The sequence below is a fragment of the Arachis ipaensis genome, chromosome B5 (genome assembly GCF_059453495.1).
Source record: "Arachis ipaensis isolate K30076 ecotype BB chromosome B5, ASM5945349v1, whole genome shotgun sequence".
NCBI classification, from domain to species: domain Eukaryota; kingdom Viridiplantae; phylum Streptophyta; class Magnoliopsida; order Fabales; family Fabaceae; genus Arachis; species Arachis ipaensis.
Genome location: NC_142440.1, coordinates 75,430,845 through 75,502,933, shown reverse-complemented (window position 1 = coordinate 75,502,933; position 72,089 = coordinate 75,430,845). Strand labels below are relative to the sequence as shown.

General features: G+C 32.6%; 1 protein-coding gene, 1 long non-coding RNA gene and 2 pseudogenes across 4 annotated transcripts; 3 read left to right on the top strand and 1 right to left on the bottom strand.

Annotated features, from left to right (window-relative positions):
• The first annotated feature begins 13,331 nt into the window (after positions 1-13,331).
• Positions 13,332-16,543, top strand: LOC148564656 (uncharacterized). The gene is made up of 3 exons (XR_015883168.1): positions 13,332-14,204; positions 14,285-14,413; positions 16,292-16,543. It is a non-coding gene; the product is annotated as an uncharacterized LOC148564656 (long non-coding RNA).
• Positions 16,544-39,153: 22,610 nt separating this feature from the next.
• On the top strand, positions 39,154-58,512 carry LOC107640671 (calcium-transporting ATPase 8, plasma membrane-type-like; annotated as a pseudogene). The gene is made up of 29 exons (XR_015883351.1): positions 39,154-39,793; positions 43,088-43,204; positions 43,287-43,329; positions 44,209-44,318; positions 44,399-44,530; positions 44,641-44,717; positions 45,079-45,161; positions 45,354-45,424; positions 45,745-45,825; positions 45,931-46,008; positions 46,096-46,167; positions 46,591-46,674; positions 46,751-46,833; positions 46,925-47,033; positions 47,141-47,196; positions 47,550-47,592; positions 47,670-47,753; positions 48,645-48,782; positions 48,881-48,946; positions 49,036-49,125; positions 49,504-49,614; positions 49,892-50,062; positions 50,420-50,479; positions 55,959-56,306; positions 56,617-56,705; positions 56,979-57,116; positions 57,196-57,295; positions 57,880-57,925; positions 58,083-58,512. The product of XR_015883351.1 is annotated as a calcium-transporting ATPase 8, plasma membrane-type-like (transcript).
• LOC148564655 (uncharacterized) lies at positions 50,505-53,503 on the top strand. The gene is made up of 3 exons (XM_088488681.1): positions 50,505-52,178; positions 52,415-52,629; positions 53,344-53,503. Exons 1-3 carry the CDS (start codon positions 51,381-51,383, stop codon positions 53,357-53,359), a joined length of 1,029 nt encoding a protein of 342 aa, XP_088344807.1. The 5' UTR covers positions 50,505-51,380; the 3' UTR covers positions 53,360-53,503.
• LOC110272127 (uncharacterized) lies at positions 57,196-68,107 on the bottom strand (annotated as a pseudogene). Its single transcript, XR_015883350.1, has 3 exons — positions 68,012-68,107; positions 65,275-67,792; positions 57,196-57,514 (listed from the first exon to the last, which is right to left on the bottom strand). The product of XR_015883350.1 is annotated as an uncharacterized LOC110272127 (transcript).
• Between the last annotated feature and the right edge of the window lie 3,982 nt (positions 68,108-72,089).

The following is a 72,089-nucleotide window of genomic DNA, read 5'->3' as shown; positions in this document are numbered from 1 at the left end:
CAGATACTTGAGAAGTTGGACCAGCTTGACCGGCAGGCAAAGCGAATGGAGTGCCGTAACAAGCGCCGATTTACATACCTCAAGAAGCTGATTGTTAGCAACCAACCACCTGAAGAAGACCCAGATACCCCGGACTCCACTTCATCTACCAGCACAGGGAGCCATGACAATCCCGACTGTGGAGATGCTGCTACCAGCCCCCCTTTGTTCCTGACTGATGGCACCGTCGCTTTAAGTGTGGGGAGGTCGGTCAGTACCTGACTTCTGGAGGTAATTGCTCTTTCTTAACACCAATAGGTCAGTACCTGTTTGCATGCATGTTCTATTTGGTTGAAAAATGATAAATTTTTTTTCAAGACTCTATTTTAAAAATTAAACTAATTTAAATTAAAACTTTTGAGTTAAAACTTGTTTGAAAATTGTAATTTGGAACATAAATTGTAGCTAAGAACACACAACCTGTGAGATTTGAGCTTAATTACATGGTTACATTATTTAACCATAATATTTTATTCTTGTGTGTGTTTCCTTCTCTATGATTGTAATCTATATTTTGTTCCACTCTATATGTCCAATGTTTAGTGTATTTATATGCATGCATATGATTGAGGCCATCATTTATTGTTAGCTCACTTATCCTAAATAGCCTACCCTTTCAATTACCTTTGTTAGCCACCTTGAGCCTTTTAATCCCCATTTGTTCTATATTTTACCACATCACTAGCCTTAAGCGGAAAAATAATTAAATACCCCAAATTGAATCTTTGGTTAGCTTAAGATAGAGATTGTGTATCAACTAAGTGTGGAGAATTGTGGAAACATGGGTTAATGAAAGTGTACAGTGTTTAAATGACAAAATATTAAGAATTTGGGTACCTACTCATGTGAGACCAGAAAAATTAAAAGTCCATGTGCATTGATATGTTATATTTACTTTTATATTCTAAAAAAAACCCAAAAAATATTCAATTAAATAAATAAATAAATAAGGAGACAAAATTACCCCAATATTAAATTAATAAAAGATCAATGCATATGTGATACAAATTAAAAGAAAGTTGATGCATGAGTATGAGATGAAAAAGTGAGAACTTTGGGTAGCTAGACATAATTTTAGAAGTTATATAGAGTGTGTGTATAGGTGAGAGCTTAGGTTAGTCAAGGATTCAATTTATAGCTCACTTAGCCATACATATATCCTCACCTTTGCCTTAGCCCCATTACAACCTTGAAAAGACCTCATGATGTTTACATTGGTACATTAAATATTTGTTGATTGGTTAGGTGAAGAACAAAGTTTAGAAAGCATGACTAGAGAAGAGTAGAGTGATTACCCTATACACTTGAGTGACTAGAGTGCATATACACTATCAGTGAGGGTTCAATGCTTGATTCTATGTTCCCTGCTTTCATGAGCTGTCTTCTTACAAGTTTACTTGTCCTTACTTTATGATTTGAATTAGTAGAATTTGATTTATGTTTGTTTTGAGAACTTATTTACTTTTAACCAAGTACACAGAAACATCTTAGCATATAGTTGCATTCATAGGTTGCATCTCATGAGTCTTACTTTCCCTTATTTAGTCTTTTGATATCCTTGAGCTAAGCATGAGGACATGCTAATGTTTAAGTGTGGGGAGTTTGATAGACCACTATTTCATGGTTTATATTGTGCTCATTTGAGTGGTTTTTATCAATTCTTTGCTCACTTATTCATATGATTTGCATTATTTTACAATCCCTTCCTAGTTTTGTTCTATGGTTGAAAACTTGCTTCCTAAAGCCTTTAATTTGTGTATTTTAAATCCCCTTTATACCATTCGATGTCGTGATCCATGTGTTCAGTGTTTCAGGCTTTGTAGGACAGGAATGGCTTAGAGGATGGAGAGGAAGCTTGCAAAAATGGAAGGAGCACAAGAAATAAAGGAGACAATCAACGAAGAGCGACGCGCACGCATAACTCACGCGTGCGCGTGATCTGGAGATTCTCACAGCGACGCGTGCGCGTACCCGACGCATACGCGTGGATTGGAGTTCTGCAAGACGACGCGTGCGTGTGCATGACGCGTACGCGTGACACGCGAAGATGACCAGCGACGCGTACGCGTGACTAACGCGTACGCGTGACATGCGCGATCTGCAGAAAATTCAGAAAATGCTGGGGGCGATTTTGAGCCGAGTTTGGACCCAGTTTCTGGCCCAAAAACACGAACTAGAGTCAGAGAACAGGCAGAGACTCAAGACAGATTCTCATTAGCATAGTTTTAGTTTTTAGATCTGAATCTAGAGAGAAAAATTACTCTTCCTCTAGGTTTTCTTTACATTCATAGATTTCTAGTTTTATGCTTTTGCTTTGGGTATTGAGAGAGTCACCACCTCTGTTGAAGTTACTATTCTAGTTTGTTTTCTTATTCCTTTACTCTTTTGATTACTTATTAACCCTGTTCAGATAGGTATGTTGCATTTTGGATTTATTAATACAGAGAACTAATTTTTCCTTTAATTAATTTTCGATCCCTATTTTATTTAATTTATCATGTCTTTTTCTTATATTTCTATGAGCGTTATATTTATGTCAATGGAGTAGATTCCCAACTTTACATGAGGTTGATTAAAAGGAGACACTTGAGTTGGAATGCTCAAGTGATTAGTTAAATTGGAAATTGTTGGCTAATTCTCTATTTACTAACGCTAGTCCTTCCCAAGGGAGAGGACTAGGATTTGCGAATAAGAGTTAGCTCAATTACTTGATTTTTCTTTATTTAGTAAGGGTTAACTAAGTGAAAACAACAACCTCTTTATGCTACACTTGAGAGAATTCCAACAAGGATAGAACTTCCAATTAATCATTCTCCCAGTCAAGGCTTTTTATTTTGAATAATATAAACCTCTTTTAATTTTCATTGCACTAAATTACAATTATTTATTTTCTGTCATTCAACTCTTAAAATTTTTCGGAAAATTCCTGATTAATAAAATAGCACTCTTTTGTCAACTCGTTGGGAGACGACCTGGGACTCATACTCCCAATATTTTTATTCTAATTTTATGACAACCTTTCTAAATTGATGAGCGGATTTTTGCTGGTTAACTATACTCGCAACGTATTTCTATATTGATTTCTTAATCGGTCGATTTCTGCCACACATCATGAGCATTTGGCGAACTCAAGGTCATGCGCACCCATGATCCACGCGTACGCGTGAAAAGGAATTTTGGCAAGTGACGCGCATGCGTCGTCCACGCGCACGCGTGACGATGGTCACATGACCTCATTAAAGTGAATATGCTGGGGGCAATTTTTGAGGTTTTCAGGCCCAAATCCAACTCATTTCTGAGGCTATTTGATGGAGAATTCAAGATTGGACAAAGGGGGAGCAATTAGATTAGCTAGGATCATGTTTTAGGTAGTTTTCTAGAGAGAGAAGCTCCCTCTTCTCTCTAGAATTAGGTTATAATTAGTTTAATCTCTCTTAGATCTAGGCTTAATTTTTTATTTTCATCTTATTTTCTTTACAATTTCTTGTTCCTACATCTTCATTCTCTTAGTTTACCTTGTTAATTTCTTTTTTATGCCTCTTCTTATGTTGATGAACTCTTGTTACTTTGATTTTCATTTAATACAATTTATGTTTTATGTTGCTTTATTGTTTAATTGAGTTGTTATTATTGTTTTCTTGTAATTGGTAGTTGTAGATTTATTATTCTTGCACTTTTATGATGCTTTCCTTTTATGCCTTCCAAGTGTTTGACAAAATGCTTGGTTGGATGTTAGAATAGTTTTTTTTAGCATTTTTGGCTTGGAAAGAGAAATTGAGCAATCTTGAGTCATTAATACCGAATTTATATTGGTGATCTAGAGTGATTAGTTAGTCTTGTATCCATTAACATTACTTATAGATTGGGATTAACTAGTCTTATTTGACTTTCTCCCTATGTTGAAGATAACATTGTACCTTCTTCCGATGTTGGAGATGACGAAATAGGATTAGCTCTTGTTGAATATTGTATGATGATTAATGACTAGGATAGAAAACCTAGATTCTCAATCCTTGCCATGAATGTCTCTTTTTAGTATTTGTTATCTTTAATTATTTGTTTTATCTTCTTGTCATTTATTTTCTTGCCCTTTATCAACCCAACCCGTGAAACTCATAACCAATAATTGAGCACTCGATTATGATTCCTAGGAAGAACGACCCGGGACAAATACTCTCAATTATTTTTATTGGGTTGGACTTGTGACAACCAAAATTAAACTCTGATAGACGATTGTTTGTTGGTTAGGAACTATACTATCGACGAGATTATTTTGTGAAATTTCTAACCGACAATAATCTTTACCTCAAACGCCTCAAAGGGGGTGGTTCTTGGGCGTTCAACGCTGGCTTGTCTCCTTGGGGCGTTGAACGCCAGCAATGGGGTAGAATCTTGGAGTTCAACGCCCAATATGGGCAGGCTCCTTCGAAGAAAAGTGGAGACCATTACATATTGCTGGAAAGCTATGGAAGTTTGCTTTCCAACGCTATTGCGAACGCTTCATTTGGACCTCTGTAGCTCTAGAAATGCTCGTTTGAATGCATGGAGGTCAGAATCTGATAGCATCTGCTATGCTTTCTGCCTCTGAATCAGACTTTGCCAAAGCTCCTCAATTTCAACCAGAAATCACTTAAGATCATCAAAAAACACAACAACTCAAAGTAGAATTCAAAAATGTGAATTTAGCACTAAAACCTATGAAATATAATAAAACTTAAACATAACATAACTAAAATAATATGAAAATGATGCCAAAAAGCGTATAAAATATCCGCTCATCACTAGGTTACACCAATGTTCTGAAAACCAGTTCGAACCGGCCAGTCGAACCGGTCAAACCGTGAACCGGTCACAAAGACGATTCGAACAATAAGGAAAACCGCAAAATCTGGAAATCGGAGTTGAACTGGCCATTAACTGGTCGGTCGAACCGAACCGTGACCCGGCCAGTTTTTGAGCTGTGCAGCAAAACACTGCCATTTGGAGCTCTGATACCCTAAATCAATGAATCAATCCCTAATTGGCAATTCCCTTCACAGTTCACACTTTCACTTTCATAGTTCACCTTCAACATTCTCATCGAGCTTCAGAGAGAAGTAGAGAACGCCATCACGATCTCACCGGCTCACACGACCACATGGGTTCACCATCGCGCAGTCACCTCCGTCGCGCAGTAACCTCGTTCGACCTGTCACCTCCGTCGCGCAGTCAGCTCCTTCGACCAGTCACCTCCGGCGAGCAATCACTTCCTTCGACCAGTCACCACTCGGCGTCGCTGTCTGTCTCCCACTCTCCCTACTGGCCTACTTCATGTTCGGTTGAAGCGTTGAAGGTGCCTTCGAGCTCTGAGAGAAAGCCATCGACTTCGAGTTCCAGGTAATTTTTATTTTAGTTATGAACTTATGATTGTTTGATTGAATCACTGAATAACTGTTGCATGATAAACTCTAAGTCTCTGATACTATGATGAACTCTGATACTGTGAACTCTGTTCATTGAGTAGCTCTTTGATTTTGTGACATGATGAACTATTGAACTCTGAAACTGTGAACTCTGATTGATCCTGCTTAACTGAACTGGATTTTGTGACATGATGAACTGACATGATGAACTGCTAAACTGTGAACTCTTTGATTGAGTAGCTCTTTGATTTTTCTTTCTTTACTGAACTGGATTTTGTTGTTTGTTGAATAATTGTGAATAATTTTGAATAATTTTGGATGTTGTTTGTTGTGAACTTGAGAGTTGAGATTATTGGATTGGATCAAGGTGGTGGTGGTGGTAGTAGTAGTATATTTTGTTAGATGAGATTGATGAGATTGATGATTAGATGAGATTATTGTTGAATAATTTTGAATAATTTTGTTAGATGAGATTGATGCTGATTTAAATCAAGGTGGTGGTGGTGGTAGTAGTAGTACATTTTATGCTGCACCACTTGCTTTTTCTGGTCCAAGTAGTGCAAAATGAAGGTGATGATATCAATGACGCAAATCTGCAGCAAGTTATGGAGGATTTTGATGATTGATGACAAACTTGGATTATTTTGATGTTGCTATGTTATGTTTGATTGGTTGTTTTGTTTTTTGACTTTTGAATTTGTATTTGAATGAGATTATAACATTCTGGTTTATGTAGTACTTTTAATTTGAATGATATTTTAAAGTTTACATTAGATTATAATTATATTTTCATGTGTTTATTTATATTTTATTTATTATTTTATTATAAAACAGTTTTTTTGATTCAACCACGGTCGAACCGGTTGAACTTATGAACCAGTGAACCAGTAGCTAGAGTGGTTTGATGACCGGTTCAGTTTTTAGAACCTTGGGTTACACATAAACCATCAAAACCATGAAAAACTTAATTTCCTAAAGCCAAAAATGCAAATTCAAAGAGAAGGTAGAACTGGGAAAGAAATTTCAAATTACTTACCACTTTTTTGGATAAAATTGAAGAGCTCGACAAGAGCTTCGCGTGGCCGCAAACGACTCGTCAATCGGAGCTCCAAAGAGAAAGTTATGGTGGATTGAAGTTGGTGGGAAGTTAGGGTTTTTGTTTCCCCATTTCTCTCTTCTCTCTTACCGTGGAACTCAAGGGAAATGGCAAAGAAGATCCTGAATTGTGGGTTCAATGAGGGTATATATATGGGCTTGGGTTCACTTGGGCCCAGTTCACTTGATTTGGCCCATTGACCCAATTTTGGGCCAAAACCTTTAAGATTAGCCTTTAATTCGTATTCTAATTATTTTTGTAAAATTAGTAAATAATTAGCTAATAAATTAATTATTAATCAGGAAAATTAGAAAATAAAATTTTATAGTTTAATGAGATAGAGCTAATTAAAATAAGAATTTTGACACTAATGTTAAAGAATTTGGCCCAAGATTGGGCCAAACTGGTTGAACCAGTCCGGAACCGAGCCCATGGCCCTGCTCATAAAACCTCAATTCAGCCATCCTTCCACTTCATTTTCCATGAAGCTCGCTGAAACAAGAAGGGAGAGCAAAAGCTAAAAGCTCAAACCATTGTTCCAACTTCAGATCCAATTATCTTTCAATCCGGAGCTCCGATCGCCACATTGTTTACAGCGACACGACCGCAGCGTCGGGCTCTACAAAAATCACCGAACAATTTAAGAGGTAAGTCACAATTTTTCACCCTGCTTCTCAGCCCTTGATTTTTGAAATTTTGAGTGTGCTGTTGAGATTTTGTTAAATTTTGATGTTTAGGGGCATAGTGACATTGAGAATTTGATGAATCTTGCATCAATTCTACGTTGGTAAGGTGAGACAACTCAAACCCATGTGAAACCTGTGATTAAGTAAAATCTATATTGATTTAGTGATGACTATTTGTATTAGATTGAGTTGTGGGTTGTTTTGGGGCATGTTGGTGGTCATTGGTGGTGTTGGAGACTTGATGTTGGACTTCAGGGAGCTGGAAATCCGTTTGGTGTGACTTTGAAAGCTTGGGTCCTTGCGAAACGGTGCTAATTGTAGTGTTCCGAGCTTAGGGGAGGAATCGGTCAAGGTATGGTTTCGGTTTCTCGTAACTAAAATAAAATGTGTCGTGAAAACTTAGGCTAGTTAACCGTAAGATAGGATTGAAATGTTGTTGTTATTGATGATTGTGATGGATTGATATGCATAAGGATTAGAGAGTTTGAGGTTGTTGTTGGTGCTATATTGATTGTGGTGTTGGTATTGTGTTTGATAGAGATAATTGATGATGTATATAATAATGATAATGATGATGATGTATATTGAATTTCAATGGTTGATTATGATAATGATGATGTATATTATTGTATATTGTGTTGAATTAAATGTGGAATGGATGAGTTGGTTGTCGTTTGGTATGAGGAAGTTGATGGTGTTGATATGGATTATGTTGTTGTTGAAAATGAATTATTGTGTGGGAGTGATTATATTTATGAAATTGGGGTCATATGGAGTAAAATTGGTATGTTGAGGAATGTTTGGACTTAGTTTGATATGGTTTGGTAAGTTTCAAAAAGGGTTGGAATTGAAATGTTGTGAAAATTGAAGTTTAGAATTCTTGTGAAATTTTGTGAAAAGATGATTTTGACTGAATTTCAGCGAGTCATAACTCGGCTTCTGGATACTATAATATAACACCCTACCACACAGAGCTTTACACCTAGGATGTAAAACAGAGGTGGCGAGGTGCTACGACCTCTAAAAGTAAAACATATATATATATATATATATATATATATATATATATATATATATACCAAAACCAAAATAAAATCCCAAAACACAAAGATCTTCGCTTTCAGAAGCTCATAGTATGCCTCAGCGAGGTGCCTCACGTCTTGCATCTGAAAATAACAAATATATATGGGATGAGAACCGGAGGTTCTTAACATGATAACTGTGTCCACATAACTAACATATAAGGTCCCGGAAAAGTCAAAGGCGATCCTAGAACTTCCGACAATAGATTCAAACTTAAAACTAACATTGAAAACCATAAACAGGGTGAGGTATCTAAGGATTCTTGATTCTATCTCAATTTCTAACTTAACTCCTGAGTTCATCGCCTTTCCTCTAATCCTCTGAAACACCGGTGAACAGACAAATAATGCATACAAGGAAAACATAAGTAGTTTACAATTACAATAATCAAAACATATTTCAGTTAAGCATGAATATTAGTTACGCAAACCCAAGAATGCAAAACCAAACAAGTCACTCAAATGCATATGCTGCATGCCTTTCCTACTGGCCGTGAGCTCACGTGTCGGTTACTTTGCTATAATCCGACACATCCGGTAGCTAACCCGGATATCGTTCTCTTGAAAACCAATGGGCGGTACACCACGACGAACTCCACCATTGCAAGCGGTACACCACCACGAACCTCACAAGATCTTCAATTGGAAAATAACACACACACACACACACATGGGCAGTAAACCACCACGAACCCCACATAACATTCTCTTTTAAAAACATGTGGGTGGTACACCACCACGAACCCCACATACGTCTCGACACTGGGCAAGCGGTAAACCACCACGAACCTTGCCAGGTCAAGCTAAAAACAATTTCATTTTCAAATTCATTATAAATCATTCATTCATATCCATTCATAATCATATCTCATTCATCACAAATCTTAACATCAATATCATCTTCGTCATACTATATTCATTATTTTCCAATAAAATCATTCGTCGTTATAACTCATCCCAAAACTCTATCATCTACTCCATTGGCTCTAAATACATGATGGTAAACACCCCTTTTTAATTCACCCACTACCTCTCGTGCTTACCCCAAAGTCTAAACACTAGCTATCGTACTTTTCACAGGTTTTATAGAGGTTTAGAAGGCTAGAGGAATGATTTAAAACGTTAAAAAAACACATTTTCAGAAAAACAGGATCTGCGTACGCGGCACCCTGCTCGCATACGCAGGAATCAATTTTGGACACTCTCGCGTACGTTACTGATTCGCGTACGTGAGCCCCTCAACCCGAGAGCTATGTCTGCGTCGCGTCTGCCCCTCGCGTACGCGTGCATAGTAGAAGTGTCGTGTCCAGAATTTCTGTTTTGTACACTAAGCTTCGGACGTGCATAACTTTTTTGTTTCAAAATATTTTTTTATTTGTTCTTCGAACTGTGTAAACCTCTCAGACCAAGTTTTCATTCTAGACAAGTTTGATAAAATTCGAAGGTCTGGAGGCGAGTTATGGCTCGTCGAAGTTGGTAAAAAATCTAAGATATCTTTAAAATTCCAAACCTCAACTTTCAAAATATTTAAACCTCAAACCCCTTAAAAACTTACCAAATCTGCATCAACCAAGTTAATCATTCCTCAACACTCCTCATTTACTCCATAACACACCAATTCACATTTATAATCATTTCACATAATAATTCATATCCAAACAGCATTATACATAATCATTAACTTCATGCATATACACTTCATCAATCTCCATAAAATTTACATTATTTCACCAACAACAACCTTAATTTGCCAAACCTCATAAATACTAACCAATCCTAAATCATCAACAACATCACATCTCAATAAACTTCATCATTGTCATTTATCAATTTCATATACCAAGATAAACATATTATTCATAATATCATCAATCACAACCTCAAAATCACTAACCAACATACATCTTAATCAATCACAACCATCAACAATGTCAATAATTCAATTCCAATCTTACGGTCAACTAACCTAAGTTTTCACAATACATTATATTTTAGTTACGAGAAACTGAAATCATACCTTGGTCGATTCCTCTTAAAGCCCAGAATGTCACAATTATCACCGTTCCTCAATAGTCCAAGGCTCCAAGACCTCACCAAACAGATTTTTCAGCCTCCAAAGCTAACTTCAAGTCTCTAATACCACCAATTTATTTCACAAAATACACAATTCAATCTAATTTCACAAAACAACACTAACATTACCATAGGGTTCACTAATTAGATAACTTGATAAAGATTAAACATTCCTCACCTTATCGATGGAAGTTTGGGACAAGACCCGGCAAGCTCACAAGGTTAATTTGATTCTAAGGTACCAAAATTACATAATTCCTCAAAATAAATTCTCGAAATTTTGAAACTGAGATGAGAAGATCTAGGTGAGAAAACTCAAATTTCTTACCGAATTGTTTAGTGGGTCTTAAAGAGGATTCTGAGATGAACGCGTGGCCGATGACAGCTCGTCAATCGAAGCTCCGGATCAAAAGTTATGTGAGATTGAAATCTAGCCAAGGGTTTTGCATGTCCCTTGCTCCCCTTCAACACTTTCCCAGCGTGTTTCATTATCAAACAATGGATGAAGAGCTGAAGCTCTTATTAATTGTGGACTTGGGTTGGACCTTGGACACATTTTGGACCCGGTTCGACCAGTTTGGCCCGTTCGGCCCAATCTTGGGCAAAATTATTTAACATTAGTGTCAAAACTTTTATTTTAATTAGCTCTATCTCATTAAACTATAAAATTAAATTTTCCTAATTTCTTTTATTAATAATTAATTATTAGCTAATTATTTACTAACTTTACGGGTTTTACATCCTACTCCCCTACAGAAATTTTCGTCCTCGAAAATTCGGTCTCAAATCTTCATATACGCTTCCTCATATTCAACCGACCTCTTACCATTGCCATTCTCCGACATCAACGTAATACCCTATTCCCAATTCAAGTATAAGCTAAACCCATCTGTTTGATTCTTAGTTTCGTCTAACTCTTTCTCAATGACTACAAATTTCCTTATTCTTTAGGAGTGCCATCTAAATCAAATTAAATCTCAAATCCTTCCCACCATCTCGAACACTAAATAATTTTTCAATCTCTTCATCTGAGTCAACCCATTATAACCTAAACCACACATTCGCACTTTCTATTCCTCAATTCTATGCCAATCATCAAATCATTCTCATATTCTAAGGCTTCTTCCACACGTTTCTACAATTCTAGGGCCACCAAAATCACCGCACTTCTGCACCATCACTCTGATTATAAGTCACTAAGATCTTAATCACGCTCTGACTCTACTAGAACACTCCTTCAATCTCTTCATCTCTCTAACTAAACGTCGTCGATCTTTATTCCAGCTGCACGAGTTCTAATCCTTGGCTTTCTCCACCACCTAATCTATTACCGCCTCCATCATAATCTCTAGGTTATCCGCTCCATCCCTTTAGCAGTACCTCGCACAACAGCAACCACAAATTCATTCGTATCACCTAACTCGCGTTCATGAGACGCCCTTTGGGTCATGTCCACACTGAACAATTCATATTAAGGTGATTAGTCTTAATATCTCAAGTCTAGTGCTTCGAATTTCCAAAAGTATGCTCATGAACATTCATGCAATATATGTCAAGCAGACATCCTAAGTAGCATGTACACAGAGCCAGAGTATGCTCAAAAGCATATTCAGTTCATCCTTTAGGCTCTACAGGAATGAATTGCTCTGATACCATAATGTAACACCCTACCACACAGAGCTTTACACCTAGGATATAAAACAGAGATAGTGAGGTGCTATGACCTCAAAAAGTAAAACATATATATATATATATATATATATATATATATATATATATATATATATAGTTGAAAAGGGTTTATATCTAGGAGCCTTTTGAAGGAAAGTTAATCAAAAGCATTAAATAGAAAAGCGCATCACTCACATAAGCGATAAACGTAAACTGGATAGGATACGAGTAATATAAATACATAAAAGAAGTGTTCCAAGATATAAATAACAAAGCCTCTGACTCGGCTCGCGAAGTTAAGACCGGTCAGAGCATATATATGTACATACATATAAGAATCCTAAAAGAGCCCAAAATACAGTTTACAAAACCTGTTTCTCCAAATCAACCTCTAGAATGGATAAAGCAATATATACATATATAGTGGAGATATACAAGTATCTATCTATCTACACACTAATTGTACATGGCAATAATTAGGCAATATTTTCATTGGAGATACTTGCTACGATTAGGTAAAAGTTATGCCATTAAATTTTATTAACCTTTATGATTAATTTAATGGAGATACACACTAATTGTATATGGCAATAATTAGACAATATTTTCAACGGAGATACTTGCTACAATTAGGTAAAAGTTATGCCATTAAATTTTATTAACCTTTATGATTAATTTAATGGAGATACTTGCTCAGTATATATATTATCTAAATAGTTAAAGAAGAGAAAAAAAGATATAATACTAAATAAATAAATAATTGTCAAATAAAATAGAGTAAAAATTTTGTATTCTATAAAAAATAATATAATCTCTAATATATTCATTATATAAAATAAACAAGTTAAACTTATTATCAAAATTTAAACACAACTAATGTAATACCTCTAATTTAAGTTATTAATAAATTATTTATGATGGATTATATTTATTTAAGACTATATTTTAAAAATTTTTATATAAAAGTTAAGTAAACTCTTATTTATATTTAGAGTTCTTATATTTAAAAAATAGTGAATATTTTATATGCTTTAATTTTAAATATTTAAATTTTTAACTTTATTTTTTAAATAAAAAAAAATTAATTTTACTAATCTCTAATTTTATTATTAGCAATTGACTGAAAATAATTTACAAACTTTTAATTAAAAGGTATTTTTATTAAAAATATTTTATATTTAATTTGACTTTTAATTATTATTTTATTTTTTTAATTATTTTATAAAATTACACTACTACGGTACTACCTTTATTTTTATAAAAATACCTAAACTAACCCACACCACCCCAAACCCTAACACACTTACACTACGCACTCACCTCTCACTCTCAGCCGCACACACCCTCACACACCTCACTCACCCTCTTCCTCACCAACAGACACACAGACACGGTTATGAGAAGAAAGGAAGAAAGAAAAGGGAAATGGAGATCGGGGAGTAAGGGAGACGGAGAGAAGAAAGAGAGAAGGGAGAAGGCCGCGCCAGCACAGGGAGCTCGCCGCCGCCGTCACGTAACTACCGTCACAGTGCCGCCGAGCAGGGCCGCGAAGAGAAGAGAGAACTGCTGCCGTGCGTCCAGCCGCTGAGCCGTCGTCGTTGACACCACCGAGGGGAGGAGGAGTGCGAGCTGAGGAGCTGTCGCCGATGTCCCGCGCCGTCGTGTCTCACCCGCCGTTGCTGTCCGTCGCCCCACTTGTCACTGCCGCCGTTGTGCCGTCGAGAGGGAAGCCGTCGTGTCACACAGAGAAGAGAGGAGAGTGCACAGGGAGCAGAGGAGAGTGAGGGGAGATCTGTGCCCAGCCACAACCGCTTTTGCTGCCCGAAACCCCGCTGCTGCCACCAGAAAACACTGCCGGTAAGGTTTTAAGTATTGGGTTTCGTTTCTTTTGAGATTTTGGGAGCTTTATTGTTGCTGCATGTTGTTTCATTTGCCGTCACCGGAGTCTGGTCGCCGCTGCCGCTTGAGGTGGCTGCCGGAACTGCCGCCAAACTGGTTCAGAGACCGCCACTACTTCGTTTTCTTATTACAGTACATTTTGAAAACCCCTGCGTTAGTGTTCGGGTATGTTTGGTTAAAAACTTTTAGGTTTCGTAGTTCTGATGTTGCATGTCGTGTAAGTGTTGCTGTGGCTGCTGCGTCGTCCTTTATTCCAGTAAGTGTTTCTATCTCGGAATCCTCGCCATTAATTCTCTGTTATGTGTTTTAAGATTTCCACAATGTTAATGTTTTTAGGAATTAGAAACTGAGTTTGCATGTTGCTATTGAGAAAGCAAGCGGAGCTAAGGTTTCAGTTGCCGTTGATTCGGATCGAGACGAAAGAAATTCTATGAGGCGTTTGGGTTATGGTTTTGACTTATCGAGGTAGGGACATTTTTTAGAAAACTAAACTTATTCATCTAGAATTGTTTTATATGGATACTGATATGAGAAATGTACCTTTGGTAATTGTATAAGTCTTGTGTATTGTTTGATTGTCTTGGATGGATGTGAATGCTTGTTTGACTGGATTATTATTGGGTTTGTGAAACAAACTGTTTTTGAAGTGTTTCTTTAAAGTTTTGAAATCGATTTTAATCTGTTGGAAATCGATTTGAGTTTGAATTGGTTTTCTAGAAATATGAAAATGGTATGCACTTTTGGATTTAGCTTGATTTTGAATTGATTTGGTTTTGAACCCGTTAAAGGGGGTTGCAGAATGGTTTGGTTGGGACTCGGAAAGGGTGACAAAGTCCAAGTTTTAGGGGAGGTATTGCCGAATTTTCTATAAAATCTGAAACTTTGTTTAAAATGTTATTTAAAAAGTTTGAATTTGAGAAATCGTATTATTTGATTTATTAAGGAAATTGTATGTTTCGAATTTAATTTAATTGAGAAAAACATATGTCTTGAGCTTTAATTTATTCAGAAAAAAGAATTACTTTACAATGTTAAATAACTTAAGAAAAGTATTATCCTAAGCTCGATTTTATCTATAAAAAGAGTTTATGTTTTGAATTGGACTTAAGGAATTCGTTCAGAGGAGCTTTAATGAATTTACAAGAAAATGGACTTTGATTGAATGATGTCGTTTTGTGATGTTTTTGGAAAAGGTTGAAAGAATTGGTTTCTAAGAATGAAAATGAGATTGGTTTTGGATTTAACTTGGTTTGAAATTACATGATTTGATTTAGAAACTTCCTTTGAATAACTCGAATTAAGGAAACAATGATTTTTAAGAATCTTTACTGAATTTATGGAAATGAGGTCGGTCGTTTTTTCCTTAAAGTCTTGAGACCTTGTCGTGAATTTTAATTAATAACTTTTGATTTTAAAGTGATTGAGCGAATGGTTTGAAAATGAATGATTTTGAGTAGTTTAGAAGAGATTTTTAATTTGGCATGGGTTTGATGTCGTTTGGGAGTTGGAAAGATGTTGCAAAAAGTGACTTTGTTGAGAAAGGAAATTGATTTGAGAAAAAGTGGTTTTATCCCACCTGCAGTGAGGATGGTAGTTTTATCCCGCTCACGTATTGATAAATTGTTTAGCAAGGGCGGTGGCGTGATCCCGCTTGCATATTGTATTGTGTGCCCAGTAAGGATGGTGGATGGTTTAATCCCGCTTACTGTGGAGGTAAGGATGATGGTTTAATCTCGCTTATCCGAGTCGGGTCTAGCAACAGAATCGACGCGTGAGCTCACAGCCAATAGGACAAGCATGCATCACATGCATCTATGTGACATTGTTTGGGTGTGTATATTGTAATTGGTTTGTCTATATGAATAATTATGTTTAATTGCTAACTGCTCTACTTGAAGTAACTGCTTGATTGTGCTTGAACCTTACTTGTGTTTGTGATTGAAAATTGGGTGGATTGTGATGGATTGGCTGTGGATTGAGTTGTTTGGGCCGTGGTTGATTATGAGATGGGCCGAAGGCCGTGTTTGGTTTGAGTTTTTGGTTTCGAATAGTATGAAAAACTAAACTAGTTCAGTATAGACTTAATGAACCTATGCTTGGAACAGTTTGGTCATTCATACTGTTTAGGAAAAAATTTTAAAAAGGCTTTTTGATTTTTGAAGAATTAATAGTTTTCTCTTTTAGAAAGGATTTTGGATTTTCGATATTAAAAATTTGGTTTTGAAAAGATGCATAAGGTGGTTATTAATCACTGTAACGATTTTATTTTCATGTAGCCTATTATAGTAATTCTCTAACCCTATAGTGAGAACTAGTGAGGACGATATTCTCACTCCCCTACAGGTCTTTTTCTTTTTAGGTTATGGACGACGAAATTCGGAAGAGCTTATTTCTTTTCTATTTAGACGATATTTTTGTATTGTTTTAGTATTTATGTTTCCCTTGCCTTTAACTTTGCAAGTTCTGTAAGAGGGATAAGATTTGATATGAAATGCTTGTAAATTAACAATATGTATCACTAAAGAAAATAGAACATTTGTAACAAAAATTTTGTATCAAATTTAAAATCGTTACAAAAAAAATTTTTTGTAATAATAATTGGTGATTGTTACAAAAGAATAATATTTTGTAACAATCTATTTTTTTGTGACAAATTATGTTAGCTTTTGTAGCGAGCTGGTGTGTTGTTGTTACAAATATTATAATATTTTGTAACAAAAATTAAAGTAGTTGCAAAAATTTGAAATATTTTGTAACAAAATATTTTTTTTGTTTCAAAAACTCCAACTGTTCTGCAACAAAATATCTTTTTGTTTCAAAAACTCCAATTATTTTGTAACAAAAAATTAATTGTCACAAAATTCAACATTGTTTGTAACAAATTTTTTTTGTCACAAAATATAAGTATATTTTATAACTTTTTTTTTTCAAAATGTTAAATATTTTAAGGGTAAAAAATTGTTTATATAATTTTTTAAAATAATTTTATTTTGTTTCAAAAATTAAAAAAATTGTTTATTGTTTATATAATTCTTTTAAAATATATTTTACATATTATTTTTTACATATTTATTAATTTTTTAAATTGTAAATATTATTTTATATTTCTTTAAAAATTAATATATAATTTATATTATTTTTTACATATTTATTAATTTTTAAAATTATAAATATTATTTTATATTCCTTTAGAAAATTAGTATATAATTTTAATTAATAATCAGATTTTTAAAGTTAACAGAAAACTCTAAAAACATTAGAAAACCCTAAAAATTTTAGAAAACCCTAAAAAACTCTAAAATCCTTAAAAAAATCATAGAAAACTCTAAAAAATTCTAAAGAAGCTTAAAAAATTCGAAAAAAGCGTAAAAATCTTAGAAAATCCTAAAAATCCAGAAAACCCTACAAACCATAGAAAACAACCTTAAGAAACCCTAAAAAAACCCTTGAAAACCTTAAAAATCTTAAAAACCCTAGAAATTCTAGAAAATCCTAAAAAATTCTATGAAATCATAGAAAATCATAGTAAATCCTAAAAAATTCTAAAACACTAAAAAAGATCTAGAAAACCCTAAAAACCCTTAAAAAATCCTAGAAAATCATAAAAAATCCTAAAAAATCTTAGAAAATCCTAAAAATTCTTAAAATTCCTAAAAAAAACCCTAAAAACACTAAAAAATCCTAAAACATTAAAAAAGACATAGAAAACCCTAAAAACCCTTAAAAAACCCTAGAAAATCATAAAAACCCTAAAAAAACCCTAAAAATCCTAAAAACACTAAAAATCTAAAAAAACGCTAGAAAACCATAAAAACCCTAAAAAAACCCTCAAAAATCCTAAAAAACCAAGAAAACCCTAGAAACCATAAAAACCCTAAAGAACCCTAAGAAACTCGAAAAACCCTAAAAATTCCTAGAAAACTCTTAAAAAACCATAAAAACCCTAAAAAACCTTAGAAAATCCTAAAAATCCTAAAAAACCCTAAAAACCCTAGAAAACTATAAAAAATCTAGAAAACACTAAAAAACCCTAAAAAACCTAAAAGCAAACCCCTAAAAAGATAAAAAAATCCTAAAAAACCCTAAAAACCCTAAAAAATCATAAAAATCCTAGAAAACCCTAAAAAACCAAGTCCTTAGAAAACTCTAAAAAAATCCTAGAAAACCCTAAAAACTCGAAAAAAGCCTAAAAACCTTAGAAAAACACAAAAATTCTAGAAAATCCTAAAAAGTCCTAAAAAACCCTAAAAACCAAAGAAAGCTATAAAAAAAATCCTAAAAAACCCGAAAAACCCTAAAAAATCCTTAAAACCCTAGAAAACGCTAAAAACCCAATAAAACCCTAAAAAAACCAAGAAAAATCTAAAAAAAATCGTAAAAACCCCTAAAAAACCATAAAAACCTTAAAAACCCTCAAAAACCCTAAAAACCCAAGAAAACCCTAAAAATCCTAAAAAACCAAGAAAATCCTAAAAACCCTAAAAAAAACTCTAAGAAACCCGAAAACCCCTAAAAAACCTTAGAAAACTCTGAAAAACCATAAAACCCTAAAAAATCTTAGAAAACCCTAAAACCCTAGAAAATCCTAAAAAACCCTAGAAAACACTAAAAATCCAAAAAAGACTAGAAAACCCTAAAAACCTTGAAAAATCATAAAAACCTAGAAAACTCTAAAAACCCTAGAAAACCCTAAAAAATCCTAAAATCCCTAGAAAATTCTAAGAAACCCTAGAAAACCCTAAAAAATCCGAAAAAAAGCCTAAAAACCTTAGAAAATTTTAAAAATCTTAGAAAACTCTAGAAAACCCAAAAAACCCTAAAAATCCTAGAAAGTTCTAGAAAACCCTAAAAACCCAAGAAAACCCTAAAAACCCTAGAAATTCCAAAAAACCCTAAGAAACTCGAAGAACTCTAAAAAAACCTAGAAAACTCTAAAAAAATCCTAAAATACCCTAAAAACCCTAAAAAAACCCTAAAAACCCTAAAAAAACTCTAAAATTCCTAGAAAACCCTAAAAACCCTAGAAAAGCCTAAAAACCCTAGAAAACCGTAAAAAATCCTAAAATCCCTAAAAAAACCCTAGAAAACTCTAAAAAATCATAGAAAATCCTAAAAAACCCGAAAAAAGCGTAAAAGACTTAGAAAACCCTAAAAAACCTAGAAACCCCTGAAAACCCTAAAAACCCTAAGAAACCCTAAAAACCTTGAAAATCCTAAAAGTCCTAAAAACCCTAGAAAATCCTAGAAAACCCTAAAAACCCTAAGAAATCCTAAAGAACCCTTGAAAACCCTAAAAAGCCTTAAAATCCCTAGAAAACCCTTAAAATCCAAGAAAATCCTAGAAAACCCTAAAAACCCAAGAAAACTCTAAAAATCCTAAAAAAACCCCGAAAACCGCTAAAAAACCCTAGAAAACTATAAAAAAAACCCTAAAAACCCTGATAGACCCTAAAAAACCCTAAAAGCCCTAAAAAACCTTAAGAAACCTTAAAAAACCCTATAAAATCCTAAAAACCCTAGAAAACCCTAAAAAATTCTAGGAAACCCTGAAAAACCCTAAAAACCCTAAAAAACTCTAAAAAGACAAGAAAATCCTAAAAACCCTAAAAACCCTAGAAAACTCTAAAAACCCTAGAAAATCCTAAAAACCCCTAAAATCTCTAGAAAACCCTAAAACCCTAGAAAACCCTAAAAAATCCTAAAAATCCAAAAAAAATCCTAAAAATCCTAGAAAACCTTAAAAAGCCCTAAAATCCCCTAGAAAACCCTAAAAAACCCTAAAAACCAAGAAAATCCTAAAAACCCTAAAAAACCTTTAAAACCCCTAAAAATCCTAAAAAATCCTAAAAAACTTTAAAAAACCATATAAAACCCTAAAAACTTTAGAAAACCCTAAAAACCCTAGGAAACTCTAAAAAATCCTGAAAATCTAAAAAACCCTAAAAAAACCCTAAAAGGACAAAAAAACCCTAAAAACCCTAGAAAACCCTAAAAACTCTAGAAAACTCTAAAAAACCCTAAAATCCCTAGAAAACCCTAAAAAATCCTAAAAAACCTAGAAAACCCTAAAAAACTCTAAAAACCCTAGAAAATCCTAGAAAATCTAAGAAAACACTAAAAACCCTAGAAACTCTAGAAAACTTTAAAAAACTCTAGAAAGTTCTAGAAAACTCTAGAAAATCCTAAAAAAACCTAAAAATCCAAGAAAACTCTAAAATCCCTAAAAAATCTGAAAAACCCTAAAAAATCTTAGAAAACTCTAAAATCCCTAAAAAACCCAAAAATAGTTAGTTGTTGGGTGGTGTTACCCATAGATATATTCTTATGAATATATAATAAGTCGATATTGAAAAAGAAAAATTACACCCGAATGTTTTTTCCATTTTTATTGGTCTCATCAGTTGTTTACGCTTCTATAATCAAAGAAGTACCTTTTATTTTTCCAAAATTAAGTACTTATTTTTAGTTGTTTATTATTTGTATTTAAATAAAGAAATAGACATAAGAAAGATTTTTTTTTGCGCGTGTTTTTTGAGAAGTACGTAGAAACATACTACTGCTTTTAGCAGAAATAGTTGAAGAGAAAGAAAATCTAAAAATAATAATTACAAATTTATCTTTATCTATATATATTTTTTAAAAAAAATGAAATCCTAATCATTGTATAATTGTTCTTATATTTTAATTTCATTTTAAAAGGATGTATTAGTGTGCATATTACATGCATGCTAGAATTAAAATATAATTAAAAAGATTATATAGTTAGTATTTTTATAAAAGAAATTATATATTAGATTAGTAAGTAAATATATCTATAACAATATATAATGCCAAAACATGGGGGTTTGGTGTCTAATTTTCTATTTCCTATTTTAACCCTACTAACATAATTCAAAAATATTTTACGGTTACTTATTTCACTGACAAATTTCACTAACAGTTACAAAAACTCACGCATAATTTATATTCAATTCTTTACTCCCACAATCTCTCTTTTTTTTATTTTTTTTATTTTTTTCTGATACTCCTTTATCTTATAAACTCTTCTCTGTACGGAATAATTATTTAAATAAGTTTTTGTAACATCTTAAACTAGGTAAAGACGATATCAAAAAGTTTATTTTCGTGGTCATATATGAAATGAGAAAAAGAATAATTAGAAGCCAACAAGTGTTTAACCAGTGGTGGTGATAAATAGTTTTTTGTATAGATCTTATTATATTGAGGTATTCATTTAAATTATGTTTTGTTTAATTTTATGTTAGTCTTTGTTTGTATAGTGTTGTTTTGAGTATGTCTGTAAGTACTATACTTTGATGGTCTGACCAGCCTTCATTCTAATTATTCTATTAGAATTTTTTTTTGTAATCATAAAAAATATATTTTTTTTTATAATTTCATCCATTCTACTGCTTTTTCTTTTACTTCTCAATACACTTTGTTATATTTCTCTTGCTGCCATTATTTTTTTACCTTCAATACCATCGATTTTAATTTTCATCACATCCATCGTTACAAATTTCATTTAGTTTTATTGCGGTTACTACATTCACGTATAACTTCCACCTATATTTTTTTTTCTCTTTAATTTACTTACCCAATTAATATTTTTATCATTCTTTTACCTTTTTAATTTGTCCCCAATATTTTACGTACAAAGATAGTGTTCTATCTTTTTCTCTTACTAAGGAAGAACTAATTTTTTTCATCTTATATGTATTCTTTATTTTTTTAAATATGTCTGTACCTATCAATGATGAATTGAAAAAGTCTAATATTTTGTTAAAATTACTTCATATGGGATAATATTATTTTTAAATTTTTAAATGATTAATTATACATAATATTATATTTAAAATTTGAGTACATGAATTTTTATTTTTAAATTAAACTAAAATAAATGAATTATATTATAAAAATATAATTTATTTTGACTTCTATAATATTATTTGCTTGGCATATGTCACTGGTTATTTGATTAACATATAAAAAATGTAACATATAAATACTTGGTGATAATTAATTACAGTGGGGTGAAGAGAAGAAAAAAACGAGAAAGAAAAAATAATATAATAATGACGATTAGACAATGATAGGTTTGTGTATAAAGAATAATAATAAGAGAAAGAATAGTGTTTGATATAGTAAGGGGATATAATAAAAATTATAAATTAATAATTTTGAAAAATAATGAAATTAAAAAAATTTTAAAAATTAAATAAAAAATTAAAAAAGAAAAATAAAATATTTTTTATCAATTGAAATTATGCATGAAGATAAAGAGTCCTTTAAATATAAATTTTTATCTCGACTTCAAATTAAATACTATTAAAAATAAATAATTAAACTTAATAACATTTATAAATAGTTAATTTATAAATAATGTTTCTAAATTTTTATTTTGATTTTGTTATGCATAATAACAACATAATAAATTTGTTTAATATCTTATTTAATTTAAATTAATAAATTTTATACATTCTAAAAGTTAATTTGATAATTTGGGTAAAAATTTTAAATGTTTGTGTCTTACTTTTTTTAGCGAAACTTCAACAACTTATAAAAGTTAAACGAATAGATGGTTATAAATCAAAGTGATAGACAAGATTAAAAGTTACGATAATAATACTTGGTGATAATTAATTACGGACGGTCGAGTAAAGAGAAGATGGAAGGAGAAAGAAAAAACGAGAAAGGAGAACACGGTAATATAATAATAATAATAATAATAATAATAATAATAATAATAATAATAATAATAATAATAATAATAATAATAATAATAAGGCGACGAGACAATGACAGATATGTATAGAATAATAGCAAGAGAAAGAATAGTGTTTGATATAGTAAGGAATATAATAAAAATATAAATTAATAATTTTAAAAAAATAATAAAATTAAAGATAATTTAACAAAATTAAATATAAAATTAAAAAAAATAAAATATTTTTTAACAATTGAAATTATGCATGAAGATAGAAAGTGTTTTGAATATAAATTTTTATCCCGGCTTCAAATTAAATACTAATTAAAAATAAATAATTAAACTTAATAACATTTATAAATAGTTAATTTTTAAATAATGTTTCTAAATTTTTATTTTGATTTTTTACATATAATTTTTAATTGAATAATCTTAAAGGGTTTATATATTTATTTTTATGGTCAATAAATCTGACAGTTTTTCAAGACTAAAGAAGTTATTGATAAGAAGATGTATGATGAATTACGAAGAATTTTTTTCAGATACACAATTTTTATACTCTCCTATTTTGTTTATTAATTATTCTTATATTTTGATATTTAAAAACGAAAAAAATAAGCATTCTCATTTATTCTATTTTTCACTATTTATAAAAAAATGAAGACCTCTTCGTATTTAGATTCATATTTTGGCCTACCACTTAAAAAAGATGAAGGCAAATATGAATATCCATGATATTTAAGTAAAAATGATCTTTTGTAAATAACTAACATGTATTTTGGTTTATATATACTCTTTTTGAATCAGAATAATGTTATTATCATTATTTTTTGAATTATATTTTGGTTTATAGTAATTTTAATTTTAATAAAATATGATATAAATAAAGTCACATCAATATTAAAATAAAAAATACTTATCTAATAAATTTAAAGAGTGAATGATATATTAACAAAAAAATAAAATTAATTTCTTAAAAACAATAAAAAAGCGGCTCAACAGGCACTAGTATATATATAATAAAACAATTATATTATTTAATTTTTAAAAATTCTGTATTATGTAATATTTTTTTCATGGCCATAATTATAATTTTATGCAAAAATACTTATATACATATATTTGTTATATCTAAACAAATTAACTGATTCTAGTAAAAAATATTTTTATAAATATATCTTTAATTTCTGTGAAATGATATTAAAAAAAGAAAGAAGTGCTTTGAGTTTAACAGTTTTTTTAACTTCCCGGCCCTTTTAAGTTCTCAATGAACATGGTCTTATTAGTTTATAGATGATTTTGTCTGATTCGTATTAATATAGCATTGCTATGCATAAAAGTAATCAATAAAACGGGTATGTTTTGGTATTTTTAATCTCCATGTAAATATAGAGTTATATTTTAATTCGAAAAAGTATATATAAATATTATTTTCTGCCCGTACCACCTCGTTAGAAGGCGCCTCGCCTCACAAGTCTAGTAAGCAACATCGTTTTCCAATATGTTTATTATTATTATTTTATTTTAAAAAAATATTATTTATAACCTAAAATCACTTACTATAACTTTTTCTAATATATATTAGTTACATATACACCTATATATTTATCATTTCTAGGTTGTCCGAAATGTGATTCTTTGATTATTTTAAATAAAATTGAAAGTGAATCGAACTCACTTGTGACTTGTGAGTAAGATTAAACTAAATTTGTTAATAATTTAATAAACTGAATTTATAAATTTGAGAGTTAAATTTAAATTTGAATTTAAATTTATATGTTAAATAAGTCAAATTTAAATTTGAATAAATTTAATTTTATGAATTAATTTGATTATATATTATTTATTATAATTATTTATATTAATAATATATAAATTTTATATTTTTAATTTATAATAATAAAATATAATTTTATGCACACATATAATTTTTACATATAATTATGGTAAAAGATATAATTATAATCGATAGATAGATAGATAAGATATATAATTTTTTATTTTTCTTACACATAGGTTATAATTTAGGTTTAATTCTTCTGTTAGTCTTTATAATTTTGTCAAATTTTTAATTAGGTCTCTATATTTTTTTTTAATTGAGTCTTTGTACCAAATTTTTTTAATTGGATCCCTAAATTTTTTTTTATTTGAGTTCCTACACTAATTTTTTTTTATTTGGGTCCCTATACAATTAAACCAATTACCGTCAAGAGGGACCTTGAAAAAAAAATTGGTGCAGGAACCAAATTAAAAAGGAAGAAAAATATAGAGATTTAATTAAAAATTTCGCAAAACTATAAAAACCAAAAGAGTAATCAAACCTATAATTTATTATATAGAGTTATAGATTATATTTATTTGAGTTGTCTCATAAGCTCGAGTCAGTTCATAAATTTTTTAGTGAGTTGAGTTTGAACTTTACAAACAAATTCAATTGTTAATGAGTCGATTCCTGAATTAAGTTCAATTTTTGTAAGTCGAACTTAAACTTGGTTTAGCTCAAGTCAATTTATTTTCAGCCCTATTATTTTTAAATTTATTCATAATCTTTAATTCTTTTTAACTTAATAATATATACTTAAAAGAAATATTAAAAATTAATATTTTTATCAATATTAATTAATATTTCAGACTAATACTGTATTTTTATATTATTAAAATTTAAATTTAAAATTTAAAATTTAATATATAAATATTTTTTATTAACTAAATGTTAATTTTAAATAATAAATTTTATTAGTCATGTAATATTGTTCTTAGTTATGATATTCGTATTCTATAATTAAATATAGAATAAATGAAATAATTCTATAAACATAATATAAACTTTCTTTACATTTTACTAGAAAGAGTTAGAGGAAAAGATTGGTATGTATAAAAGTATCGTTTACCAAATTTTAGAAAATGATTATTTGCATAAAGTATTTTTGTACAAAAATAATAATTTAAAAAAGGTTATAAAAAGTTAATTTTACTTAATTAATATTAACCAATTTTAATATATAAATTTATTATTTAAAATAAAAAATTTATGATTTAAAATATAAAATATAAAATAAATTTAAAAAATTTTAAAAATAATTAATATTATCTGAAAAAATTAATTCTTAATATTATTCAATTAAAAATTATTAAATAATTTAATTGGTAAATAATACATGTCAATCTTTATTCTTTTTATATTTAATTGGTAAATAATATGTCCGATTCCAAGAGAACCAATTAATGCTTTTTTTTATTAGAAGTTGAATCATTGAATAAACATTAGGTGAATTTTGTTGGGTACTTATTAGAAGTTGAACCTGATCACTGTTTTTATTACAAAATAATTCAATGTTCACACATTCTTTTGCATTCACTTCATAAAGACTAGGAGTCCCATTTTCTTCTTAATTCATTATTATCTCATACACCTGACTTATTCAATTCAAATAATGGAATTAAACATCACCACATACCCTTTTTTTTTTGTTCTCTTTTTGAAGAAAATCTCATGTCCTAAGCTGTTTAATCTGTGATGTTGATAGTTTAATGAATCAGAAGGAATTAAGAGAGGGAGAGAAATAAGTTCTTCTCATTGTTGGAGAGAATGAAAAATCTCCTTAGAAAATATTTGTTGAGTTATTACACCTTATATACTATGTACTTTTTATGTACTCTCACTAAAAAATAATTACAATGGTAAACCTATTATTGATAAAGAAATAATATAGGTAACACCCTCCCGCAAGCTAGAATTGTGTAAATCTAACAATCCTAGCTTAGAAACATTAGCAAGAAAAGGATCCGGTGGCAGAACTTTGGTAAGAAAATTAATAAGTTGATCCTTGGAACGAACTGACATAAGATGAATGAGACCAGACAAATACTTTTCATGAACAATGTGGCAGTCCACTTCAATGTGTTTAGTTCTTTCATGAAAGATAGGATTATTGGCAATGTGAATGACTGACTGGTTGTCACAGAATAGAGTGATAGACTTTTGAAGCGGCAAGCCAATGAAATCCATTAAGAAAGATAACCAACTAGCTTCAGCTTCTGTAGAGGACTTGGCAACTGTGGTTTGCTTCTTATTCTTCCAGCTAATGAGCGAGTTCCCAAGCATGAAGCAATAACCGGAAACGGAGCGACGAGTATCGGCATACCAGTGAGATGTAGATTAGAAGTAGAGGAGAAGAAGAGACCAGTTGCAGGTCGGCCTTTTAAATATCGGAGTACACGAAAAGCAGCCTGTAGGTGAGAAGTGGTTGCACAGTCCAAAAATTGACTCAAATGTCCCACAGCATAAGAGATATCAGGTCTAGTGTTTGTGAGGTAAAGGAGTCGGCCGATGAGCTGTTTGTAAATAGTGTTGTCTGTTAAAGTGGTACCTGATTCCTTTGAGAGTTTCTTACTATAATCAAATGGAGTAGAGAGAGGCTTGCAATCTAGATAACCAAAATCTCTGAGGAGGTCCATGGTGTACTTCCGCTGATAAATGTGAATTCCAGAGTTAGAGCATGCTACTTCCATTCCCAAGAAGTATTTGAGATCACCAAGATCCTTTATTTTGAATTTGTCATCCAAATCTCGCTTGATGGAATTGATTTCACCAATGTCATTCCCGGTTAAAACCAAGTCATTAACATATACTAGAATGACAGTGAAGCTTTCAGATTGTTTCTTGATGAAGAGTGAATGATCATCAAAAAACTGCTTATAACCAGCATCCACAATAGTCTGAGTGAGCTTAATGTTCCATTGCCTGCTTGCTTGCTTAAGCCCATATAGAGATTTTTGCAATTTACAAACCAAACCTGGTTGTGACACAGCCAAACCGGGTGGTATCTTCATATAAACTTCCTTGTCCAAATCTCCATGAAGGAAGGCAGTGTTGACGTCCAGCTGTTTCAAATGCCATTTCTTTGCTGCTGCTAATGCTAACATTACTCGTAAGGTAGTCATTTTGACAACTGGACTAAAAGTATCACCATAATCTACTCCTTGCACTTGAGTGAATCCTTTTGCAACTAGCCTCGCTTTGTGCCTCTCTATGGTGCCATCAGAATTGAATTTAACCCGAAAAACCCATTTGCAACCCACAACCTTCTTGTCTTTTGGGAGTTCAGTCAGACACCAAGTTCTGTTCTGATCTAGAGCTGTCAATTCTTCTTGCATTGTATTTCTCCAACATTCATGTGCAGCCACTTTCTCATAAGTGCTAGGTTCTTGATTTGAGGTGATGGCTAGAGAAAGTGACTTATATTTTGGGGTTAGTTTATCATATGACAAGTGTTGTGAGATAGGATATTAAGAGTTAAAGTTGGTAAGGTTACTAGAGTGAGCTGTGTGGGTTGTCATACAATGATAGTCCTTCAAATAAGCAGGCGATTTCTTGACTCTTTCAGACTTTCTAGTAATGCAGTCATGTGTGATGTCAGAGTATTGTGATGCAGGTGTATTGTTAGTGTGTGGTGTGGTAATGGGTGCAATGGTGTGTGAGGAAATTGGTGAGTGCATTGAGCTTGAGAAATGTTCATTTGAATCTATGAGTGTGGTATGTGTGGGTGATTGCAAATGATGTGTGGATGGTATATCATATTGAAAAAGATCAATGCATTGTGGAGTACGAATGGGTACCACAGAAATGTCAGTGCTAGTGGAATGTAAAAATGGAAAATGAGTTTCATAAAAAATTACATTTCTGGATGTGAAAATTTCTTTTGATTTTAAATCAATAAGTCGAAAACCCTTTGTTCCTAATTTAAAACCAAGAAAAGCTGTTTTTCTGGCTCTTGGGTCTAATTTTGTTCTTGAATTTGTTAATGTGGAGGTAGGGGTGGCAAGCGGGGAAGCCCGCCCCGCCCCGCCAGAAGCCCGCCCCGCTCCGCCTAGTGAGGCGGTCCCAAAATCCCAGCCCGCCCCGCCTAAAGGCGGGCTAAGCCCGCCAATATCCTCTTTTTTTTTTTTTTTACTTTTAACTATTATAATTTCTAAAAGTATAAACAAATTATAATTTTTGTATTCACAAACATTAAAGTCTTTGTAATTATAAATATCTAAAAACATGATTATAAACCAAGTTTTCATCCAAAACATAATTATAAATATTATTTCCAAAGCAAAATAAACATAATCCAAAACATAATTAACAATATTGTCTCTAAAACAAAATAAACATAATCTAAAACACTCAATTTTCATCTTCATTCTCTTGTAAATTGGGTTGGGGAAATTGGGTTTTGATAAAAAAATTGTAAAAATACCCCTTACTAAAAAAATACTAAGCCCGGTGGGGAAGCCCGCCCCGCCCCGCCAAAACCCGCGGTTTAAGCGGTGCGGGTTAAGCGGGCTTTTGCTATTTGGCGGTCCCAATTTTCTAGCCCGGCCCACCTTTTTTGGCGGGTTACGCGGGCCGGCTCGGCGAGTTTAGGCCCGTTTGCCACCCCTTTGTGGAGGCATATGCAAGAGAACCAAATACTCTTAAATATGAAAGGTCAGGTAAGTTACCATACAAAAGCTTATAAGGACTAGCATTATCCAGGTTAGTGCTTGGCAGCCTATTAATTAGGTGAATGGCGTGAGCAACTGCGTATTGCCAAAAACAATGTGGAATTCCTGATTGAAATAGCAATGCTCTAGCAACACCTAAAATATTCTGGTATTTTCTCTCTACAATCCGTTTTGCTCTGGTGTTTCTACACAAGAAGTTTGGTGTAAAATTTCAGTTGATGCAAAAAAGGATTTTAGAGTGAACTCTGGCCCATTGTCGGTCCTTATACACTTAACTTGTTTTTCAAATTGTACTCTGACAAAATTCACAAAATTAATAACCAATTGTGATGCTTCAAATTTGGTTTTCATAAAAAAAATCCAAGTGAATTTGCTCTTGTCATCCACCACAGTCAAAAAATACCTATGTCCTTCATTGGAAGGGAGAGAAATAGGACCCCAGATATCCATATGAACTAAGTCAAAACAATCTTTTATTTTAGTTATACTAAGATTAAAAGATAATTTCTTTTGTTTTGCAAAATGACATGAATCACAAGGAAATTTTGAAGCAATACAATCTATAAAAGGCTAATACTTCTTCAGAAAAATCAATTTATGCATGGGTATGTGTCCTAATCTAAGATGCCAAATGTTGTTGTGTTCACTGTGTGAAGGTGTGGTGGGATGAGTAGTAGTCGTAGTTGCCGCCGATGAAGCTTGCTTTGTTGGAAGAGGGGGAAAGTGAGAGAATTATGGTTCTCTACTCATTGTATATAACCCTTCTATACACTCAGCAATGCCAATCATTTTTTATGTGGATCTATCTTGTATCTCACAACACTTATCATTGATTAACAGTTGACAATGTAAGTTTGAGGTTAACTTTGACACAGATATCAATTTGAAATCAAAAGACGGAATGTATAAAATATTTTTGAGAAAAAATTTTTTAGAGAATGTGATTGTGCCAATGATGGTGCTAACAGTTTTGGTCCCATTTGGCAATATCACATTGATTGGATCAATATTTTGAAAACTTGCAAAATCTTTTAAGTCAAAAGTCACATGATCTGTTGCACCGGAATCAATGACCCATAGTGCAGATTTTGGAGTGATAATGCTCATAATTCTCGCATTAAAATGTAATGCAATGGTTTTACCTGGAGTGGAAGTTTGAATGGAATTAGTCAAAATTTGATTTGCATTATGAGGTTGTTGCTGCACACTTTTGTCTTTGATCAACTCTAACAAGGCAAATCTTTGCTCTGGAGTAAATCCAGATCTTGATATTCCAGTGTTCTCTTGGAGACAATTGAGCTGTAATTGTTTGTCACTAAGTATATCATCATGCCCCTCAGAGATCACGTGATTAATGGTGGTGTTATGTTGCTGCCATTGATAGAAATGGGAGGAGTACCCTTGCTTCTTATAGCATACATCTTCTGTGTAGCCTTACTTGTTGTAATGAGATCAAGTCAATGTAGCTCCACGACCTTTGCAATGGGAGGATCTGTTTGCCATGTTTGCCATTTTGAGAAATCAATGAATCACAGAGTAATAGGGATTCAGATCTTCTTCCTTCCAACTCGTTGATCGGAACATCTATGTTCACCAAGAAAGAATCTTGTGAAATAGCTTCTCATCAAATTCTATTGGATGAGTTTGAAGGAAGAGATAAGAATGGAGAAAAGAAAATGTCGAAAAAAAATTAGGGATAGAAAGAAAATGGTAAAATTGGATTGATCTCAATTCACAATTTTTTTTTAATAATTTGATTCACAGCTTGGTTGCTCTCCACGCTCACAGCACCATGAAGAAAATCTCATGCCCTAAACTGTTGAAGCTGTGATGTTGATGGTTTGATGAACCAGAATAGATTAAGAGAGAGAGAAATAAGTTCTTCTCATTGTTGGAGAGAATGAAAAATCCTTTTTAAAAATATTTATTGAGTTATTACACCTTATATACTATATACTTTTATGTATTCTCATTAAAAAATAATTACAATAATAAATTTATTATTAATAAAAAAATAATCTAAGTAACACTTTTTAAACCGATCTACGTCTCATAACAAAAGCAACCTCTTTGAGCTTCTCTCTCAAGTCTCAAGTCATCAATATAATCATGTTTTTTTTTTTCCTTTTCAAAAAGCTAGATAATTATTAATTAAGAAGAATTAATTAAGAGTTTCAAGAACATTACTACTGAATGAGTTCAATTCTTGACTTGTTGCCGCTAAGTTGTCTATTCCTATTCCTATACACATTCTTTTGCGGACTCAAAAACCGAAAAAAGCTGCAATATAATTGGTACACTTTCACACACAGAAATTAAAAAGGAATGGGTTGGTCTTTAGTTCTATGCTCACACAATCTGCATGTGGTACAATTGTCCCTCCATAACTCAAACACGAAGCCAAGGTCGAATATAATATGAAAAATTAAATAATATAATGCAAAAAATAAAAGCATAGAAGCCAGCTCAATAATAAGAACATGAAACCACGTTGCTCCTGGACCAGAATTGCCGACAGAGTCACGTAATCTAGCTACCTAGATTCATTAAGCACAACATATTACACCTTAAACCACTCCGCTGAATGCTGATGATAAATTTCTCATTTGCCGACAGAGTCACGTAATCTAGCTACCTAGATTCACTCTTCCTAAATTATTATTCTCCTGGTAAACTAGCTAGGTCCATTTATTACTATATAGTATATACTATAACATATGATAAAAGTCTGAGATTTAAATTACTATTGTTAATTTTTTTTATTATATATAGTCTTTACTTGATTTGATGAGAAAAATGTTCAAACCTCTTAGATTTATTAAATCAACGGAATATGTTCATATAGTCTGCTTTTCCAAGTGGCTAGTAAAGCAAAAGATAATACTTTAATAAAACTACTAATAACAATACCTTTTTTTAATAAATAACTAATAATTGCCTCATGAACATTCAAACTCCAAAACGGGAAAGATTTTAATAAAGACATTGACCTCCACTGGAAATTTAAATATCTCTTTATATGACTGACTTTTAATCTTTTACAAGTGTAATAACTCGTGTCATGCACGTGACAAAATTGAAATTATAATTTTAAATTATTCTATTAAAATTAATTTAAATTATAATAATTTAATTAATAAATAAGTAATATAATGTGTATTGTTCATTTTTTTTAAATATGATATTAAGTGTATTAACTAAAATATAACTATTAAGTGTATAAGAATTATGTTTGAATTATGAATTCTTTAAACAAAATTATCCCATTTAGAATATTTAAATTATGATTTCAATCATAAATTATAATTATGATTTAAAAAAAATTGATATGATATTACATTTTTTTCTCCACGCAACTATTAATATACTGATATTGCAAGTCTACATTACAATATTTTTTTGAATCTTGACGGAAAAGAAAATAGTTACGTGCGTGTTTCTATCATTTATTTATTTAATACACCATGTGCTAACACTAACGATATTTTTTAAAAAAACATATATTGATAAAAATAGATATAATATGATTACAAATATAATATAAATAAATAAAATATATAAATAAATGCTAAACCAATATGCTTATCAATGTCTTTGTTAAATTTTATAAATTAGAGAATAATTATGTATTCGGTTGTTTAGTGATCACATAGATGATCAATTAATTAGATTGCAAATTGATATCACAGTATGCATCTTATTTTTTTTTCTCCTTTCTAAATGAAAGCGAGAATTAAGAGAAATAAGTAGAAATATATAAAGAAAAAAAAAGATTTTGCACTACAACACATAATTATTACCAAAAAATATTCACATTAAAATATTAAAATTTTATATACGTACTATAAATGATGAATATCAATTACAATGTACGGGTCACTTCTCCTTTTTTTTTTACCATGATATAAGTTTTTCTTATCCACTCAAGAGTCTAATAACATCTAATTGAACAAAAAAAATTAAATTAAAAGTACCAAATTAAGAACAAATGAGTGAATAATATAAGAAATTAAATTCCGCTTGATTCTTCAATCTCAAAATTTGAGAAGACATAGACCTTCCTTTATACCAATTCATTCTCAAATATTTTTGTCAAATAGTTCTTGAATGAACAATAAATTTTATCGTACTACAAAATAAATTCAATATAAAAGCTATTAGTTTCTACAAAGCTATTAAAAAGAATTGTCTTTGACTTGTGGAATGACGTACTTATAAAATTAACTTAAAATACGAATTACAAATATTTTTAAGAATTTAATTTTGATGCACTGACAATGTAAAGTAGTTTTACACATGCATCTAATTATATAATGACACATCAGTAAAAATAACTACTTTTTACATTGAATGCGTGAATGGTCATCCAAAAGAACGGATGTGATTGCACGACTGTGTAAAATATTTTACACTGTCAGTATATCAAAATTAAACTCTATTTATAAATTGAACTTAGCATTACTTGAAAAAATTTAGTAAAAGAATAAACTAATTTAGTAAAAGAACTATTTCTATATAAGCTATCTTGTTCATGTCAAACTTGGATCGGACTTTCTATAGCCTTATAATTCTGGTCTTTATTTTTCATACTTTTTCTTCGTATAATTTACTATAAGTGATACTATTGATAGGATAGTAGACAATAACCATTCGATATGAAAAAGAAAAAAAAATAGAATAAAGACTATGTCAAAATTATAAATTTTTTAAATGATAAATATGTGAGAGAAAATTCACTATTACTTATTATATATATTAATAATATGTTAATATTTTAAAAAATATACTAATAATACTAATAGTTTAAAGATAATTGTATTACAATTATAATAAATTTAGTTATTACTTTAAATAAATAAAATAAATAATATATTTAAAAACTAAAGAAAAAAGATTAATGGTAATTATGTTTGATATGTTTTTTTTTTCATTCTTTGTTGCTTATCATTTCTACACGTAATATTATAGATCAAGAAAATTCTAAATTTAAAATATAATAATTATGAATATGTCATGTGACAGAAAAATAATGAATTAAAAGGGGATATATATATATAAAGAGAGAGAACATATACAAAAAGATGTATTATCATAGTAAAATATCACTCTATGAATAATTATATTTGTTAAGTAAATTTATTTATACACTATATCTATTATATTACTTTATGTAAAATTAAAATATACTCTCCTAACTTAATATCATATAAATATTTGCTCCCGACGTTACCCAAAATTAAATTGGGATTATCTCTAAAGTCTTAACACTATAAACAAGGTATAATTAATATCTAATATTTTAATAATTAAATACCTAAAATAAGTTAATAAATAACAATAATTAATACTTAAAATATCATATATATATATATATATGTTTCCGGTAATGCCCAAAATTAAATTGACCTCATGTTCAAAGTCTTAATATCGCAATTGGAGTATAATTAATACCTAAAATTTTAATAATTAAATACCAAAAATAAGTTAATTAAATAACAATAATTAATACCTAAAATATTGAAATTTTTTTTAATAAATGTGAAAAATAAAAAAATAATTAATAAATAATAATAGTGTTTAAATAAAAGAATTGATAAAGAATAATAATTATAGGTAAAAACAGTGTATTTATTTTGGAGAAAAAAAACACATGAGAAATTATTTAATAGTTCGTGCCATGTACATGATAATAAATTGTTCAATAACTTGTACTATGCACGTGATAAGGTTGAAATTATAATTTTAAATTATTTTATTAAAATTACTTTGAATTGTAATAATTTGATTAATAAAAAAGTAATATGTTATGCGTTCGTTTTTTCTTAATCTGGTGTTAAGTGTAACAATTCTAATATAATCGTTAATCATTTTTGTTAATCTTCTTTTTTTCTAAATTTATGATTAAAATAATAATTATAAATATTAATAATAAAATAAATAATTATATTATAATTATTTATGTTTTATTCCCAAAATAAAAAAACGTACTATTTCTTTTTTATTTAAGGATTTTATTTATTTATGCTATCGGTATATATTAATCGTTTAGTCAATAGTTTTTTTTATTGGTAAGATATATTTATTTATTTTGTTTAAATAATTTTAAACTTTTTATTATTTAAGTATACATATATATTAAATCACCTATGCTAATTATTTTTTGATTTTCTGATTATGAATATTTTATTTTGAGCCTACAATCATTCAATGATTTTGTTATTCCATTAATACCATCATACGCATAATAATCTTCATAAATAATAATAATTTTTTATTTATTTATATGTATATATTAATTGTTTAGTTAATAATTTTTTTATTCTCAGAATATATTTATTTTATTAAATAATTCTAAATATTTTCTTATTTAGTTTATACATATATATTAATTGTATGTATATATATTTAAATCGCATATATTAGTTATTTTCTGATCATAATTTTTTTGAGCCTACAATCAGTTGATAAGTTTTTTTATTCTTTATTATTAATGTCATCGTATGTGTAATTTTTATAAATTATAGTAATTTCTTTATTTATGTATACGTATATATTAATTTTGTTAAATAATTCTAAATATTTCCTTATTTATGTATACATATATATTAATTGTACATAAAAATATTTAAATCACATATATTAATTTTTTTTGTTATGATTATTTCCTTATAGATATGTTTATTTTTTATTCTACAACCGTGCAATAATTTTTTATTTTTTTCTACCCATGCATATTTCTCAATCCCCTTTCATACGCATGATGATTAACTATTTTTATTTTAAATTGTGATGTTTTAATTTTTCTTTTCTTTCGCATATTTTTATACATGAGAAAAAAAAGCAAAATCACGTATTATGACTCTTTTTCTTTTTTCATGCTTTAATCTTAATTAATCAATCTTGTATACACACAATATAATTAAATTTTTAATCACTTGAGTATATTGATGAATTACATTTCTCTTAATAATTGCATTCCTAATCTGAAATACAAAAAATAAAAAAAAGTGATGCATATATCCAAGAAAAAAATAAACTTAAAAATAAAAAAAGAAAGAAATTTCATATCAAAAAAATAAAAAAATAACATATAAAAAAAATAGTCATAATATATAAATTGAGGCAACAATTTAAATTTCTCTAAAACTAATTTAATCAAATACTAATATTAGAACTAAATTATTTAAATAATATTTAAGCTATTCTAGTCCTTAGATACGTATAGATTAGAGTCATTTTAGTAATGACAACCAATTGAAAAAACATCATAAGATCGAACATTAGAATCCGTACAAATTCAGACCATTTTTTTGTTAAAATTGTCAAACTAAATTGACCTTTATTTTCCTCAATGACATTGCATTGATGCACCAGAAGGCCGGTAGTTTCTGAAAAAATCACAGTATGTTATAAAATTATTTTAATACAAAAGTTTAAGAGAAAAAAATTTAAATATAGTACCAATCTTTGAATTGTATCTTCAAATTTGAACGAATTTTTCAAAATTGAATCTAAATTGAGAAAATTCAATCTTATTAGATGCTCCACTTCGAATATTTTCGGACAAACGTAGAAAGCGTGGAGGGAATGAGACTTGAACTTGACTTACAAAACTCCTTGGAAACAATTGCTCAATCAAAAAAGAATAACAAATTAGAAAAAAAAAAGAATGCTTTGCCTGTTAGATTTAGACTCACAAATCGCAAAAGAAACACTATATATAACTTAAGTTAGTAGTACAAAAATAATTATAGAAATTAATTATTGATATCAATATCAACTTACCACTATTAACGTTAGTATCATATTTATGGTAATTAGTAGTACAAAAATAACTATAGAAATTAATTATTGATATCAATATCAATTTACCATTATCAATGTTAGTATCATATTTATGGCAATTAGAATTATAGAATTATGTTTATTTTTTTATTTTTAATTATTGATATCTTAATCTTTTTAAAAATATGTTTTGCTTTTTTAAAATATAACTTGTGCATGTGCTGTTTAGACCTTTTCTATTATTATTATTATTATTATTATTATTATTATTATTATTATTATTATTATTATTATTATTATTATTATTATTATTATTATTATTATTATCAATATCAATTTGTCACCATTAATGTATGTATCAATTTGTTACTAATTATGTTTGATTAAAAATAATAATTGAAAATAATAATTAAAAATATTAATGATCGACAATTAGTATTATACAATTAATATAATAATTAGTATCAACTTGTATCAATGTGTATATCAACTTGCATAATGAGGGAGAATTAGAATGATATAAATTAATATAGTAATTAGAATGATTAAAAATATTTAATGATTGACAATTAGTATAATAATGTATTAAATATTAATTTTTATATAATTATAAAAAAGATATTCTCTTAAAGATTGAGAAGATAGTAAATATAAATATATCGAAAGTGGCGCTTTTATTTTGGAAAGAAAAATGTTTATAAGAAATTGACATCTCACTTCTAATATTTCTAAAAATATATTAATATACTAATAATACTAATAGTTGAAAAATAATTGTGAAGACTTATTAATAATTAATATCTAAAATAAGTAAATTAAATAATAATAATTAAAAAATCTTTAACAAATGTGAGAAATAAAAATAAAAGAAATTGATAAATAATAAATGTAAATATATTAAAGAATAATATTTTTATTTTGAAAAAAAAATTTATCAAAAAATGACACCTCATTTTCATTAATTAAAAAAAGTTTAATTTTAATAGATTAAATAGATTATTATTATTATTATTATTATTATTATTATTATTATTATTATTATTATTATTATATCATTAAAAAGACTTATAAGTACAGAATAACCGAATAATTTGTGCATTGAAAATAATTTTATTATGATTAGAATAACTTATGCTATTAGCATATTATTATCATATCATATCATATTATATCATATTGATTTGATATAATTATAATAAACACAGTTTCTTAAATTAGTATAATTATATATCATTCATTAAATATTAATTATAATATAATTATATTAATTAAAGATATTTTTCTAAAATAAATTTATAAGAGCAAATAGTGTAATTATTTTGGAAAAAAAATGGATTAACAAAAAAGTGACATCTCACCATTATAAATTGAAAAAAAAATTCAATTTTAATATATTAAGTAGATGTTTATTTATAAATCCTTAAAAAATATCCTAAGAATAATAAAAATTAATAATTAAAGAAAAAGAATTGTGATCAGATACACGTTACATTGTTTAATGTTAATGTATGGTATATCTATAGGTAGAAACTCAAGTGCAGTCAACTTCATGTAAAGTTGATAGCTGAGAGCCTGTTAGATGATTTGACTGATTTGACTAAATTTTCATTAAACGACTCTCAACAATCAAATTCACGTGAAGTCGACTGCAACTGAGTCTTCACCATATCTATATCATCATCTAATAAACGTAATTAAATTTACGCGGTGGCGGTTATCTAAGACAGGGTGCTGAGTCCTCATCTCATGAGTTATGCATGCCTCTTTTCTATGAAGTTCTTTCAGGTGTTAATGTGTTATACTGAAGAAGGAAGACGAGCAAGAAAGAAGAAACAAGAGTGCCACAGTTACAAACCCCATAAACAATAAAAGGCAACACAAGCTACTTTGTCTTCTTTATCCGGTATGCCTCTATTCTTATTTCTTTCTCTCTCTCTTTCTTCTTCCCCTCAACCCAGGGATATTAACCAATTGGATATTTATAATATACGAACAAAAGAAGGATAATCTTTTTAGAGTAAACTATTAATTTAATCATAAAAGATATTTTGTCGCAGAATGTCTCTTTTTACTGTTCAAAATTGTTGGAATATTTCACTGAAAATGTTTTCGTGGCTAAATTGTGAAAGTCATGTCATCATTTATTTTCCGGGACTAAATTGATAATTTATTTTTTATTTTAAATTTCATTTTATACGTTGTAGTGCCGTACAACACTACAACTAAATCCAGGAAACACGAAAACGAAATAGCGAGTGAAGTTTCCTATAATTAATTATTTTTTATTTATTTATTTATCTGATACTACAGTACAAAACTGAGATAGCTGGGTAGACTGAGAGTCAATGTTTTGAGTTGGACTTTGAATTTTGAAATTCGAATCAATTAGTGAGTCTCATTTCGAGAACAAAAGAAGAAAAAACACTGCGTATTTTCCAAAGATAGGTTTTGCGTGTTAGAAAAAAAAAAAAAGGATACGATTCTTCTTCTGCTACATTTTCTTCGAAATCGCGTTCTGATTAGGTGGTTACAGTTACAGTCACAAAGAAAAGTGTGTGTGTGTGAAGCGTTGTGTTGTGTTATTGTAATAGTGGCTGTTATGGTTTGGTACGAAGCAAAGAGATTGTTGTTGAAACTGTATTGTTGAGAAAGTGTGATTTGACGGTGCCATCTCTCCTGCGACAGTTACTCCGATGAGTTACGCGAATGGCTCGCCGCACCGGCCGCCGCCTCCGGATACTGACTTGGAGGCGGGGCCTCCAACAGCACGCTCCGGCGACTTCGACGACGGCGATGTCTCTGATCCGTTTGACATCACCAGGACTAAGAACGCCTCGATTGAGCGACTCAGACGTTGGAGGGTTCGTCACTCTTTCTCTTCTTCTACTACACTCACTCTTGCACACGTTTCCTTTTTGTTTGTTTGTTTAATTTTCGGTTTGTTTTATGTTTTCGGGTTTAGGCTGTTGGATATATGTCTGTATATGTTCTCTGTTTTTTGATTTGTTTTGCTGTCACTCTGTTCCTGCTGATTAGTATTGTGATTTACTATATTTTAGTTGAATTTAGGGTTTATTGAGTACTGGTTATTCCTAATTATTAGCGTAGGGAGTGAGCAACTTTTTCTCTTCTTCTACACACACAATCTTGCACAGTGTTATCCTTTTTTTATATTTAAGTTTTCGGTTTATTAATGTTTCCTTCGGTATATCTATATATATGTTTCTCTTCTTACTGGTTAGTGTTGTCATTTGCTATATTTTAGTTGAATTTAGGGTTAATGGGAGTACTGATTATTCCTAATTATAAGTGTAGGGCTAGAGGAATAATTGGTCTGATATGATTTTCGTGTGATGGAGAAACTGAGTATCAACACTGGTGGATTACACTAAATTTAGTGGTGATTAGTTTCAAGTTATGTCTCGGGGATATTGTATATTAAACACGTATATCTGCAGAATTCGGATCCTCTAAGCTGGAGCCTTGTACACTCACAAAATGAAGTACGAGTCAATAACATAATATTATTGGACTCTCTCAATGAGGAAAGTTTGTAGTGATATAGTGTGAGATAGATTTAGAGGGAAAATTTCAGTCAGCGTGTGGTTTCTGTAGAGTTTGCACTTATTTGTGGGAAAGGAAACATTTTAGTTTCCAGTGTGGGTTAGATGCAAAATAACCTAACAGAATCAACAATTCATTCTCTGTGTGTAAAAAGCTAAATGAAATGCATCAGAACATACTACAGAGATTCTCCCCAACAGTGGCACAATAATTCTCAGCTTCTGATCCTTCTGGAGAAGAGCTTGTTAGGTTTAATCTCAGGCTTATGAGGCCACTTTTGGGAGCCTTTGAGTTGTGTCCTGGTGGAGGAGAAAAGTTGAGTGGTAGATTGGGTTGCATTCATTCCTAGTTTTATCATAATATGAGGTGTAGGGAAAGGAAGATGGAGGATGGGTTCCTGTCTCTATGTTGACTGAGTTGTGATTGGAAATGAAGTGATTGACTGAATGGAACTATTGTTCAATGGGAAGTGAGGATAATGCATCAGTTGGAATCTTCAGTGAGATCTAAGCCTTATTTTTTGTGTAAAGTAACTTTTTGAATGATGTGCTTTACATATCAGAAACAGACAAGAGAGGATCCAGCCCTTCTAGGATTTGATTTCTACGCTGTCATTCGAAAGTTTTCACGTTCCATGGAACAGCCATTTTCTTTTCTCGAGTTGATTATTGGAGGTTAAAGAAGACAACTTCAGGGTTAAGGATTCGGTTATGGCTTTAATAGATTTGTATTCTAATTACGAAGTAGTTGCTGGATTTCATGGGTGCTTCCTGCAGGATGTAAATGGAAAAAAGAGTACAGCAAGATTTATCTTCAAAATTTGAATGATAACGATAAGTGCTTTGATGTAATTTGGGGCTGGAAAAGGCAAGAATGGAACTTGAAATTAGGATGTTGTTTCATGATGGGGCGCAATTGCGTCGTTTGATCCATGTAGCCGACCTCACCTGCTAGGATGAGGCTTTGTTTCTGTTGTTGTTTGTTTCAGTACAGCAATGTGAACCCTAGAAGAGAAGTGAGGAGAAAGAAAGAATTGTTCTCTCAATCTGTATGAAGGAAATAACCCATTATTGAAAGGGATGTTTGTGAGGATAAGAGTTCTTTAAATGCTTGGAGATATTCTGACATTATTGGAAGGGAGTAACTATTTAACTATGTGAAACTGAATTTGATTTCTGGTTGAAGTAGCTGTTGTAATTTGAAAGTGGGGCTTGAAGATGACAAGCGTGCATGCGACTTGTAGCCTCTGGATGCCCGCGGTTGTCATATTCCAACTATTCTATTTATATTCTTTCTCATGAAAAATTGAAAAAAAAATTTAAAGCTAAGTATTCCTTTTATACCCAAGGCACTTCAAAATAGACTACACCATATCATCCAGCCACCTTTACCTTTTCAGCTTTATGTTCAAATATTTAATTTTGTTGTATAAGTATATTTAGTCTAACATATGTTCAAATATATTTTTTATATATCTTACTATTGAATTTATTTATTGTGTTTCTTTTAGTGTGTGGGAGAATTAAATTATTTTGATCATAAATTAAATATATATTAATGTTCCTTTCTATAATTATACTTGTATACATCTCATGTTCTTATAAACTTAAAAAAAAAAAAAATTCCCTGTTCAATCCCACTCCTACGTCTTATTTGGTTTCAAGAATTAGTTTTGTTTTCTGCTCCATGTGTTTAAATGAAAAAAAAAAAAAAAAACAGAGTCTGTTGTGAAAGACTGATGTGTCAATTACTCTGTAGTAAGATGGTTGTAATATTGGCTCTGCCACATACCTTTTTGAGAATGTAGTATATTCGGATTCTTCTATTTTTGAGTAATGCTTCAATTGCGAGAGTTTGCTCCTGGTAGATATTTTGACTTCTGCCATTAATTTGAAGAGTCAAGATAAAATTAAACATATCAGTTTCGTTCGTCCCATTTTGGATCTATTTTATAAGGTTTGACAACATTTTATATTGGCCGTTGACTGTCTAATACAAAGGTCTACCTTTATCCAGGCTTGAGACGGGCTATTTTACCCTTTTCCAGGTGAAGTTATTAAAAGAAACCTAGACTTTTAAAGGCTCGAACGGAGAAGACTGTAGATGCCCAAGTAAGGAGAGAGTAAATGAAATGAAGGGTAGTTTAGTAACCATAGGTAGAGGAAGACTTAGAAGAAGAATCATAGGTGAAGTTACTAAAAAGAAAGGGAAACTTGACTTAATGCTTAAATGCGAATAACTGAATATGATTCATGATCGAGCACTTTCGCCTGATTAGGACAAGACTTCATTGTTGTTGCTGTTCATGATGAGTTTGACTTGTATGAGATTCAAAGGAGCACAAGTAATGCAAACTTCTGCTCTCAAAATTTGCTTGAGGAATTATAACGAATTTCTTCTCATTTTTGTTTATTCTATCTGATGGAGTGTTGTTTTTCTTAGTATTATATTGAGCAAAAGTATATTATTTGACTAATTTTCTTTGTCATTCTTGAGCTGTGTGTGTGTGTGTGTGTGTTACTTGGGAGGTAACTTTTTCTTAAATAATGAGAGGAGAAATCCTTTTTTTTTTTTATTTTATTTATCTTTAGCAAGCAGCACTGGTGCTTAATGCTTCTTGTCGATTTCGTTACACCTTGGACTTGAAAAAACAAGAAGAGAAGACACAAATATTGAGAAAGATTAGAGCTCATGCACAAGCCATTAGGGTATGCTTCCTTCAACTGGAATGTCTATCATTTTGGTGTTACAAAAATTTAAGTGTACTGAATATGCATTTTGGCCTTCTAGGCAGCATATCTTTTCAAAGCAGCCGGGGATGGTCAAGTGATTGGTGAGTAATCAGATCATGCTCATTGTTATTTTTGGATACTTAAGTATGGTGTTTCCCAATACTTACAAATAAATAATCATCTGGATGAAAGTTCATGTCATGATCATCATCTTGGACTTGAATTTTTTTTTGGCTAAATGTTTGTTTTCAATTTATTAATGTTAATGTTAATATGAGAAGGGTTGATGTCCAATTTTTACCCTAAAATACCCTTCATTATATATAACCTATTAAACATTTATTTTTTGTTATATTAAAGATTTGAACCCAAAACCTTTTAATCAAGTTATATGGGAGGGGTTTGATGCCCCCCCCCCCCCCCCCCCCAAAAAAAACAAAACCCTGTGGGCACGCGCGCGATACCCTTTGTAGTATATATCTCCATGAAAAAATATATTTTTTGGGCATCTCAAAACTTAAAACTTGAGATCTTAGAGTGTAAAATAGTCACCATCTTGACTAATTATGCATGTTTAATAAATAAATGGGTTAAAGGGGATTTTTTTTTTTTGGTGTCCAATTTTTGTTCTGTGAACTACCTCCCTTATTCTTGAAAAACCTATACAATATATTAAGGGAAATCCCCTTTTTGGTGTCCAATGATTTAATGGAATATAAAATTTTTTTTCCCGTTCTCAAAGACTTGAACCCAAAATCATTTGTATTAATGCCAACATACTACCTCAACTAATCTCACATTTGTTACTATTTTACACATTGAATAAAGGATAGATTAGTGCCGAGTAATCCACTAGTGCAATTCAATGTTTGAAGGATTTATATAACTATTTCTGGGTAGTTCCAAGCTGTATTTTATTTTCATCTGATATGATGTGGTTGGACATTTATCGATGATGAATGCATTTTAATTACTGGTAGAAACCACAAAGCCTCCTGTGGCCTCTGCTGGTGAATTTCCAATTGGACAAGAGCAACTTGCTTCAGTTTCAAGGGAGCATGATACCGTTGCTCTTCAGCAATATGGAGGGGTAAGTTTGCTGTGCACCTTCCTTCTCTCTCAACTTTGTAATGATGTTGATCACTCTTTTTTGTTCTGAATCACTATCAGGTTGCTGGGATATCAAATTTGTTGAAAACCAATTTAGAGAAGGGGATTCATGGTGATGATGCTGACTTACTAAAACGAAGGAATGCATTTGGTTCCAATGATTATCCTCAAAAGAAAGGAAGAAGTTTCTGGGTAAATTTTAGCGCATTATGAACCATTGGATCCTTAATGCTTCTGTAGTATCCGATGTTATTGGCCGAGTGATATTGTAGTGACCTATTTGTTTCGGTTTCCTTCTACAGATGTTTATGTAGGATGCTTGCAAGGATCTGACTTTGATTATTTTAATGGTAGCTGCAGCGGCTTCATTGGCATTGGGATAAAATCTGAGGTGAGCTTTGGTGGCAAAATTATGATGCAATAATTTGTTTAGTGTGGGGATTGACACTGTAACTTGGCCTGTTTTTTTCCTCTATCTGCATGCAAATATTATACTTAAATATTTATTCTGGTCTTCACATACTTCCTTTTATTACCAGCTCAGTCTTGCTGACTTTGACTGGAAATTTGAGTTTTTCTTCTCTCGTTTCCTTGTTCTTCTTGCTTCTTGGTAGTTTTATATTATGTAAATAATACAACTGTTAGTAGCCTGTTCAGAGCTACTTTCAATCCCTCCCTTACTCTAAGAGTATACTGGAGCATATCATGGTCTATCTTGATTTAGCCTTCAGCAGAGCTACTTTTCTGTTTCAGGGTATTGAGGAAGGATGGTATGATGGGGGAAGCATTGCTTTTGCAGTTATTCTTGTCATTGTTGTCACAGGTATATAATTTTGTCTTTGTACGGAGAGCAACGCGTATAGCTTTAATTAAATGTTTGGACTCTTATCCACAATTTACAGACGTTTATGGTCCACTTCATCTTTTATTGTGGAGGTTATTAGAATAATTAAACATATAGTAATTTTCCCTTCATCTTGCTCATTTCATTAATTCTTTTCTCCTGGCTTTGTAGCTATAAGTGACTATAAGCAGTCTCTTCAGTTTCGGAACCTGAATGAAGAGAAGAGAAATATCCATTTGGAGGTTTGTGTTCTCGTGTTTCGTTTTTTTCCCCCCGGGGGGAGGGGGGGGGGGATGTAGCTCAGTTAAACATCTTGATCTTATTTTACGACACACATCATGCAGAGAAGAGAAATATCCACTTGGAGGTTTGTGCTCTCGAGTTTTGTTTTGTTTTTTTTGTTCTTTTTTTACTTTTATTTTTGGATTTTTTTTTTGTTTTTTTGGGATTGAACATCTTGATTTTATTTTGTGGCACACACACACAGACGTATGTTTGTATGTATTTATTTTGCATTTTTCCTTTCATATTTTAAACTAAACTAGTGTTCGGATTTGAGTAGGTTATCAGAGGTGGTAGAAGGATTGAAATCTCTATAGAGATTGTTGTTGGTGATGTTATACCCCTCAATATTGGTAACCAGGTACAAGCCTTTTTTGTTCCTTAATTTTAAATTTGTGGTTTTTACTTTTCTTTCCTGATGATTGCCTTTACCTTTTGTGATTGAGTTATGATATGCTCTTTTTAGGTCCCTGCTGATGGAATTTTGATCACTGGTCACTCTCTTGCAATTGATGAATCAAGTATGACTGGGGAGAGCAAAATTGTAAGTGTTTATTTATTTCTGTCTAATGGGGAAATCAAATAATAACCAAATTAACATTTTCTCCTCATATAATCATTTTGCCTCCAGGTCCATAAAGATTCTAAGGACCCTTTTTTGATGTCTGGGTGTAAAGTTGCAGATGGCAGTGGTACTATGCTGGTAATATAGACTTGCTTTTCATTTACTTTTTCGTTTTTTGTAGTTTTTATCTTGTTAATAGGTGGTGGAATGCTTCCTAATTGGATTTATTCATTTAAACCATTTTGGTAAGAGAGTGTGTGTATTCTCCTCCTTTCTCCCTAAACACTAAACCTCTTCTTTTCTTTTTATTCCTTCTGGTCAGTATTGAAATTAAGCTTTTGTTTTACATTCTCATTTTGAAGTATTTTTCTTGGGATTGAGACAAAGAAATCGGATGCTGGAAAATGTATACTGACCTGTTCCGAACTTGTTTATATTTATTTTTTTGAAACCTCTGCATTAAATTGCTTATATATATTTTGTAGTTTTCCCAAATATTCTATATTGGTTGATCATGTAATTTGTTGGTTTCAGATTTTATTGGTTTGTTTATTTTTCTAGGTAACTGGTGTTGGTGTTAATACTGAATGGGGGCTTCTAATGGCCAGCATTTCAGAAGACACTGGTGAAGAAACACCTTTGCAGGTGTTTTTACCTATAATTTCCTTGCCAGATCTTGTGTTCTTAAATATTACTAGTCCTTAACATATTCTCAATATAGGTTCGCTTAAATGGTGTAGCCACCTTCATCGGTATTGTTGGTCTCTCTGTTGCTGTTGTTGTTCTGATTGTGCTACTGGCCAGGTCATTAGATATTGGTTTATGGTTTTCCATTTGTTTTCTTGTGATAATAGCTTTTATTATGCATGCCTCTGACAAGATTAATTTTTAGCAGATTTTTCTCCGGCCATACCAGAGATGCAAGTGGCAATGTTCAATTTAAAGCAGGGAAGACTAAAGTTGGTGATGCTATTGACGGGGCAATTAAGATAGTAACTGTTGCGGTATGTGCCTTGATGAAGTCTAAATTGTGGGAGAAGTCATGATGATGCAATCCAACATACTTTTGTCTATATTTTATATAGTATGATTGTAACCATTGAATATTTAGGTCACTATTGTAGTGGTTGCAGTACCAGAAGGGCTCCCGTTAGCAGTTACCTTAACGTAAGTTTGCTAATTCCCTCTGACCTAGTACTTTTACTTCATTCTGTTGCTTAGTCTTGGTTTTAGCTGACCCTTTTTAGTTAAAAACAGAAGGAACAGTTTATTGTATAGTCTGAATGATGTGTTACTGTTGGTGCCAGAAAATGTGGTGGTAAAATTTTGCTGTTATTATGCTTGTATCTCATTATATTTTATAATTTTGATACCTTTAAATTTTTTTTTGAAGTACTGGCTGTATTTTTGATAAAAGATAATGATTTATCCGTACCTAGTATTTGTTAATTTGCTCTTTGGAATATATTATATATTATTTTTCCCTATCTCTTACGCATCATTTCTTGACCATGTTATAGACTGGCGTACTCAATGAGGAAAATGATGGCGGATAAAGCTTTGGTAAGTCGGTGTTTGTTCTTTGATTGGATTTTGACATACATGTGAATCTCTGTTAAATCTGAAGCATCGAATTGCAGGTGAGGAGGCTTTCCGCTTGTGAGACAATGGGCTATGCAACAACCATTTGCAGTGATAAAACTTGCACGTTGACCATGAATCAGGTATGTTGGGATGTATCATTTGAATTTTCATTGGATTCTGGTTTTAGGCAATTTTCATAAATTTTCTGGAGATCACACTTCAAGAAGCTGTTTCTGTTTTAGTGGTTCAGCAATCAAATACATGCTTGGTGGGGTTAAAACCTTCGTCTGCACACTTCACATGGATTTTGACATACCGGACTTATCAATATTCTCACTAGTGCTATTTTAGCTGTGAAATTCGGAGATCACACAAAACGGGAGAATAGATGGAGATGTAAACCATAGAATTCAGGTTTGGTAGATGAATAGAAGAGATTGTGAATCCTTAAAATGAAAAGTTTGTTTTACAGCGGGAGAAGCACAATGCCTTTTACTGTAAAAATGTCTTGTAGTAGAATGTCAAGAAGAGCCTAAGCTAAGAGTTATAAATATATGGATATTGTAGTGGATTTAGAAGATATCAGGAATGAATGTATTAGAACTTAGAAGGCCCCGCACGCCCGTGCGTGGTGGGTGGGTGATGGAGAAAGAAAGGATAGTGCCTATTGACTGAAATAGATTTTTTCATAAGAGTTGATCAGATGGAGAATTTTCCAATTGTTGAAAGTAGAGGCCAGGAGAAACTTCAGGTGAAAATTCAACCATAGTATTGTTGCTCCTGGCATCCCATGTCGATGCTCACCAGTTTAGGTTGTATATAATAAGCCTTCCGCATTTAAGGTAAATTAGGAGCACAAAATTTCATTGATTCTATGGAATTTGGAAGATATCGATTGAACTCTCGTCGATTTGAAATTTGGGAACATTTTAAAGGAAGTTAATTTCTATGGGTCATAGTTGACATTGATAGTTAACTTTAAGGCAGATTTTCTGTTTATAGCTTGAATTTTATTAAATACTTTATGACAGATGACTGAGGTGGAGGCTTATGCTGGTGGGAAGAAGAATGATCCTCCTGGTAACAAGTCAGAGCTCTCTCCCAAGCTCCACTCTTTGCTCATTGAAGGTGTTGCACAGAACACTAATGGCAGTGTTTTTGTCCCTGCGGTTTGCTTGAACTGATCTTGTTACACTTTGTTTTACTCTTCTCTGTATGGACAATAATTTTGGTGCTGCTGCATTCTGCTAAAGTCTGTCCTTGACAGGGTGGTAACGATGTTGAGGTTGCCAGATCACCAACAGAAAAGGCAATTTTACATTGGGGATTAGAGGTCTGTTTTCAGTAATACAGTTTATTCCCTATTTTTGTCTGTGAAGCTTATATTCTTACAGTTGCTTGTAAATGTTAATCAAATATCAGATTGGGATGAACTTCGACTCTACTAGATAGGAATCATCAATTATTCACGTTTTCCCTTTCAATTCTGAGAAAAAATGAGGCGGAGTTGCAGTACAAACGATATTCTCTCATAGACAGTTTAAGCTATTGCTGCTGTATCTTCTTTGTAATGTGGATTTCTATTTTTAATTGCTTCAGTTGGATCACTATTTTGTGCCCGTGTTGTCCCTGTGTTTCATTCACATCTATGAGCACTAACAAGTAACTCCAATGTCATATTAAATATTAATAACTGTCAATTCACTCTTAAATCTGAATTAAACACTGATATGTCCGTTTCACTTTCAAGTTGTGAGATTATCTACATACCAGTAAAGTATGCAAGTTGACTGGAATATCATCACAATATGCTTGTACTGCATAATGATGTAATCATCTGTTTTATCATATCGTGCACCTTAAATAAGCAAATTTTATCTCTGTATGCAGGCTGACTCTGAAGTTCACATACACTGGAAAGGTGCTGCTGAGATTGTCCTAGCCTGCTGTACACGGTACATTGATGCAAATGACCAGTTGGTAGACATGGATGAGGAAAAGGTTTGATAAAGCAGTTTTATATTCTGACCTGTGCTTTCATAAAGGCATTCTTCTGTTTTTTGTTTGTTTGTTTTCACTTTCTTTTCCTGTTTGGAAATAATCTCAGCCAAGGCGTATTATCCATTCTCTCTCTCTCTCTCTCTCTCTCTGTTTTTCACTGGACTGTGTCAACCTATTTTACAAAGCAAACAAATGTAGTTTGGATGATTCAACCTTTAGTAGTTCACTCGCTTGATCTGGAGAAAGTCCTACATAGTGAAATTTTCCTGGCTTGCAGATGGTATCTTTCAGAAAAGCTATTGAAGACATGGCTGCCGAGAGTTTACGTTGTGTTGCCATTGCATATAGAACATTTGAAAAGGAGAATGTTCCAGCCACTGAAGAAGAACGGGCTCACTGGTCTTTACCAGAAGATAATCTTGTTTTGTTAGCTATTGTTGGTCTGAAAGCAAGTATTTTCCTCTGAATACATGTCTATCATTGTCATTGATGTTTATAATGTATTAATATTTTCTTTTGCTTTTGTTTTTCTCTAATTTAAAATTTATTGTGTTTTGCACACTCATTCCTAGCTGCCAATCTCATCTGTTTGCTTAATTGCAAGTGGTTGGGACTTGGGACTCTGCAGGGATTATAGTTTTGTTAATTTTATTTACCGTCCATGACAATATCTTGTAAGTGGATTCTGTGCATTTGGATTTAACACGGGAATCATTGATAAACTCTAACTTATGATAGCATTTGACTCTAGGATACGCTTCTGCTGGTTAAATATCTGATTCTTAATCTCATATTTGACATGCAGGATCCTTGTCGACCTGGAGTCAAAGATTCAGTGGAGCTTTGCCAAAAATCTGGGGTTAAGGTACTTATTGAATATCAGATTAAATATCCTCAATAGAATTTGTTTAATATCAGATTAGAGATATAGGCTGTATATAAGTTATTCTGAGAGATATAGACTTTATATAAGTTATTCTGTTTTGATATAGTTTCTGCTTTTAGATATCTGATTCTGTTGTATCACCTAGTATTAAGGGATTTTATTTCTGTACCTATGTATATATATATATTGACGCTGAGAGATGATTCTCTCAAGGAATTCATCCAAAACACAATCTGTCTCACTTCATTCGCGTATTTCAAGTTGGTTATCAGAGCGGGTTCCGACCCGGCTCTGGTTTCTATTTGTTTTTCTTCTTTTCCGGCTGCAATCTTTTAGCCGTGTTCCCTTTTCCCACCAGCTGACACTATCAGCTGTGTCTCTTCGTCAGAAACTGTTTTTCCGGCCAAAACCTTGTCAAACATCAGATCCATTCCGAAGCAACCCCAGAATCAGAACCGGAAAGCCAAGTTCGGCCTGTCCCCAAAATTTCACCGCCGTCAACCGCCGCACGCGCCGACGCGCCGCCCCTTTACCTGCGCGTGGTCCTCGCGCCTCCGCTCCAGACGCGCGTGAACGTCACGCTCCGCTGCCCAGGTTTTTTCCGGCCGTTTCTGAGTGTCTGCCATCATGTCTTCTGAGGTAACCCTCGACACCAACTCTAATGGTGGCAAACCGGCTGTTCTAACATCTGTTGTTTCTGGAACCGCTACAATGACCTCTGAAAAATTGATGGGTGCCAAAAATTACTTTTCTTGGGCTGATTCTGTGGAACTTTGGTTCATGGGCCAAGGCTATGAAGACCACCTTACTAAATCTGTTGATGATGTTCGCGCCGCTGACAAAACCACTTGGAAGAAGATTGATGCCCAGCTAAAGCTTTATGTGGCAGACCATTGATCCACCAAAGCTGACTATGTTTCGAGCTTACAAAACTTGTAAAAAGGTGTGGGACCGTGCTAAAGCTTTATACACTAATGACATTGCAAGACTTTACCATGTTGCTAAGAAGCTGTATAGTTTACAACTTCAAGGAACTGATATGGAATCTTATGTTGGGGCTGTGGAAGCTGTCAAGGAAGAGTTTTCGACTCTCCTTCCCTATGTGTCTAATGCTAATGACCATCATGCTCAACAGGAAAAGCTGTTTTTGGTACTTACGTTATTTGGGTTGCCAGCTGAACTTGAATCTCTTCGGCAACAAATATTGGGCACCTCATTCGTTCTTTCCCTTGAGGACGTATTTGCACGACTCTTGCAATCCGGCCCCTCTCTTGAGACCCATACTTCCGACCAAACTGCATTGGCATCCCAATCTTCTTCTCAAGTGTCCTTTCAAGTGCCCACTCGCGGCGGCCGTGGGGGTCGTGGTAATGGTCGTGGTAATCGCACTCGCCTTAGTTGTACCTATTGCCATAGGATTGGTCATACTCAGGATAAATGTTATGCTCTCCATGGTCGTCCTATCAAGGTAGCTAATGTTGTCCAAATTAATGAGCCATCTGACGTTCACTCTGCCGCACAACCACAAGGGATATTTGTCTCAAGTACCAAGCTTCAAAGTAGGCATCCACTCCTGTTGCTTCGGTGGCCCACTCTGGTAATTCTGTTGCTTGTGTCTCTCATTCCTCTTCTCTTGGACCATGGGTCCTTGACTCAGGTGCTTCTGATCACATTTCGGGTACTTCTTCTGTCCTCTCTAAACTTGAACACCCTGCATTTCTTCCTTCTATCACTTTGGCTGATGGTTCTAAAATTGGTGCTAAGGGAATAGGTCAAGCTACTCATCTTCCTACATTACCTTTGAAATCTGTTCTTTACATGCCCAATTGTCCTTTCAATTTGATTTCTATTAGCCAACTTACTTGTTCTCTTAATTGTTCTGTTACCTTTTTTGCTGACTCCGTCATTGTGCAGGATCGAGGGATGGGACAGACGATTGGTATAGGATGTGAGTCTCGAAGGACTGTATCGGCTTACCTTACCCACTACTACTGTGTCTTCTGTTGCTGCTGTTGGGTCTCCGGACGTGGTCCATTGTCGCCTGGGACATCCCAGCCTCTCGAAGTTACAAGCTATGGTCCCGAGTTTATCTCGTCTTGCTACCTTAGAGTGTCAAACTTGTCATTTAGGTAAACGTGTTCGTAGTTCTTTTTCAAGTCGTGTCAATACACGAGCTGCGTCTCCCTTTTCTGTTATTCATTCTGATGTAATGGGACCTAGTCGTGTTACTTCTCATTCTTGTTTTTGTTATTTTGTCACCTTTATTGATGACTTTTCTCGTTGCACTTGGTTATATTTAATGGACAGATCTGAATTATTTGCACATTTCAAGTCTTTCTGTTCTGAAATTCAAAACCAATTCAAAACTTCAATTAAAATTTTACGAAGTGATAATGCTCGTGAGTATTTTTCAGCACCCTTTTCGTCTTACTTGTCCTCCCAAGGCATTTTACATCAGTCGTCTTGTCCTCATACCTCTCAACAGAATGGTGTGGCTGAGCATAAACATCGTCACTTGATTGAAACTGCTCGCACTCTTCTTCTCCATACTCATGTTCCCCTTAAGTTTTGGGGTGAGGCTGTTCTGACTGCATGTTATTTAATTAATCGTATGCCTTCTTCTGTTTTGCAAAATCAAGTTCCTCATTCCATTTTATTTCCTCATGAGCACCTTTTTTCTCTTCCACTACGAGTCTTTGGTTGTACTTGTTTCATCCATGATAACCCAGGCAAAGACAAGTTAAATGTTCGCTCTATCAAATGTGTTTTCTTAGGGTACACTCGATTTCAAAAGGGTTATCGTTGTTATTCTCCAGCTCTTAATCGTTTCTTTGTGTCTGCAGATGTCACTTTTCTTGAGAATACCCCTTTTTTCTCTGCACCCGACATCACTTCACCTTCCATTACGGAGGTGCTTCCTGATCCTTACTTAGATGGGCCTCCTATTCCCACAAAGCCTCTCCAGGTTTATCATCGCCGCCTACGGCCTGCAGTCCAAGATAACTCATCTCTTGAACCCGTGGTTGAACCGTCCTTAGATCCTTCTTCGGGAGTTAGCAGTAGTCCTCCTATTGCTCTCAGACAAGGTACTCGTTCCACCCGTAATCCTAATCCTATTTATAATTTTCTTAGTTACTATCGTTTATCATCTTCGCACTATGCTTTTACCTCCTCTTTGTCTTCTGTTTCTATACCCAAAACAGCAGCAGAAGCTCTTTCACATCTAGGGTGGCGCCAGGCTATGATTGAGATGTCTGCCTTACATTCTACTGGTACTTGGGATCTTGTTCCATTGCCACCGGGCAAATCTACTGTGGGTTGTCGTTGGATCTATACTATTAAGGTCGGCTCAGACGGAACCATTGATCGATTAAAAGCCCGCCTTGTGGCTAAGGGCTACACTCAAATCTTTAGTTTGGACTATGGTGATACCTTCTCTCCTGTTGCGAAGATGGCCTCTATTCGTCTTTTTTTTCTATGGCTGCCATTCGCCATTGGCCTCTTCATCAACTTGATATTAAAAATGCTTTCTTACATGGTGATCTCGAGGAGGAAGTATACATGGAGCAACCTCGCAGGTTTGTTGCTCAGGGGGAGTCTTCCGGCTTAGTATGTCATTTATGCCGATCTTTATATCGCTTGAAACAATCCCCTCAAGCTTGGTTTAGTCGCTTTAGTGATGTTATTTCTAAATTTGGCATGATTCAAAGTGAAGCAGATCACTCAGTTTTCTCCTGTCATTCTTCCTCCACGACCTCCATATATCTGGTTGTTTATGTGGATGATATTGTCATTACTAGAGATGATCATGAGGGAATCACTCAGTTAAAACAGCACTTGTTTGATCACTTTCAGACTAAGGATATGGGGAAGTTAAAATATTTCCTAGGAATTGAAGTGGCACAATCTAATGCTGGGATCTGTATCTCAGAGAAAATATGCTTTGGATATTCTTAAAGAAACTGGAATGTTGGATTCTAGACCTGTAGATACACCAATGGATCCCAACACAACTTCGTCCAGATCAAGGAGAACCTCTTGCAGATCTTGGTAGATATCGCAGATTAATTGGCCGATTGAATTGTTTGACAGTCACTCGGCCAGATATTTCATTTGCCACAAGTATCCTAAGTCAGTTTCTTGACTCCCCATGCGATAGTCATTGGGATGCAGCTGTTAGAGTCCTTAGATATATCAAAGGTGCTCTAGGAAAAGGTTTGTTGTATGAAGATAAGGACAACCAGATTGTTGGGTATACTGATGTAGATTGGGCAGGATCTCCATCTGATAGACGTTCTACATCTGGTTGTGTTTTTATTGGTGAAAACTTGATATCTTGGAAGAGTAAGAAGTAAAATGTTGTAGCAAGATCTAGTGCGGAAGCTGAATATAGAGCTATGACACTTGCCACATGTGAACTTATATGGCTGAAGCAATTAGTTAAGGAACCTAAGTTTTGTGAGCCGAGTAAGATGGAACTGGTGTGCGATAATCAAGCTGCCTTACATATTGCTTCCAACCCTGTGTTCATGAATGGACCAAGCACATAGAGATTGATTGCCATTTCATAAGGGAGAAGTTGCAAAGTGGGGAAATAGTAACAGCCTTTGTCAATTCCAACGATCAACTGGCAGATATTTTCACCAAAGCTCTCCAGGGTCCTCGGATACAATACATATGTAACAAGCTTGGTGCATATGATTTATATGCTCCAGCTTGAGGGGGAGTGTTGAATATCAGATTAGATATAGGCTTTATATAAGTTATTCTGTTTTGATATAGTTTGTGTTTTTAGATATCTGATTCTGTTGTATCTCCTAGTATTATACATAATATATATATACAGAAATAAAATCGTTTAATACTAGGAGATACAACAAAATCAGATATCTAAAAACAGAAACTATATCAAAACAGAATAACTTATATATATTGACGTTGAGAGATGATTCTCTCAAGGAATTCATCCAAAACATAATCATTGTCTCACTTCATTCGTGTATTTCAAGTGAATTGTTAAATTACCGTGTCCATTGTATTCTTGGAGGTGATGCGATGGAAGCACATTACAGAAAGCAGAATATGCATGGTGGCCATGTTAGCAGTTGTAAAATATGCTACAAGACTATAATAATAAAAATAAGAAAAATTCAATCCAGCTACTTTCATTGTCAATGACTTCATGTGATTATAACTGATGCCAAAGAAGCACTGACTCGGTGCGTCTAGAGACCAACATACGGAGTGCTGAATTACGCCCTGGTCTATGGACTTAAATTTTTCTTTATTTTCAAACGTGTTTATTGCTTTCAAATTTGACGGCTTAAAGATTAGCAAGACCAACATTAATAACTTCGTTTGATGATATGAAATACAATGGTGCTTTCCATATCCAGTTTCTACATTCTATAAATAATCCTTTTCTGCCCCTTTCTTTTTTTGTTTCAATTAATTCTAGGTAAAAATGGTCACTCTAATGTCAAAACTGCAAAAGCAATTGCTGTGGAGGAAAAACTTTTCGTGCCATGACAGATGCAGAGATGAAATAGCTGAAGCAATATCAGTAAGAAGACAACAATATTTTCAGGCTCTTAAGAGAGAGAGGTATTTTTTGTGGTGAATGATATTTATTGGCAATATGATTACTAGGTTATGGGACGGTCATCTCCTAATGACAAATTATTGCTTGTGTAAGCATTGAGGAGGAAGGGACATGTGGCTGTAACTGGGGATGGAACAAATGATGCTCCTGCACTACATGAGGTCTGGCTACTACTACACTACTACTATCTTCTTTTTTGTGCTAGTGATTTGTGTTGTTTTCTCAAATTTTAAGTACCACAACAATCTTTATATCAATACTTGTAATTGTATATTGAACACCATGAGAGTTTGTTTACCCCTGGAATACCTGTCTTGTTTTCCTGTTTTTGTAATCACGTGATAAGTCCCTAGGTTTATAATGATTCTGATTTCATTATGTCATGCTTTTCTATATTCGATGTATGAATCTACTATCTCTTGATCATAGAATTTTCTGTTCTAATGAATTGAACTATTTCTTTCTTTTTTCCCTTTTTAATTTATTTCTATACTTTCTGAATATGCTGATATAGGTCTTGCAATGGGTATTCAAGGAACTGAAGTTACAAAAGAAAGCTCTGATATTATTATTTTGGATGACAATTTTGCTTCAATTGTAAAGGTTGGACCTATTTCTTTTCGATTTGAGAGATCTAGTTCGTTCTTAAATTATCTTAATAAATGATGCATAGTATTTACATCTTAAAAAATAATTTATTTCTGGCATTACTAGATGGGTATTTAGGTAGTTAGTCAATATGCCAACCAATGAAAGGTTTGTATATAATTGAACTGCACCGTTTTGGATTGCTTTTGTATAGTGTTTTGCAAGCTGAACATGAATTTGATATTTTTAGCATACCTCTTATATCTTTCAAAATCTATGCGCTTGTAGGATGTGAGATGGGGACGTTCTGTGTATGCAAATATTCAGAAATTTATCCAGTTTCAGCTTACAGTAAATGTAGCAGCTCTTGTTATAAATGTTGTTGCTGCTGTTTCCTCTGGTGATGTCCCACTGAATGCAGTGCAGGTCTGCTGTCTCCCTGTGTTTTGCTCTCTGGCTTTGCCCCTCAATTTATGTTTCAGCTGACTTATTGCTCTTTCTACAGCTTTTGTGGGTAAATCTTATCATGGATACTTTGGGAGCACTAGCATTGGCAACTGAACCACGAACTGATCACCTTATGGTTGGCCTCCAGTGGGCCGAAGGTCGGTCTAATTGTGCCTTTTTCTTTGGATCATGACATTTTTCTTGCTATGTTTTTCTAGTATCTTATCATGGATACTTTGGGAGCACTAGCATTGGCAACTGAACCACCAACTGATCACCTTATGGTTGGCCTCCAGTGGGTCGAAGGACGGTCTAATTGTGCCTTTTTCTTTGGATCATGACATTCTTCTTGCTATGTTTTTCTAGCGTTACAGCACCTGAAGAATTGGATGAATGTCATAAAATTTTGTTCCTTGTAAATGCATTTTTGAATGATGCACCCAAGAATAAAGAAAGAAATTTAATTGAAAGTGTGAATAGTGCAGCTCTATTATTATTAAATCTAAAGATTTTGGTTATTTCAACAGAAGAGAGAAATTTTAAGTGCAATGAATAATAGTCATACCCCTCGAAAACAAAATTGTTGCCAACAGTCCTAAACAGCATATCGAAGGCTGCATTTATTTTGTATTTACATTATCGATATTGGTCCTATTTCATTTGCATATCCAAGCGATATATGCAGTGCCTATGTGCTTCAATGGTTTTTTTGACATGGAGTTTTGTCTTGTATCCTTTTCAGAGAACCTCTCATAACAAATATTATGTGGAGAAATTTGCTGATACAGGTGAGTTTTGTTTCTCATTTCTCAGTTAACTGCTTGTCATTGTAGTCTGCAAGGATTATTTACCTATTGGTTTATGATGTCCTGCATTTCAATTACCGTTGTTATGCTATATACTCTTCTGTAAACTGAATTGCCGATTATGATTTGAACTCTTCAGGCAATGTACCAAGTATCTGTGTTGCTTGTTCTGAATTTCCGAGGTAGGAGCATACTGGGTCTGACACATGACAAAAATGATCATGCAATTAAAGTGAAAAACACTCCGATCTTCAATGCATTTGTTCTGTTTTTAGTCATTGATGAGAAATTATACTTAGTGCTAGCTTAGGACTGTACATTTGCATTTTAAATGGTAAAGTTTTGTGTTGGAAGAATTACCGATGTTCGTTTCCTTATCTTTTTATGCATTTCTATAATAGTATTGCTGTAATGGTGATTGCTAATTTCCAATAGGTGCTAATTGTATCTAGAAAACCAAAGCCTATTGCAATTTTCCTGAGATGTCTTGCTACTCACTCTTATTTACACTACTGCTAAATCCTTGTGATGCGTTAGTGGTTGGCAATGCATGCCCAGTTCATACCTTATATTCGTTGTCATTTTGGGAGCTTTGCTATAGTGTGCTCATCTTTATTTCAATTCTAAAAAAATGTGTTCAAAACTGCAAATCTTTAATGAGTTCAATGCACGAAAGCCAGATGAGTTTAACATATTCAGTGGAGTCACGAAAAACTACCTCTTCATGGGTATAGTGGGATTGTTGTGCTTCAGGTTTGTCTTATTTTAACTCCTCGTTATTTGTCTCTTAATGAAATATTTTAACTGCTAGTGTTTTTCAGATCATCATCATCTCGGCAAGTTCACTTCAACAGTCAGTTGATCTCTGTCATCATTGGGTTCAGAAGGTCAGTTGATCATCTGCACTAGATCCGCGAGTATAAACTTGTAGTTTTGCTTCCTTAATGGATCCGTCCCTACTTATAACTAGAAAGTGCCTAAACCCTATTAGCACCTGTAATATATATGACATATGACTGCAAGGCTTGCTTTATGCTCAAGTGCTAACAGGGTCTTTCCTTTGCTGATTCTCTCTCTTTCCACACTTTCAGTTGGCCTCTTGCTGTGGTTGGTAAATTTATACCAGTTCCAAATACTCCCATCAACAACGTATTTTCAAGATTGAACCTGAGGCCTCACAATAGCAACATATAGGCGTGCTATTTTAAAGACGGATCGTTCTCTTATTGGACGATGTACATGCTTGGTATTTTTTTTAAAGAAAAAATAGCATACTTAAAACTAAAAAATTATCGAAAATCCTAGAAAAATTTTAGGATTTTTTGGGTTTTTAGTGTTTTCTTGGATCTTTAAAGTTTTCTAGGATTTTTAGGATTTTCTAGAGTTTTCTAGGAATTTTCTAGGGTATTTGGGTTTATTTTTTTATGGTTTTCAAGAGTTTTAAGGAATTTTAGCATTTTATAGGGTTTTTGTGTTTTCAGAGTTTTTTAAAGTTTTCTACGGTTTTTAGGGGTTTTAGTTTTAAGGAATTTTAGCATTTTATAGGGTTTTTGTGTTTTCAGAGTTTTTAGGGGTTTTATGGTTCTAGGGTCTTTTAGAATTTCTAGGGTATATTGGGTTTTCTAGGGTTTTAGGGTTTGGTTTTAAGGATTTTTTAGAGTTTTCTAGGGCTGTTTTAAGAGTTTTTTAGAGTTTTCTAGGGTTTCCAGGGTTTATAGGGTTTTTTTAGAGTATTTTAGGGTTTTTGTGTTTTTTTAAGGTGAAAAGATTTTTAGGATTTTTCAGGATTTTCTAGAGTATTTAAGGGTTTTAAAGGGTTTTTTTTAAGGTTTTCTAGAGTTTTTAGTGTTTTCTAGGGTTTCTAGGGTTTTTTTTAAGGTTTTATAGCGTTTTCTAGGGTTATCTAGTTTTTTTAAGTTTTCCAAGGTTGTTATGGTTTTCTATGGTTTTAAAGATTTTTTAGGGTTTATAGGGGTTTTCTAGGATTTTTATGATTTTCTAGGTTTTTTTTGGCTTTTTTTAGAGTTTTCTAAGGTTTTACGGATTTTTTAAAGTTTTCTAGGATTTTTTGGGTTTGTTTTTGAAAGTTTTCTATAGTTTTTTACTGTTTTTTCAGAGTTTTCTGTTTTGTGTTTTTTTAAGGTTTTCTAGTGTTTTTTTTAATGGTTTTTTAGGATTTTTTAGGGTTTTCTTAGATTTTCAGGGTTTTTTAGAGTTTTCTAGGATTTTTTAACGTTTTCTATAATTTTTTTTAAGTTTTCTAGGATTGTTATGATTTTCTACGGTTTTAAAGTTTTTTTAGAGAAGAATTGCGGGAAGGAGCTCTTGAACAGCTAGAAAAAGCCCGGGCCCGTTTGGAACAATTAGAAAATTACAAAAATAAAATTATTCGTTTTGAACAACAAAGAACGATTAATCAAAGTTCTACAGTTTTTAAGGATTTTTTAATAATTTTTTGAGATTTTCTAGGATTTTTAGGGTTTTCTAAGGTTTTCTAAAATTTTCTACGGTTTTTTTTGTTTTTTTAGGGTTTTTAGCGTTTTTTTTGGGTTTTCTAGAGTTTCTAGGATTTTAGGGGTTTTAGGATTTTATAGGGTTTTCTAGAATTTTTATGGTTTTCTAGAGTTTTGTAGGGTTTTAGAGTTTCTGTAAAGTTTTCTACGATTTTTACAGTTTTTGGGTTTTTAAGATTTTTTTAGAGTTTTCTAGGGTTTTAAGTGTTTTTTAGAATTCTTTAATGTTTTTCAGAGTTTTTTTAAAATTTTTTAGGTTTTTAGGGATTTTCTATGATTTTTAAGGTTTACAGGGTTTTTTTTAGAGTTTTCTAGGATTTTTAGAATTTTTTTTATAGATTTCTAGAGTTTTTCAAGGTTTTTTTGTTTATTTTTTAAAGTTTTCTATGGTTTTTAAGGATTTTTTTCAGAGTTTTTTAGGGGTTTTAAGGATTTTTTAGAGTTTTTCAGGATTTTTTCGTTTTTTTAAAGTTTTCTATGGTTTTTTAGGGTTTTTCCAGAGTTTTCTAGGGTTTTCTACAGTTTTTAGGATTTTTTTTTAGTTTTCTAGGGTGTTTAGGATTTTTTATGGTTTTCTAGGATTTCTAGAGTTTTCTATAGTTTTTTTAAGTTTTAAAAGTTTTCTAGGGTTGTTAGGATTTTTTAGGGTTTTCTACGATTTTTATGGTTTTCTACGGTTTTAAAAGTTTTCTAGGGTTTTCTAGGGTTGTTAGGATTTTTTAGGGTTTTCTACGATTTGTATGGTTTCTTGGGTTTTCAAGATTTTTTAGGGTTTTTTAGGGCTTTCTAGGATTTTTAGGGTTTTTTGAGATTTTTTAAAATTTTCTAGGGTTCTAAGGATTTTTAGAGTTTTCTAATTTTCTATGGTTTTTTTAGGGATTTTCCAGAGTTCTCTAGTTTTTCAGGGTTTTTTTGGGTTTGTTTTTTTATAGTTTTCTATAGTTTTTTAGGATTTTTCCAGAATTTTCTAGGATTTTTACAGTTTTTAGGATTTTTTTTATAATTTTCTAGGATTTTTAGGATTTATTAGGGTTTTTTAGCATTTTCTAGGGTTTTCTTTTTTAAGTTTTTCAGGATTGTTAGGGTTTTCTAGGGTTGGTTTTTAGTGTTTTTTTTAGGGTTTTCTAGCGTTTTCTTTTTAAGTTTTCTAGGATTGTTAGGGTTTTCTAGAGTTTTTAGAGTTTCTAGAATTTTTAGGGATGGATTTTTTAGGAATTTTAGAGTTTTTAATGATTTTCTAGTGTTTTCTAGAATTTTTAGGGTTTTCTAGAGTTTTCTAGGATTTTTCAAAGTTTTTTTTATTTTTAGGGTTTTTAGGATTTTCTTAGATTTTTTTAGAGTTTTTTAAAAATTTCTAGGATTTTTTTTGCTTTTCTATGGCTTTTAGGGTATTTTGGATTTTTTAGGGCTTTTAGAATTTTTTAGGGTTTTTATGATTTTTTAGGATTTTCTAGGATTTTTGGATTTTTTAGGGTTTTATAGGATTTTTAGGATATTTATGGTTTTATACTGTTTTCAGGGTTTTTTAAGATTTTTTAGGATTTTTTAGAGTTTTTTAAAATTTTCTAGGATTTTTCTGATTTTCTAGGGTTTTTAGGATTTTCTAGTATTTTTAGGATTTTTTTTGGGTTTTTAGAGTTTTTCAGAGTTTTCTAGAGTTTTTTAAAGTTTTCTAGGATTTTTTTGGTTTTTTTATGGTTTTTAGGGTTCTTTTATGATTTTATGTGGTTTTTAGGGTATTTAGGGAGTTTTCTAGGAGTTTTAGGATTTTTTAGGATTTTTAGGATTTTTTTTGTTTTCTAGGTTTTTTAGGATTTTTTTTTAGGGTTCTTTTTTTTGTTTTCAAGGTTTTTTATGGGTTTACTAGGGTTCTCTAGGATTTTCTAGAATTTTTTTGGATTTTCTAGAATTTTTTAGGATTCTTTAGGATTTTTTAGGATTTTTACGGTTTTTTAGGATTTTCTAGGGTTTTTATGGTATTTCATGGTTTTTTAGGATATAATAGGATTTTTTTTTTGTTTTCTAAAGTGAATAGAAAGTTAGATCTACATTGGATCGCTCTTGAGGAGAAGTACGCCATGCTAATGTGCCTTGGATGATCCACATTGAACTATCCATGTGGCTGGGAGCCCTCACAGTCCAGGCACAACGACGCAATTATCAGGGGCGCGCTCTACCACTAAGCTAATAGCCCGTCGTTTGGGCCTCTCGCCGAGGCCCGCTATGCCAAAAGCAAGAAAAATCCCATCCCTCTCTTTTTTCACCCCCATATGGCGACATGGGGCAAAAAAAAAAAAAAAGAAAGAGCTCCTATCAACTTGTTCCGACCTAGGATAAGCTCATGAACTTAGACTTGCTTCACCTCCGAGAAACGAAAGAAAACTTCTATATCCAAATTTAACTCAGACGTAGCTCGCTCGCTTCTTTTGGGGTGTGAAGCTGTGTCAAACCAAACTATCTAACAAGCATTAGCTCTCCCTGAAAAGGAGGTGATCCAGCCGCACCTTTCAGTACGGCACCTTGTTACGACTTCACTCCAGTCACTAGCCCTGCCTTCGGCATCCCCCTCCTTTAAGGTAACGACTTCGGGCATGGCCAGCTCCCATAGTGTGACCGGCGGTGTGTACAAGGCCCGGGAGCGATTACTAGCGATTCCGGCTTCATGCAGGCGGGTTGCAGCCGACAATCCGAACCGAGGACGGATTTTTGGAGTTAGCTCACCTTCGCGGGATTGCGATCCCTCATCCCAGCCATTGTAGCACGTGTGTCGCCCAGGGTATAAGGGGCATGATGACTTGACGTCATCCTCACTTTCCTCCGGCGTATCACCGGAAGTCTGCTCAGGGTTCCAAACTTCATGTTGGCAACTAAGCACGAGGGTTGCGCTCATTTACGGCACGTTTACGGCACGAGCTGACGACAGCCATGCACCACCTACCACCTGTGTCCGCATTCCCGAAGGCACCCCTCTCTTTTAAGAGGATTCGCGGCATGTCAAGCCCTGGTAAGGTTTTTCACTTTGCATCGAATTAAACCACATGCTCCACCGCTTGTGCGGGCCCCCGTCAATTCCTTTGAGTTTCATTCTTGCGAACGTACTCCCCAGGCGGGATACTTAACGCGTTAGCCACAGCATTGCACAGGTAGATACGCGCAGCGCCTATTATCCATCGTTTACGGCTAGGACTACTGGGGTATCTAATCCCATTCGTTCCCCTACCTTTCGTCTCTTAGTGTCAGTGTCGGCCCAGCAGAGTGCTTTCTCCATTGGTGTTCTTTCCGATCTCTACGCATTTCACCGCTTCACCGGAAATTTCCTCTGCCCCTACCGTACTCCAGCTTGGTAGTTTTCACCGCCTGTCCAGGGTTGAGCCCTGGGATTTGACGGCGAACTTAAAAAGTCACCTACAGACGCTTTACGCCCAATCATTCCGGATAACGCTTGCATCCTGTGTCTTACCGCGGCTGTTGGCACAGAGTTAGCCGATGCTTATTCCCCGGATACCGTCATTGCTTCTTCTCCGGGAAAAGAAATTCACGACCCGTAGGCCTTTTACCTCCACACGGCATTGCTCCATCAGGCTTTCGCCTATTGTGAAAAATTTCCCACTGCTACCTCCCGTAGGAGTTTGGGCCGTGTTTCAGTCCCAGTGTGGCTGATCATCCTCTCGGATCAGCTACTGATCATCGCCTCACCAACTAGCTAATCAGACGCGCTCCCTCCTCGGGCGGATTCCTCCTTTTGCTCCTCAGCCTACGGGGTATTAGCAGCCGTTTTCAGCTGTTCCCCTCACCAAGGGCAGGTTCTTACGCGTTACTCACCCGTCTGCCACTGGAAACACCACTTCCCGTCCGACTTGCATGTTTAGGCATGCCGCCAGCGTTCATCCTGAGCTAGGATCGAACTCTCCATGAGATTGTTTTCTAGAATTTTTTAGGGGTTTTCAGGGTTCTAGGGTTTTTCTAGGGGTTTTAGGGTTTTCTACGGTTTTCGCGAATTTTTTAGGAGGATTTTTTGGTTTTTAGGGTTTTTTAGGGATTTTGAGAGTTTTTTGGAGTTTTCTGGAGTTTTTCAGGTTTTTTAGTATTTTCTAGGATTTTTACGGTTTTTTAGGATTTATTAGAATTTTTTTTTTGGTTTTCAATATCTTTTTAAAGATTTAGGGTTTTCTTGGATTTTTAAGGTTTTTTTAGGATTTTTTTTGCATTTTCTAGAGATTTTTAGGATTTTCTCGGGTTTTTAGGGGTTTTATATGGTTTTTAGGATTTAGTCACCAAAAAAAAAAATATGGTTTTTAGGATTTTGTTAAAGTTTTCTCGTGTTTTTATGCTTTCTAGAAATTTTTAGGATTTTCTAGGATTTTTCTGGGTTTTTAGCTTTTTAGTGATTTCTAGAGCTTTTTATGGTTTTCTAGAGTTCTCATAGACGCGGATAAGATTGGATCCAACCTTAAAAACTACATTGGATCCGATTCGAGATATATTCACAAAATACAAAAAATATTTTTAAAAGTTTATTTTTATTTAAAAAATATTAATAAAAAGAATATTAAACATATTTTTTTTAAATAATAAATTAGAATAATACAACATCATAAAAAGAATATTTACTTATTTATTTACAAAATTCGCAATCCGATCCGATTAGTGTGCGAATCCGATAATTTTTAGATCGAATTCGGATAAATACCGCAGATATGCAGATCGGATCCGATCCATGAATAGAGTTTTTAGAGTTTTATAAGAAACAAATTTATAGTGGAAGAAAGTACATGTTTTGTTAGGTTTTGTGACAATAAAGGGAAATAAAATACATACCTGCTTGCTTGGAATTTTCTCGTACAATGTTAAGCTTCCATAGGATGATGTCGAACCCATGGAATAGTCTGAAGAGGCCCATGATGATATAGTGCTTCTTGCGCTTCTTCTCTACGCTGAAAGCTGGTTTGGGATGAAACCCTGCTGAAAGCTGCTCATTTTCTGAAGGGCAATGCTCTTCAAGTTTAAGCACGTCCATTTCTGTGGGTATGCCTGAGAGATGTCTCTGGAGAAATTTGCAATGAAGTTGTTGGGATGCAACTCCTTACCAATCAAAGGTCCACAGATCTGGTGACCCTTTTGCTTCCGATTTTACCTTTCCTTGAAAACTTGAAAGATACAAGAGCAATTATAAGTGCACCTCCACAGAGCAGCAAATATAGCATCATACGTGGAGTTATGTCAGTTGTTTCAGATCTCCTTTCATTCCTGGTGATTGCAGCATCTACTGTTGCATAAATTTTTTCAACTTCTGAGCCTAAACTAGGCAAATTCTCTAGACCTTCGTTACTTGGTTTTTCAATATTGAACCTGGCACCATCTCCTAGTGAGAGAGGAAAGAAAAAACCGAAGAAGTGAGCATCCTCTTCTTGTAAATGCATTGCTTCTGAAATTTCTGCTTCAGCCAGTTGCAAAGCCTGCCTGCTCTGGTAATTCCTGCTTGGCCCTTAAGTACTTCATCCAATTCTGAAACACCTTCAACATTGAAATAAACGTTGCCTTCTTGTTCTTGCTTTGCATCTGAATTTCCCGCTTCAGTCAGTTGCAAAGACTGCTCTGGTTGTGGAGGATCTAAAGCACTCAGACCGAATAGGGCAAGGAGTGACAGCTAGTGGATCTGAATTATATGGAATGTCCTACTCCTGCTGTACGATGGAGGGCTTTCCGATCAACCAATCCCCTCATATTTTAGGGACATCTCTTTCCGATCAACCAGGGATCACTAATTAGTCGAATGAGCCCATCCCTCTTATCATTTATTGGTCGATCCGGCTGGCGGCTCCTGCATCCATCTCCTGCGTCTCCATGGGGCCCCATCATACAAGTTTGTTGCTACTAGTCGAATCAATAATCAATAGAAGTCCCAATAGAAGTTTACTGACCTGGCTCTTCAATCGACGATCTACTGTTCCCTCTTAGTTGCGGATGAGATGACTTCACTTTCTTGAATGTGAAGTACTGTTGATTTCAGCATCAACAACTTCATTTTTGCCCCTACGAAATACATGGTACTGATTAACCACAACATGATCCGGCACAACGGTCAAGTTGTAGTCTTGCAACTGGGCCAAACTATGAATTTGTAGTCCTCTAACTTTGGATATCAGCTCAGATATTTAAGGACTTAATAAACCGGATATGGAGACTCTGAGCTAAACAATCGAATTTTGCTTTTGCAAACTGGGTGAATTGATCAAAGTTGGCCCTTGCAAAAATCTGAAAGTTGAGACGCTTCATAAGCCTCATGTGTCTTCAAACACTGTATGATGAACCACCGGAGAATTGATGACTGAGATGGAGAAAACAGCAAATGAGAGGAGAATAATCAGACCAAAGCCAATGATTTCATAGAGAAGCGGCGCTTAGGGTTGGCTTCAATGGTTCCCTCTGCAGGACTTGGTTCATCAGAACTTGGCTTTCTTCCTCCATAACCGCCTCATCCGAAGAGACCTCCTCTGCTTCCTTCTGTGAAGCTTCTTCGGACTGAGAATCCTCTGTGATATCAGAGAAGCTACCAGATATGATACTCTGCAAAGTTCCGTCCTTGGTCTAGGTTTGTAATGAAGAAACTGCGGTCTAGGGAAGAGATATTTTGTTTTAGGATCGTAAGGTGGCATCAAGGGATCGGCATCAAGAGGAGCTAAGATGGTTGCTGTGGATGAAGCTGGAGGTGGGGTAGGACTAAGCTTGAAAGTTGGGTCAAGGTTAACACAATCATGATCGAGGAAAACAGTTTCAAATGAAGGTTCTGTCTCAATTTTATCCTCTAGAACCAAAGGAACATTCAGATCATGTTCAGCCTCAAATGACAAATCAGTGTCATTATTTGGAACTAAAGAACATTCAGATCATGTTCTTCCTCAGATGTCAAACTAGAGCGGCTACTATGTGATTCCTCAAAATTTGGAACCCCATCAAATATAGATCAAGGTGGTCTGATTGCAAGCCACCACCACATTCCAAGGGTTCTGCAAAAGTTACCTTGCGAACGTTGTTTTTGGCCTCTGCAGATGGAACAGAATCTGGAACTGGCCCATTCCTCTCAATCAGCACTTTTTTCCTCGGAGAAATAATAATCTTGCAGGAAGCAGAGATGGTCGGAGACATGAAATTCTTTGAGTCCTTCAAGCAACCCGGGCTTCAATGTCTGATCTTTCCCATTTTCTTTGTCATCAACGTACCGCAAAGACCCCCCACTTTCTCTGCCGGCAACACTGTTCCTTACCTGAAAATCTACAGGATACCAAAAGTCCAAAACCACAAATTGAAAATGAAGTAGTGAATCGGAATCCCTAAACTATTTTGACTTTTGAGAAAGCTAAAAATCTTTTGACATAAATCTAAGCACATTTCAAACAACCAGTAATAAAGTAAATAGGAGGGGAAAAAAATAAAAGAGGAAAGGAAAAAGGAAAGGAACCTGAAGGACTGTTGGCGGGAGTGTTGGGGAAAACGGATCTAGAACTAGTAGGGTTTGCGACTAGGGAGGGCATAGAGAATGGGTTTCGGGTAAAACTCTTCCTGATAGGGTTGCTGATTTCTGAACTTCCTCTAGGGCTGGGCTAGAGTTTGAATTTGATGCCACTGATGGCAAGGACTTGTTAGAAGGCATGGCCACGAATTGAGTAGGAACAGAATGATAGTGACGAAGAAGAAGGAGGAAGATTTGAGAAATTCTCAACTGGGATATAATTTGTAACGTGTATATTTTCCAAACGAGAATTTAAATTTGAGTCTGGGAATTTAAACGGTCAACAAATCTAAACGGTTGGAATAAGCTAGCCGACGGAGGAATAGAGGGTAGAGGCTAACTTTTTCATATTAATAATAATAATAATAATAATAATAATAATAAAGTATGTTTTTTATTTCGGAAAATTTGTCAAAAATTTTAAAAATATTTTTAATTTTTATTTTGTTTCAATTTTGTTCTTGAAGTTTTTCTATTTGCATTAAATATATTATTGACCGTTAAATTTTAAAAAATTTAGGACCAATTCAGCAATAATGCGTGACACCTATGTTATTTTTGTGAAATTATTACTAAATTCATCCTAATTTTTTTTGAAAAATTAGCCACCAAAGATATATTTGATACAAATAAAAAATTTTTGGGACAAAATTAAAACAATATAAAATTTAAGAGTATTTTTTTAGATTTTTAACAAATTGATTCATTCCCTCTTTTATAATCTGCATGCAATATATCTCATAATACTCCATAGTTTGCACCTATTACAAAATTATTTGATATCCCATATCTTTTCTTCAAATTTTTCAAAACATTAAAAAGATAAGTTGAAGAGTGATTTCAAATATTATATTTTAGAAAACTATTTATTCTTCAATTTTGCCACTCATTTGAAACTGGAAGCCACTTTGACTTCAAAGAACCACTAGGAAGATATTAGATTGTAAATTTGGTTTGGGATATATTGATTTCATGGTTTGGGAAATATTGATCAAATGAATTTTTTTAAACCCATGAAATCCTAAAAAACCTAAAAAAATTCTAAAAACTTTAGAAAATCATAAAAATCCTAAAAAACAAAAAACTCTGGAAAATACTAGAGAAATCCTAAAAACCCTAAAAGCATTAGAAATCCTAGAAAATCTTTAAAAAAATTCTAAAATTCTTAGAAAACCATAAAAAATCCTTAAATACAAAGAATACAATAAAAATCATAGAAAATTTTAAAAAACTCCAGAAAACTCTAGAATACCTTAAAAAATCGTAGAAAACTCCAAAAAATCCTAAAAATCCTAGAAAACCCTAAAAAATCCTAGAAACCCTAGAAAACCATAAAAAATCCAAAAAACCCTAAAAAACTCTAGAAGACCCTAAAAATCCTAAAAAATTTTAAGAAACTCTAGAAAACCCTAAAAATCCATAAAAATCCTAGAAAACCCTAGAAAAATTCTAAAAAAAAATCCTAAAAACTGTAGAAAACTACGAAAACAATAAAAACACAAAAAAATTCTGAAAAATCCTTGAAAACTCTAAAAAATCCTAAAACCCTAAAAAACCTAAAAAAATCCTGAGAAACCCTAGAAAACTCTAAAAAATCATAAAAATCCTAGAAAATCCTAGAAAACTCTAAAAAAATCCTAAAAATCCTAGAAAACTCTAAAAGACCATAAAAACAACAAAAAATCATAAAAATCATAGAAACCTTTAAAAAACTCTAGAAAATCCTAAAAAACTCTAAAACACCTAGAAAACCCTAAAAATCCTAGAAAACCTAAAAAATCCTAGAAAATCCTAAAAACCCTAGAAAATCCTAAAAAATCCTAGAAAAACCATCAAAAACCCTAAAAGCCCCTAAAAACCCAAAAAAATCCTGAAAAACCCAAGAAAACTCTAAAAAAACCCTAAAAACCTAGAAAATTCTATAAACACTAGAAATCCTTAGAAAATCATAAAAATTCCTAAAAATTCTAGAAACCCTAAAAAAATCCTAAAAAGTCTAGAAAACTTTAAAAAATTCTGGAAAAGCACTAGAAAATCCTAAAAAACCTATAAAACCCTAAAAAAATTCTAAAAATCATAGAAAACCCTAAAAACCCTAAAAAATCCTGAGAAACCCTAGAATGCCTAGAAAACCATAAAAATCCTAGAAAACTTAAAAAAAATTATAGAAAATCCTAGAAAATCCTAAAAAACTCTAAAAATCCTTAAAAATCCTACAAAACTATAAAGAATCCAAAAAAATTCTAGAAATTCTAGAAAACCCTAAAAATTGTTAGAAAACCAAAAAAAATCCTAAAAATACCTAAAAACCCTAGAAAACCATAAAAATCCTAAAAAATCATAAAAATTTTAAAAAATCCTAAACACCCTAGAAAATCATAAAAACCCTAAAGAACTATAAAAATTCTAGAAAATTTTAAAAAACCCTAAAAAAGCATAGAAAACCCTAAAACACCTAGAAAACCTTGAAAAACCTTAAAAAACACTAGAAAATCTTAAAAATCCTAGAAAATCCTAAAAATCCTAAAACCCATAGAAAAACCCTACAAAATCCTAAAAATCCTAGAAAACTATAAAAATCTTAGAAAACGATAAGAAAACCTAGAAAACGATAAAAAACCCCTAGAAAAACCTAACAACCCAAAAAATCCTGAAAATCCCTAGAAAACTCTAAAAAATCCTAAAAATCCTAGAAAACTAAAACAAATTGTAAAAACCCTAAAAAACCCTATAAACCCTAGAAATCCTAAAAAGGCCTAGAAAATCATAAAAATTCCAAAAAATCTTAGAAAATTCTAAAAATCCTAGGAAACTTTAAAAAATCCTAGAAAACTTTAAAAAACTCTGAAAAACACTAGAAAATCCTAAAAATCCTAAAAGCACTAGAAATCCTAGAAAACCCTAAATAACGCTAAAAATTTTAGAAAACCTTATAGAAAATCCTTAAAAACCTTAAAAAACAATAAAATCATAGAATACTTTAAAAAACTCTAGAAAACCCTAACGCTAAAAATCCTAGAAAACCATAAAAATCCTAGAAAACTTTAAAAAAACTATAGAAAACCCTAGAAAACCCTAAAAATCCTAGAAAATCCTAAAAACCCTAGAAAATTCTAAAAATCCTAGAAAACCCTAAAAACTTGAGAAAACGCTAAAAACCCTAAAAAATCTTAAGAAATCCTAGAAAAATCTAAAAAACCATAAAAAATCCTAGAAAAAATCCTAAAAACCCTAAAAAATCCTAGAAAATCCGAAAAACCCTAAAAAATCCCGAGAGACCCTAGAAAACTCTAAAAAAATAAAAATCCTAAAAAATCCTGAAAAAACTCTAAAAAATCCTAAAAGTCCTAGAAAATAGAAAACAATAAAAATAAAAAAAAATTCTGAAAATTCCTAGAAAACTCTGAAAAATCCTAGAAAACTCAAAAATCCTAAAAATCCTAGAAAAACCTAAAAAAAGCATAAAATTCCTAGAAAACCCTAAATCCTAAAAACCCTAGAAAACCCTAAAATTTCAAGAAAATTCTAAAAACCCCTAAAAATCCTAGAATACCATAAAAAATCCTAACAAACCTAAAAACCCTAGAAAATCATAAAAATCCTAGAAACCTTTGAAAATCTCTAGAACACTCTAGAAAATCCTAAAAAATCCTAAAACACCTAAAAAACCCTGAAAAATCCTAGAAAACCATAAAAATCCTAGAAAACCGTAAAAATCCAAGAAAACCCTAAAAACCCCTAGAAAACCCTAGAAAAACCATCAAAAACCGTAAATACCCAAAAAATCCTGAAAAATCCTAGAAAACTCTAAAAAATCCTAAAAACCCTAGAAAACTGTAAAAAAATCCTAAAAACCCTAGAAAATCCTATAAACCCTAGAAATTCTAAAAAACCTTCGAAAACCATAAAAACCCCTAAAAATCCTAGAAACCCTAAAAAAGCTTAGAAAACTATAAAAATCCTAAAAAACTTTAAAAAACTCTGGAAAAGCACTAGAAAACACTAGAGAATCCTAAAAACCACTAGAAAATCCTAAAACACCTGGAAAATTCTGAAAAACTCTAGAAAACACTAAGAAACCCTAAAAACCCTAGAAAACCCTAAAATCCCCTAGAAAACCCTA

Excerpts from the sequence above, each read along its gene's own strand:
- LOC148564655 (XM_088488681.1), top strand. The coding sequence starts at position 51,381 with ATGTGGCAGACCATTGATCCACCAAAGCTGACTATGTTTCGAGCTTAC. Across the intron at positions 52,179-52,414 it reads TGCTTCTGATCACATTTCGG|GATCGAGGGATGGGACAGAC; the intron begins GTACTTCTTCTG and ends GTCATTGTGCAG.